This window comes from Pseudonaja textilis, chromosome 1, assembly GCF_049901715.1.
Source record: "Pseudonaja textilis isolate UNSWEBS1 chromosome 1, rPseTex1.2, whole genome shotgun sequence".
NCBI classification, from domain to species: Eukaryota; Metazoa; Chordata; class Lepidosauria; order Squamata; family Elapidae; genus Pseudonaja; species Pseudonaja textilis.
In genome coordinates, this window is record NC_141990.1 from 317,711,547 (window position 1) to 317,781,628 (window position 70,082).

Sequence of the window (70,082 nt, forward strand, 5' to 3'; positions counted from 1 at the left end):
CCTGTTAGGAAGTTTCTCCTTAATTCCAGGTTGCTTCTCTCCTGGATTAGTTTCCATCCGTTGCTTGTTGTCCTTCCCTCAGGTGTTTTGGGCTGGAATGCTGCTATCATGTCCCCCTTTCTTTTCTCTAGACTAGCCAAGCCCAAATCTTTGCAACCGTTCTTCCTATGTTCTTCATAACCCTTCTTCTTATACCTAGAGGCGGAACTCTCGCCTCACAATCAGGAGGGTGTGAGTTCGATCCTAGGTAGAGGCTAATATTTGGAATAGACTCTCCTGCTCGAGCAGTGGGTTGGACTAGATGACCTCCAAGGTCCCTTCCAACTCTGTTGTTCTATGACAGAGGTCTCCAAACTCGGCAAGTTTAAGACTCCTGGACTTCAAACTCCCAAGAATTCTCCAGCCAGCATAGCTGATTGGCTGAGGATAGCTTGGCGGAGGAATTCTGGGAGTTGAAGTCCACGAGTCTTCAAGTTGCCAAGTTTGGGTACCCCTGTTCTATGTTCTATGACAAGGGTCTTCAGGCTCGGGCCACTTTCAGACTTGGGGACTTCAACTCCCAGAATTCCTGAGCTAACATGACCGGAGGAGGAATTCTGGGAGTTGAAGTCCCCAAGTCTGTCAAGTTGTTTTTATCCCCCACTTCCGGCTCCTCCGCCACCCCGGCCCCGCCCTTTGCTTCCGGCACTATATAAGGGGCGGCGTCGGCGGCGCCAGGCTCCACTTGACTCCACAGCGGGGTCGAGGCGGGTTGTGGGGCGTTTGGCTGGGGAAGCGGCGCCGCGCCATGGAGAGGAAGAAGCGGCTGACCCTGGAGCTGCGCAACAAGAAGCCCGCCGAGGTGAGACCCCCCACCCTCGGCGGCGGATGATTGGGGGGGGGTCGCCTTCTCTTCCACCCCCTCCCCACGCTTGCACACGGACACGTTGGAGGCTCGCGCGGGAAGCCTCCGGTGGGGGGGAGATGGGGAGGCTGCCCTCTTCCTCCCCCCAGGAGGGTCTCACGCCGGACCCATCACCCCCAAAAGACCTCCGGTGAAATACGCCCCCTCCCCGACCGTTTCCTTCCACCACCCTCCCCGCGCAGTTGGGGATCGGGCTCCACGTTGGGCCTGGGGGGTCAGCTTCCACCTGCTCCATCCCGTTTCCCACGACAGGCGCCCCTCCCAGCTCTCGCCCCTCCCTCCCCCGCGAGAGGGAAGGAAGGGACGACCCTCCCCGCGCCCCGAAAAAAAAAAAAGCCTTAAGGAAAAAAAAGCCGGGATGATTTTCTGTGGGGGGAGAGTTTGGAGAGATCTCGCGGTGGGGGTGGGGAAGAAAAGCGGGGGTGTTGGAACAGGACCGGGCGGGCTGCATGTCTCGTGCACGTGGGTCTGTTTTTTTGGGAGGGGGGCACCAAAATGGAGGGACGGGCTGAGTAGGTGCGGGGGGAGGGAAAGACATGGGATGCTGCTGGGAAGGGGCCATCCGGCTTTGTTGGGGGGTCGCTGAAGCATGGCATTGGGGAAGGGGACACCCCCCGCAGAAGGAGTCCGAATTGACGAGCAAACTTCGTGCCGCCGCCTGGGGCGGGGGGATATGCATGATGGGGTCCGAGTCTTTACAGGTCTCCGGACGTTTTGCCCCCTACCCCCTTTCTTCCCCCCCCCCCCAAAAAAAAAGGGGATCTGGGGTTTTGCAAGGGTTCCCCCCTCGCGTGACTTTGGCAGAGGATGGAGTTGATTGGTGAGCGCTGCCTCCTGCTTGAGGCAATCTGTGCTGTGATTGGTTGCTGTCGAGTAAAGGGGGAGTTTCCCTTTTTCCCGCCTTTTTGCTTCTGTTTGCATGCTGTTGAGATTTACCTCAGGGTCGTTCCTGACTATCTTGTCCGCTCAGGCATGAGGCAATCTGTGCTGTGATTGGTTGCTGTCGGAGTAAAGGGGGAGTTTCCCTTTTTCCCGCCTTTTTGCTTCTGTTTGCATGCTGTTGAGATTTACCTCACGGTCGTTCCTGACTATCTTGTCCGCTCAGGCATGAGGCAATCTGTGCTGTGATTGGTTGCTGTCGGAGTAAAGGGGGAGTTTCCCTTTTTTCCCACCTTTTTCTTCTGTGGGCTCTTTGATTTACAATTTGTTGTTAGCAGTAAAGCCCGTTAAGTTTTCCAAGCGCACGTATGTCCCAGGGAAGAGATGTGACTGCTGTGGGCCTTTGGGGGTGGGAAAACACCAGACCCCTCCCCGACACCTCTGAATCGGGGCACTTTCTCCCCTCCACGGTGCAGAAAAGGCTGCTCCACCTGCAGGATCTCAAGCTCTACAAGTGCGAGGTAACAATGCTGATCAACTACCTCAAGAGCATCTTCACTCTTCTGCCTCAGCTGATCTTTATTGATTGGTTTGACGCCAATGACAAAGAAAGACCCCGACTCGGACCCGGAAGCTGACGGGCTGGACGATGAGAACGGAGACTGAGTAGTCCGGCCCGGGAGTGGGGCTTCGATCGGTTGCCGTCTCGACTTTTCTCACTTTCCTCCAACTCTCAGAGAGCGGGTTGGAATGTGTTAGAAAATGGTGGACTCCTTCGAGGCCGTAGTAAACCTGCTGGGAAGTCGATCCAGCAACTTTTTTCAAAACCTTTAGACGTCTATGCTGTTGTGGTTATTTGAGGCGGCGGGGCAGACTCACGGAAAAGAACGATATGTCAGATGAAGGGGAGAGAGATACATGGGGAGAGACATAGAGAAGGGTTTTGTGGTTGGGTAGGCATGGCTAGGGGGGTCATGTGACTGGGTGGGAGTGAGTGACATCAAGTTGGCCATGCCCAGCCAGGTTTTGTGGCTCCCGGTGGTTTTTTTTTCTGTGGAGAACAGGTCCAAAAGGTTGCAGATGCCTCGACTAGACATACCCAAATCCTGCAACTGTTCTTCGTATGTAATATTGTCTCTGGGACTTTAATCATCTTAGTTGCTCTTCTCTGCAATTTTTCCAAAGTCCCAACATCTTTTTTTGTTACTGTGGGGACCAGAACTGGATGTAGTTATTCCAGGTGTGGCCTTACTAAAGTTTTATAAACTGGTGCTAATATTCATATGATCTTGTCTATGCCTCTATTTAGACAACCCAGGATTGTCTTAGCTTTTTTGACTGCTGTCGCACACAGCTGGTTCATTCAAGTGATGGTCCACTAGGACTCCAAGGTCCCTCTCACTGTGACTATTGTTGGAGGAAAGGGAAGGATTTAGTGTTGTGCCCTGTCTGGCGAAGGCCTGGGATTTCATCTGACCTTTGACCTCCAGATTAATCGGGAGTTTAATTCACAGACTCTCCCTTTAGCATAGGAACCTGATTCTAGGAATCGCCTGTGATCTCAGTTCGTGGAGATGTGCCTTCCAACTCTTATTATTCTGTTATTGTTATTCTGACTTATGACCTCAATTGAGTCCAAAATGTCTGGCTGAAATATTGGTTAAGTGAGTTTTGCCCCATTTTGCGACAGTTAGCAACAAGGTTAAATGTCAGAAGGTCACGAAAGGGTCCGCGTGATGCCAGGACATGGCCACCGTCATAAGCATGATGCAATGAACAGTCGTCTGAATGTTGACCATGTGATTGGGGAATCCTGCAACGTCATGTGAAAAATAGACATTTTACCTTTTTCAGTGGCATAACTTTGTTGAATTGCTGTTTGTAAGTCAGTGACTGGCCGGAATTGTGAACCAGTCTCTGATGCCGGGGGTGGTCTTTTCCTTGTAGAAGATGAATTAGATGACAAAGATGACCTGAACACCAAGGATCAAGAGAAAGGGGGTGGTGGTGATGAGGTGAGTTCTAACATCCCATCTTCTGCACAGTTGTGTCCATGGTGATGGGTTGCTTTGTACGCCAAGATTGTCAGGCCAAGGTAACTGCCAAGATTTGTTCTTTCATCGCAACAAATCTTGCTACAAACAACTCTGCAAATCTCAGTGGAGTTCTTTTTAACAAGATTTCTTGTGATGAAGGAATCCGTGGTCCAAGAAATACACCAGGTGAACCACAAGTAATCCTAATTTGTCAGGACGAAGATGAGGAAGCTGGTGGGTATATTGTTCTAACTTCCATGGGTGAGAATCATGTCTTGGATTGGGTGGGGAGGAGACCCTTTGGAGATCCATCTTCTAGGCCAGCGTTTTTCAACCTTGGCAGGTTCAAGGTGGGTGGACTACGACTCCTAGAATTCCCCAACCAACTAATGCTTGCTACCAGGGTGCACTCACTCCTGCTGCCAGGGGAACTCCACTAGAGCCCCTTCTAGTGGAGACTAATGACAGGAGGAAGGTCTTGCCTTCTTTATATAGAAGAGCTGATCGCCGTCCCTCACCTTATTTCCGTAGGCCTTCCTTTTGGCCCACAGACACGGGGTTTGACACCTCTCAACCCCAGGGGGCGTACACCCACAGACAAGACCAACGACTGGACAGATCCAGGTTCAGAGGCAGAAATAGACAATACTTTTAAGGCAAGTGATTATTTCGTGGCACAGGCAGTCGCCCCTTTTGCCGCTCCCAAGTGGAGACAGGTCCAACCCTCCCATTGGAGGTCGCTTAAGCCTATTTGCCAATCAATGGGAAGCAACCACAACGGACACCTGGGTCTTGAATACTGTGAGACTAGGTCTCACCCTCGAGTTCCTTTCTGCTTCCCTTCCTTCCGTTGATTTGCCTCTAGTATGTCGTCCTCTGTATTACGATCCTGTGTATAATATTGCTTCTGTGTTCCTGATTTTGTATGCTGATTTTTGCTGTATGGTATTGTACATAAAGAGGTGTCTTATATAGATGAATCCTGCAGAATTGCTTTCTTGGGTGTTAGTTGGATCTCCTGCAGTCTGACATTTTTGCTCCCTTGCCACCAGATGTCTCTAGAGGTTCTCCATCCTCCAGGTCATGGTTGTCCCAAAGATGCTTTTTTTCAGGAGGCCGCTGGACTTTTCTTGTGTTTTCTTTTGAAGACGTTTCGCTTTTGGATGCCAGGATTGCATTGGCACAATATTGGAACAATGAGAATACTCCATCAGACGATATAATTTGGAAAATACTAGACTGCAGAGATGGATAGATTGACATTAAAAATAGAGGAAGACACAGAATATTACCTAATATGGAACAGATTTTGCTGGTGGTTAGAGATAAGAGGTAGAAATTAGTTAAAGAAAAAATGTTATGTAAGAATTAAATACAAAGAGTTAAATACAATTATAAATATGTTGATATAATTATTAGAACTATAAATAAGCTAATACAAAGAAATTCAGTATTTTGTTACACTATCATTAGTATATGTGTTGATATTTCTGTTTGTTTTTTTCTCTTTGCTTTTTTGTAAATGGTATGCCCTGACATACACTGTATTCAAAATGTATGAATAAAAATAAAACATATACTTAAAAAAAAGGAAGTTTCTCCTTAATTCCAGGTTGCTTCTCTCCTTGATTAGTTTCCATCCATTGTTCCTTGTTTTGCCGCCTTAAAGTTGCCACGATTGGAGAGCCCTGCTTTAAGGAACACTTAATGTGTAGTTCTTAGTGGGACTACATGTACGTGGGAGGGGAATGAGCAGTGGGGTATCACAAGGTTCTGTCATAGGCCCAGGGCTCTTCAATATAGAACAGAATAACAGTTGGAAGGGATCTTGGAGGTCTTCTAGTCCAACCCCTTGCCTTGGCAGGAAACCCTACACCACTTCAGACAAATGGTTATCCAACTCCTTTTTAAAAACTTCCAGTGTTGGAACATTCACAACTTCTGGAGGCAAGTTGTTCCACTGATTAATTGTTCTCACTGTCAGGAAATTCCTCCTTAGTTCTAGGTTGCTTTTCTCCTTGATTAGTTTCCATCTGTTGCTTCTTGTCCTGCCTATAGGTGCTCTGCAGCATATCCTGACTCCCTTCTTTGGGGCAGCCCCTGAGATACTGGAACACTATCACGTCTCCCCTAGTCCTTTTCATTGAACTAAACATACCCAGTTCCTGCAACTGTTCTTTATATGTTTTGGCCTCCAGTCCCTTCATCATCCTGGTTGCTCTTCTCTGCACTCTAGAGTCTCAAGATTTTTTTTTTTTACATTGTGGCGACCAGAACTGAATGCAGTATTCCAAGTGTGGCCTTATAAAGTGGTATTAACCCTTCATGTGATCTTGATTATATCTCTCTATGCAGCCTAGAACTGTGTCGGCTTTTTTTTGCAGCAGCAGCAGCTGCACATTGCTGGCTCATATTTAAATGGTTGTCCACTAAGACATACCTCCATGTTTGCCCCCAATGTCCTTCGGCTGGAGAAAAACTCCCAGGAACAGCCTTTGACTCCAAAAAATTCAGTCCAAGGTACGTACAGACTGAAAGTCCAAACAAACCAAGCTGCAGTAATGGACAGGACAGGAGAAAGAATTTCAGACTTGAAAGCATGGCAAGACACCAGGAACACAGAGAGGCCACAACTATACCAGGTAAGTTCACGATTTGCTCCCAACAATTTGCTGCATGCAGCTTCCCTTTTTAAACACTTCCCAGCTGTAGCTAATTAAGGGAATCAGGGCCCTTTCCTCCCCATAAGCCACGCAACCCACGTTGCTCCCTTCTCTGTTCCTCCCTGCGTGCCCTAAGATGAAGAAGGGCCTGGGTCTTCTGAATTCGCTCTCCCTTGTTCTACCTCTTCCCTGCTCTGCCCAGCTGGACTTTTCCCTTCCCCAGTTTCTTCCAGAGTGGCTTCCAATGGAGCCGCATTCCCACTCCCTGTCAGCTATTCGGCCTCCCCCTCCAAATCAGATTCCGACAGGCATGACAGCATAGGTACCACCTATACTGTACCTGTGCATTTGATTGTTCTTGCCTAAATGTAGAGCCTTTTTTCACCATTGAATTTCATTTTGTTAGATAGCACCCAATGTTCAAGTCAGTCAAGGTCCTCCTGGATCTTAAGCTCATCTTCTGGAGTGTTGGCTATTCCTGCCAGCTTGGTGTCATCTGCAGATTGGATGAGTTCCCCATCTATCCCCTGTCCAAATCGTTGATGAAGATGTCCTGGGCCTAAAACAGCCTCGGGGTACTCCCTGCATACTTCCCTCCATATAGATGCTGAGTGTGGTTGGTCAGCCAGTTATGAATTCATCTGGTGGTGATGCTGCCTAATCCACATTTTTCTACTTAGTTATGGTCTAATTTATCAAATGCCTTACTGAAGTCCAAGTAAGTTATATCAACAGCATTCCTCTGGCCAACCAATTTTGTCACTAAAGAATGCAATAAGATTAGTCTGGCATGATCTGTTTTTAACAAACTCATGTTGGCTTTTTGTTACTACTTGTTTTGCTTCTAGGTGTGGCTTGATTATCTTTTCCAGTACTGAGGTCAGGCTGATAGTTTCCTGAATCTATTCCCCCACCCCACCCCTTTTTAAAGATGGAAACTACATCTGCTCTTTTCCAGCACTCTGGCAGCTCCCCAGTGGTGCCGGATCTTTGAAAGGGTGCAGGACAGAAAGGTTCTGTATCAATTAATTCTCTGTCCCAGCTGTTCAGTTTAAATGTTTATCCAGAAAGTCTGTGAATTTAATGCCAAGTAACTTGGTCCCTTTCTTTGATGGATGCAAATCATCTCTTTTGCAGTTTTTCTTTTTAATTAATTTTGTTCTTTTTCACATTTTACAAATCTTAACGCTGTGGTAACATCATTATAACAGGTAACAATCTCATACCTATATACCTTTATATACATTCATACACATTTATCTATAGTTTTTTCATATTTTTGTCAATTGCTTACAAGATAATACGTATAAGTAAAAACAGGTATGAATACATGGATACATATAAGAAAAATAATGTATATAAAAGAAACAATAGGACAGGGACGGTAGGCACGTTGGTGCGCTTATGCACGCCCCCTACAGACCTCTTAGGAAAGGGGTGAGGTCAACAGTAGACAGTCTGAGGTTAAAAGTTTTTGGGGTTTGGGGAAGAAACCACAGAGTCAGGTAGAGGATTCCAGACACTGAGCAGGCTGTTATTGCTGAAGTCGTATTTCTCTGTTCTTATTTCTATTATTCAGCCATTTGTACCAAATATCCCAAACTTCATAATACTCTGACTCTTCTTTATCCTTTAATTTTAACGCAAACTTATCCATTTCAGCACAATCTAGAACTTTTTGAATTACTAATTCCTCTGAGGGCATGTTATTATTTTGCGTCCAACGTTGACTTCTATAGTTTTTCCATGGACCAGCTGCCAGCATCATGACTAATAAAACCCGAGCCTTCCCTTTGACGCCACTCCTTTAGCCACACTTTAAAGCTGGCCTTTCCCCCCTTTTTGTTCCTTGTACACTGGTAAAACCCCTGACAAGATACCCACATGCTACTAAATTCACGCCCCAAGTTCATACTCCTATCTCTATAAAATTACTCAGGTGAAAGGCAACTCCTCAAAATCAAGTGGGAGTCTTAACCACCGCTTTGCAAAGCCTTAGTAAGGCTACACCTGGAATGTTGCATCCAGCTTTGGTCACTTACAAAAAAAGGATGCTGTGATTATGAGACCGGAGGCTAAAACAAAGAGTTGCAGGAATGACATATATCTAGTCCAGAGGTCCTCAAACGTGGCCCCTGTAAGGCTTGTGGACTTCAACTCCCAGAATGCCTCGGTCACGTTTGGGGATCTAAAGAAAAGAAGGACCACTTAGAGAACTGGGGAAAGGATCTCCTCAGGCGGCGGATCCCGCGCGGGAGATTCCCCCGGCGACGACGAAGCTCCGCCTCCTCAGCTCGAGCCGAGCCACCAGGCCGGGCTCGAGTGAATGGAAGGGTGGGATATTTCCCTCACGGCGACGCCCCGCCTCTTCCGGCGTCGCCATCGACCCGCCGCCGCGACGAGACTCCTCCTCTTCCGGCTCCTCCGCCACTCCCGCCCCGCCCTTTGTTTCCGGCAGTATATAAGGGGCGGCGTCGGCGGCGCCGGCCTCCACTTCGCTCCCGAGCGGGGACGCGGTAGGCTGTTGTGCGTTTGGCTGGCTGCGGGCGCGGGGGGAGCCCGGTAGGAGAGCGCCGTTGAGCCATGGAGATGAAGAAGCGGCTGACCCTGGAGCTGCGGAACAAGATGCCCGCCGAGGTGAAGAAGGCCGGCTTTGAGGGATTGGGGGGTCGCCTTCTCCTCCCCCCTCTTGCACACACACACACACGTGTGCCCGGCAGACATGTTGGAGGCTCGCGCGGGAGGCCTCCCCTCCTGGGGGTTGGGAGATGGAGGGGCTGCCCTAGCCCCTCTTTACACCCAGGAGGGTCTCCCTCCCCCGATCTCCCCCCAAAGACCCTGGAAGGTGCCCCCTCCCCGTCCAGACGCCCCCCCCTCCCCATGGCCAGACCCGGGAGGACCCCGCGCACATGGCTGGTGAAATGCGCCCCCCACCCTTTCCCCCTCCCCCGATCGTTTCCTTCCACCCCCGCAATAAAGGCGGGGGAGTCGCGCACCTGAGGATCGGGCTCCACGTTGGGCCGGGGGGGGTCGAGAAGGGGGCGCTTAGGGACGGGGGGGGGTGTCTCCCGGTGGGGGGCGGGGGTCAATTTTCAACCCCGTCCTTTTTTGGCACCCTCGCCTCCCCCCCTCCCCGCGCAAGAGAAGAAAGGGACAACCCCCCCTCAAAAAAAACTTAAGAGGAAAAAAGGCCGGGAAGGTGGTCTGGGGTGTGGGGGAAGTTTGGAGAGATCTCGTGGGGGGAGAGAAAAAAAGGGGGCTGTTGGAAAAGAACCGTGTTGGCTGCGTGTCTCGTCCACGTGGGTGTTTTTTTTGGGGGTACCAAAATGGAGAGACCAGTGGGGGAAGGCGATGGGCATGGTGGGATCCGAGTCTTTGCAGGCGCCCAGACGTTTTGCATGAAGCAATTCCGCCCCCCCCCCCCCAAAAAAAGGGGGAATCTAGGGTTTTGCAAGGGTTCGCCCCTCGCGTGGCTTTTGCAGAGGATGCCGTCTGGGGAGGGGATCCCCCCTTTGCATTGCACATTCCCCCCCTTTTGGATTCTGGGGGGCGGCCTCGCTGCAAGGGGAAATCCTCACCTCCTTTCCCCCCACAGGGCCCGGCTTGGGATTCCGCCCGCGGGCGCCTCCTCTCAAGCGGCCTGGAAAGCCGGTGTGGGGGCGGGGGGAGAGAAGAGAAGGAAGGTTGCATGGGGTGCGGCTTGTTTGTGGGGCTCCCGAGCTCCAGATGAACCTGAAAGGGCTTGTAAAGGAGCCCCGGGCGGGCCTCGCTGCTGCAGAAGCCGCCTAGCCGGGCGGCCATCACGCTTTCTCTCTCTCTCTCTCTCCCGCGAGGAATTCTGGGGCTTGTAGTCTATGGAGGATTCTCAGCCATCCAGCTCCCTTTTCTCCCCCCCCTTCCCCCCCCAGCCCCCAAAAAGGACAAACTGGACTTTTTGTTTTGAAGACCTTTTGCTTTTCCTCCGAGAAGCTTCTTCAGCTCTGGGTTGAATGGTGAGGAAGGGTTGAGATTCCTTTACTCTTTGCAAGACTGGGTTGGGAGGAGGAGGAGAAGAAGAAGGGGGGGGGGCTTCCAGCATGGCCGTATTTGAATGATAATGGGGGGGGGAGAGGAGGGGGCGTCCCCAGGGCACCATCAGCGAAGCAGCAGGGGGATGGAATCCAACCTTTTTATTATTTCCGGTGCGTGATGTGAGGACACAACGCCTTGGTCAGGAAATCCTACGCTTTGACTGCCACAATTGAGGCCAAGATTCCTGTTAAGTGAGGCATTTATTAAATGGGGTCGTCCCTTCCCCTCCCCCCCTTGTGAGTCACTGCAGTTGGATGGGTTAGTAACATCTCTTTAAAGCAGAGATCCCCAAACCCGGCCACTTTAAGACTTGTGGACTTCAACTCCCAGAATCCTCCAGCCAGCAAAGCTGGCTGGAGGATTCTGGGAGTTGAAGTCCACAAGTCTTAAAGTGGCCGGGTTTGGGGTCCCCTGTGTTAAACGAATCTCTGGCTTCTCTCCTCCCTTCCAACTCTGCAACTGTGGTAACTAGGATCCAATTGTCAATCTCTGAATGCAGGTCAACATGACCCCAAGGTATGGGGGGGGTGAGGGGAGAATATGCTGCCCAGGTACCAAGGGTGGAAAAACTGATCATAAGTCACTTTTTTGGGGGGTGGTCCTGCTGTAATGGTTGGTCACCAAAGAAAGTACAGGACTACCTGTCCTTTCAAAGCAGCCGAATAAAAATACCAATAAAAAAAGGGAGGGGAGGCGGGAAGAAAAAGAAAACTGAAAGCTTAAATATGGTTTGGCTTTTCCTGAAAGGTCCTCTTTCCCAAAAGAGAGAGAGGGAGATAAGAGAAAGAGGAGAGAGAGAGAAAGACAGAAGGAGACGAGAGAATGAGGGAGAGAGAAATGGGGCGGGAAGGACGGACGGATGGAGGGAGAAAGAGGAGAGGGAAGGAAAGGGAGAAAGAGAGGAGAGAGAAATATTTCAGTACAATTTTGGATCAAAGTAAGATTTGAATTCAAGGATTGCTTTTCTCCGGGATAGCTGGAGAATGGAGTCAGTTACCTGTGCAAATTTGGGGGGTGGCAGGGGCTCAGTTCAGAAAACATGCCCCCCCCTCCCCATCGAGAGCCACCCAGGGAACGGAGAAAAATGCTGCCAAATTGGGGGAGGGGGGAAATGACCCCCCCCATGTTTTGCCAAAAGGGTGGCTCTGCTTTCCCACCCAACTTGTGTGTGTGTGTGTGTGTGTATGTATGTGTATGTATCTCTATATATGTGTGTGTGTGTATAGATATATCTGTATGTTTGTGTGTGTGTTTATGTGTGTGTGTATATATATATATATATATATATACACACACACACACACACACACACACACACATACATAAACACACACACAAACATAGATATATCTATATACACACACATATATAGAGATACACACACACACACACACACACACACACACACACACACACACACACACATATATATATATATATATATATATATATATATATATGGATCTTTGGTTGTTCGGGTTTTCTCCGCGTAAGATTCAAGTATCTAGGCAACGTTTCGATGAAGTCTCATTCATCATCTTCAGGCTTCTGTCTCCGGCTCTGTGCTTCTCAGAGTAATGTGAGATTGCAGCTGCTTCCTCCTTTTAACTGCCAGTGGGGTGGGACTTGATTGGGTGGGGGCTTGGCTGTGTTCTGATTGGGTGGGGGTGTGTTCTCATTGGTAGGGGGTTTGGCTGTGTTCTGATTGGTTGGGGGGTTAGCCGTGTTCTGATTGGTTGGAGGCGTGTTCTGTTCAGGTGGGGGCTTGGTTGTGCTCAGGTTAGTCTTAGTTGCTGGGGGATTTGAGCTGGTGAGTTGTGATCTTGCTGTTTGGCTTCTAGTTCGTGGTCCTGTTGCATCTTCATAGTGGGTGTCGGTTTGCTTCACGTATGGCTCGGAGGGGTTTGAAGTGGGTAATGATGCAGCTGTAGTGCAGCTTCTGGTCCATGGTCGTGTCTCATCTTCTGAGTGGGTGAGAGTCTGTTTTCTACATGGAAGTGTGGTGGTGGCATCTTGTGTGGCTCTCATGGGTGTGGGTCTGGTGTCCTTCTTCATGTTAGGTACTCGTCTGTTCATGAGGGCGGGTTTCCAAATGGCTGGAAGGCGTCATCTCGTTTGTTCATGCTGTGTGGGCGTTTTCTATCTCTATGGCTTCTCTGATTATTCTGCTGTTGAAGTGTTCGGTTTTGGCGATAGTTCTGGTATTTTTAAAATCAATTTCATGTCCTGTGGCTTTGAGGTGTTGGACCAGGGAAGAGGTCGTTTCTTCTTTTTTGATTGAGTTCTTATGTTCTTCAATGCGTGCATTTATTCTTCTGTTAGTTTGTCCAATGTATGTGGTAGGGCAGGCAGTGCAGGGGATTTCGTATACTCCTTGGTTTTCTAATTCGATTTTGTCTTTGGGGTTTCTTAGGATGGTGGATATTTTTCTGTTTGTGCAGAATGCTGTTTTGATGTTGTGTTTTTGGAGGATCTTGCTGATTTTGTCTGTAGTGCCTTTTATATATGGGAGGAGGGCTTTGCCGTTTTCTTGTTCTCTGTCTTGGATTTTGGTTGGGGTTTCTTTTTGGATTAGGTGGGTAATCTTCTTTCTTTGGAATCCATTGGCTGTAAGTACGTTGGTGAGAGTGTGTAGTTCGGTTTTTTGGTGTTGTTCATCGGCTAAGCATTTTGTTCTGGAGATGAGTGTCTTGGCTACGGAATTGATCTGTGCTGGGTGGTGGTGTGAGAGTGCATGTAGATAGCGGTTAGTGTGTGTTTTCTTCTGGTAGATGGTGTGTCCTAGGGAGCCATTGGATCTTTTGTATACCAAGACATCTAGGAAGGGAAGTTGGTTGTTGGCTTCTGTTTCCATGGTGAATTGTATTTTGGGGTGTAGGCTGTTGAGGTGTGTGAGGAAGTTGTTCAGTTTTTCTTTCCCATGTGGCCAGATTATGAAGGTGTCATCTACGTATCTGAGCCAGAGTTTGGGTTTGTGGTCGTATTTTTCTAGAGCTTGTGTTTCAAAGTGTTCCATGTAGAGGTTAGCGATGACAGGTGAGAGGGTGATCCCATGGGTGCTCCTTCTATTTGTTTGTATTTTTGTCCATTGTAGGTGAAGTATGTATTGGATAGGCAGTGGTTGGTTAGATCTAGGATGTGCTTGGGGGGTTGTATTTGTTTTGGATGGCTGTCAAGGCTTCTTTTATTGGCACTTGGGTGAAGAGGGATATGACATCGAAGCTTACTAGTAGGTCGCTAGGTTGTAAGTTTTGTTTCTTTATGATCTCGATGAACTGGAATGAGTTTCTTACGTGTGAGTTGATGGATTCTGCATAAGGTTGTAGTTGTTTGGCGAGAAATTTGGCTAGGTTTTGTAGAGGTGAGCCTATGGAGCTGACTATTGGTCTGAGTGGGGTTCCTTCTTTGTGTATTTTGGGAGACCATAAAGCTTGGGGCATCTGGATGATTTTCTCTGGGTATGATTCGTTGCTGGATTTCTTCACTGATGGGGAGGCTTTTATTTTGGATTTGGTAGTTTTTCTAGGTAGGTGGTGGGGTCTGTCTTTAGGGGTTTGTATGTGGGGTCTTGGAGTAGGTTGGTTAGCTTGGTTTGGTAGTCAGATGTGTTCATAACCACTGTCGCATTGCCCTTGTCTGCTGGTAGGATTATTATGCTGGTGTCTTCTTTCAGGTTAAGTAGTGCAGTTTGTTCTTCTTTGGATAAGTTGCTTTTGGGTGGTTTGCTAGTGCAGAGGATGTTGGTGATTTCGAGTCTGATTTTGTTAGCATCATCAGGGTTGGTTTTGGTCAGGCTGGTTTCAACTCCACATATGATGGTTTCTGTGGGGATGTGTTTGGGAGCGACAGCAAAGTTGAATCCTTTGAAAGGACCTTGGTTTCAGCTTCAGTGAGGATCTTGTCTGAGATGTTGTGCAATGTTTGTTTCATGTGTGGCTGTGGGGAGGGGGGTTGGTTTCTGGCATTGTTGTAGTTTCCTGAGTTTGTTGGTGTGAGTATCTGTCTTGAGGGTGGTCTGTGTTTCGGCTCTCCAGACAGCAAGTTGTTTGGATTTGTCCCAAAGTAGAGGGTGAATCTTGTTGCTGAGTCTGAGGTGGAGTGTGAGGAGATCTTTGTTGATTTGGTCTAGGAGAAACCTTTTCGTGTGAAGTTCATTTCTAATTAGGGCCAGTTCTGTTCTTTTAAGGATGCGTTTGGTGGCTGCTGTGTTGGTGTGGAATTTCAATTGGAAGCTTGTGGGAATTAAATTTTGATCTCGGCAGTTGCATAGGAATGCAAGGTCACATAAAATGGAGGCTCTTTGGACTTCAAGTTTTTCATAAGTCCTGGTCAGATGGTGGGTTTCCTCCCGTAGAGGTGCAATATTTGTTTTCTGAGGTTCTCGGGTATTTATATGTGGATCTTTGGTTGTTCGGGTTTTCTCCGCGTAAGATTCAAGTATCTAGGCAACGTTTCGATGAAGTCTCATTCATCATCTTCAGGCTTCTGTCTCCGGCTCTGTGCTTCTCAGAGTAATGTGAGATTGCAGCTGCTTCCTCCTTTTAACTGCCAGTGGGGGTGGGACTTGATTGGGTGGGGGCTTGGCTGTGTTCTGATTGGGTGGGGTGTGTTCTCATTGGTAGGGGGTTTGGCTGTGTTATGATTGGTTGGGGGTTAGCCGTGTTCTGATTGGTTGGAGGCGTGTTCTGTTCAGGTGGGGGCTTGGTTGTGCTCAGGTTAGTCTTAGTTGCTGGGGGATTTGAGCTGGTGAGTTGTGATCTTGCTGTTTGGCTTCTAGTTCGTGGTCCTGTTGCATCTTCATAGTGGGTGTCGGTTTGCTTCACGTATGGCTCGGAGGGGTTTGAAGTGGGTAATGATGCAGCTGTAGTGCAGCTTCTGGTCCATGGTCGTGTCTCATCTTCTGAGTGGGTGAGAGTCTGTTTTCTACATGGAAGTGTGGTGGTGGCATCTTGTGTGGCTCTCATGGGTGTGGGTCTGGTGTCCTTCTTCATGTTAGGTACTCGTCTGTTCATGAGGGCGGGTTTCCAAATGGCTGGAAGGCGGGAGGTGTCATCTCGTTTGTTCATGCTGTGTGGGCGTTTTTCTATCTCTATGGCTTCTCTGATTATTCTGCTGTTGAAGTGTTCGGTTTTGGCGATAGTTCTGGTATTTTTAAAATCAATTTCATGTCCTGTGGCTTTGAGGTGTTGGACCAGGGAAGAGGTCGTTTCTTCTTTTTGATTGAGTTCTTATGTTCTTCAATGCGTGCATTTATTCTTCTGTTAGTTTGTCCAATGTATGTGGTAGGGCAGGCAGTGCAGGGGATTTCGTATACTCCTTGGTTTTCTAATTCGATTTTGTCTTTGGGGTTTCTTAGGATGGTGGATATTTTTCTGTTTGTGCAGAATGCTGTTTTGATGTTGTGTTTTTGGAGGATCTTGCTGATTTTGTCTGTAGTGCCTTTTATATATGGGAGGAGGGCTTTGCCGTTTTCTTGTTCTCTGTCTTGGATTTTGGTTGGGGTTTCTTTTTGGATTAGGTGGGTAATCTTCTTTCTTTGGAATCCATTGGCTGTAAGTACGTTGGTGAGAGTGTGTAGTTCGGTTTTTTGGTGTTGTTCATCGGCTAAGCATTTTGTTCTGGAGATGAGTGTCTTGGCTACGGAATTGATCTGTGCTGGGTGGTGGTGTGAGAGTGCATGTAGATAGCGGTTAGTGTGTGTTTTCTTCTGGTAGATGGTGTGTCCTAGGGAGCCATTGGATCCAAACACACACACACACACACATATATATATAACATCAAAACAGCATTCTGCACAAACAGAAAAATATCCACCATCCTAAGAAACCCCAAAGACAAAATCGAATTAGAAAACCAAGGAGTATACGAAATCCCCTGCACTGCCTGCCCTACCACATACATTGGACAAACTAACAGAAGAATAAATGCACGCATTGAAGAACATAAGAACTCAATCAAAAAGAAGAAACGACCTCTTCCCTGGTCCAACACCTCAAAGCCACAGGACATGAAATTGATTTTAAAAATACCAGAACTATCGCCAAAACCGAACACTTCAACAGCAGAATAATCAGAGAAGCCATAGAGATAGAAAAACGCCCACACAGCATGAACAAACGAGATGACACCTCCCGCCTTCCAGCCATTTGGAAACCCGCCTCATGAACAGACGAGTACCTAACATGAAGAAGGACACCAGACCCACACCCATGAGAGCCACACAAGATGCCACCACCACACTTCCATGTAGAAAACAGACTCTCACCCACTCAGAAGATGAGACACGACCATGGACCAGAAGCTGCACTACAGCTGCATCATTACCCACTTCAAACCCTCCGAGCCATACGTGAAGCAAACCGACACCCACTATGAAGATGCAACAGGACCACGAACTAGAAGCCAAACAGCAAGATCACAACTCACCAGCTCAAATCCCCAGCAACTAAGACTAACCTGAGCACAACCAAGCCCCCACCTGAACAGAACACGCCTCCAACCAATCAGAACACGGCTAACCCCCAACCAATCATAACACAGCCAAACCCCCTACCAATGAGAACACACCCCACCCAATCAGAACACAGCCAAGCCCCCACCCAATCAAGTCCCACCCCACTGGCAGTTAAAAGGAGGAAGCAGCTGCAATCTCACATTACTCTGAGAAGCACAGAGCCGGAGACAGAAGCCTGAAGATGATGAATGAGACTTCATCGAAACGCTGCCTAGATACTTCGAATCTTACGCGGGAGAAAACCCGAACAACCAAAGATCCACATATAAATACCCGCGAGAACCTCAGAAAACAAATATATATATATATATATATATATATATAGTTTTTGCGGCACTTACATGTATGGCATTCAGCTTTGTTGGGTATTTTACGTCATTGTAGTTGTGCTTTTAAAGTTGTAGCGAGCGTTTGGCAGAATCTCATCTGCCATCATCAGGCTTCTGTATTGTGTTCGTCCGTGAGTCAGACTTTCAGAGCCGTTACGGACGAACACAATACAGAAGCCTGATGATGGCAGATGAGATTCTGCCGAGACGTTGCTACAACTTTAAAAGCACAACTACAATGACGTGGGAAAATACCCGAACAAAGCTGAATACCATGCATGTAAGTACCCGCGAAAACTTAAGAAAACATATCTAAGGTCTAGGTGTATTCGGGTCCTTTGCCATGTAAGATTAAGAGTATCTTGGCCGGGAAGAGACAAAATCTTACACGGGAAATCTTACGGTAATCTTACATATCTCGCTGCCGTTCCTGTGTGATGCTTTTTATCCCGAGATGTTTGGCCTGGTTGGTTAACCCAGAATTTGGGGTGGGGGGAAGAGAGGAGGACTCCCTCTAGAGATGTGCCCAGACTAGGGAGGTCCTTTCGTCTTTTAGAAAAAGAGCCGGACCCAGCCACCCCATTTCCCCTGGTGGCTTTCTTCCTAAAGGGGCCGAGACGAAGTCTCCCAACTCAGAGGTGGTGACCAAGAGCTGTTTGGGGGTGGGGGGGGGAGAGGCGGGTTTAAAGCCAACAAATTGTAAGTTTGGTGCCACAGATGTCGACATTCCTTAAAGCAAAAGGATCGCCCATTTTGCAGCCTGGTTGGGGACACTTTTGTGTGTGTTGCAAAGTTTTTTCTTCCTTTTGCTTGAACACCATTCTAGTCCACAGTTGAGCCTCAACTGCAGCAAATTTCAACGCCCTTCTGAAAGTTGTCCCTTTTTTTTGCAGAAAAAAAACCCAAGGTCCCTTGCTTCGGTACTCTGCAACCGTAGAAATCCAAGTTTCTAGACCTCGCGGAACTCCGTTTGTTGGCTTGCACAAAATGTTCGTTTAGGGAAGTTGTTATGTTCAGAAAAGCGCAGGCTAAACGGAGGCTACAGAAGAAATTTATTGATCCTTCCATACAGCATTGTACCTGATGAGTGATTTAAGCCTTTGCACTTTGGATTTTGTCTCTAAAAATAAATTGTTTTTAGATCTCTGGGATTTCCCTGTAAAACAGAAGTGGTTTTGCTTGCGCGATATAGGCTGCACCAAACTGCTGTAAAAATAGCCCAGATATTTTCAGATTATTATTATTATTTTTGATAACACGGTATGCCTCTCCCCTTGGGTATATCAGCCCTTTACACCTCTGGGACTCAAGATTCTAGTCCTCTTGATGGGACAACGTGTACCCCACCCAGAGTCGTGTTATGAGAAAAACGGGAGGGCTCCAAATCAGAGAGAAAATTGGGCAGAACCAAACTTTTCTCCAAAGTCTTACGTTGCTGAAAATGTGCAAACTTTTCACCACTGGGAAATGTGCTTGAAATTAGTGGAAATGTACCTAGTTTACTCCAAACAACTCAGTCCTGATATTTGGGTTAGGGTTCCCGGTGTTTATTATTTTGAAGGATTTTGGTGTTGCAAAATCGTCATCCGAGTTGGAAGGGACCCTGGAGGTCTTCTAGTCCAGCCCCCTGCTCAAGCAGCAGACCTTAGACCCATTTCAGACAAATGACTGCCCGGTCACAACTTCTGGTGGCAGGCAGTTCCACTGGTGAATTATCCTCACTTGTTAGAAAGTTTCTCCAGATTGCTTCTCTCCTGGATTAGTCTCCATCCATTATTGACTTGCCTTCGGGTGCTTTGGAAAATAAGTTGAGGGGCAGCCCCTCAAATACTGGAATATTGCTATCGTATCACCCCTTGTCCTTCTTTTCTCTAGACAGACCCAAATCCTGCAACCGTTCTTGTATATTTTAGCCTCCAGCTGCCTAATCCTCTTAGTTGCTCTTCTCTGCACTTTTTCCAAAGTTTCGACATCTTTTTTTTATAGTCTGTTGACCCAAACTGGATGCCCCTGTTCCAAACATGCTCTTACCAAGGCCTTACAGAGCTTATTGTTCTGTGTAGGAATTTAGCATCCGATTAAGAAATGGCGTATAAATCAGTACTTTATAGCGGGCAGTAAAACGCAGTGAGGTAAAGATGGTGGAAGGTGTAGTATTTGAGTGCCTTTTTTTCGTTTGGCGCACCACTGGTGCATGCAAAGGTGGCCTGTCCGGGCAAGTGGTAAGGCCAGCAGGCTAAGAGGTAGATTATTGGAAGAGCCTCAATTCAACCTGCAGTTTAGAACTTGATCTACCTGTTGGAAAGTGGAGAGTTACCTTAGTCTGCGCTAGCAAAAAAAAAAAAAAAAGGTGTTTGCTTGCTTTGTAACAACATTTGTGAGTCGGAAAAGGTACCACCAGGTGCCTCCTGATTTTTTTTTTTTAACCTAGGTATAGATCAGTGATGGCTAACCTTGTCCACGTTGCGTGCCAAACGTGTGCACATGTGCGCTCTCTCTCGCATGCCTGCGCCCATGATGCAATGCATGTGCAACTCCCACGCCCCCATGCACATATGACACACACCCCGCACGCCTCTGTGCATGCAACCCCATGCCTCTGCGCATGTGCGTATGTCTCCCATTTGCGTGTCTCCCCCACGCATGCGCGGCAGATAACCGCAATCGGCTGGCTGGCGGGGGGGGCGCGTGCATGCCCAGTGAAGCTCTTCCGCGCGACCTCTCGCATGCCAGCAGAAGTCCCATAAGTTCACCATCAGGTATAGATAGTCCTCGACTTAACCACAGAGCCCCAAATTCCTGTTGCTAAGTGAGATCAGTTGACTTTCACCCCCTTTTACTAAACTCCCTTGCCGCAAGTCCTTGAGGGCATCCTGCATGTAATTTAGTTAGTAAGATGGTTGTTAACGTGCGTCTGGCTTCCCGATTGTCAGAAGTTGGCAAAAAAAAGTGGATTCCGGCACACCGCGACCGGCATAAATACGAACTGGTTGTTACACCAAGCGGTCTGGATTTTGAATGATGCGACCATGGTCATAAATGTGAGAAATGGCCACGAGTCCCTTTTTCCGGCGCCGTTGTAACTTCGATCGCAAAACGAGCTGTTTGTCAGTTGAGGGCTACCTTGAATATGTTTGGCCTGCTGGGATTTTGCAGGGAGTGAAAACGTCGCTTCTGTGCTTCGTGTGGCCCCTCGACGAAGGGTGGATCAAATATTCCCCAGGAATCACATCCACTTGCTTTCTGATCACGAGACCCTTCCCCGCCCATCCATCCAGCCCTGACGGGCACATGCCACAATCCTTCTGCTTGCTGGCATTCATTCATTCATCCATGCATGCCCCCCCTCCCTCCCCGGAGAGCCTGCCTCGGCCTGCGCAGAGAGGAGGAAAAAAACTGCAGGGTCAGGCATGGCGAAAGAAAGAATGCGGTTTGCTGGCATTGCCGGTTGGGCTGCATTGCTGTTGCGCTGCCAGGCGCATGAGATCAGGCTGGGCACGTGCGCCACGCAGCTGCTCTGAGCAGCGCCAAGCTCGGGCACTTTCCGGAAGACGGGCCTGCGTGGAGCCAGTCCCGAGGCCTCCAGGTCAGGCGGGCTTGAAAAGCCGGTTGTGGCAGGGCGTGGGCGTGTGTGTAAGCAAGCCTTTTTCCCCAGCCCCTGCGCGGGACCGCGGGACTTAAGAGCCGAGCATTGCCGCTGTGTGTTTAAAGAAAAAAGGTTCTAGTCCTCATGGTCTACAGAGATTCTCCGTCATCCAAGTCATGGTCCCAAAGGTGCTTTTTTTTTCTCTCCCCTACTACGCCAAACATCTCGGGATAAAGGGCAAACTGGACTTTCTCGGGTTTGTTTTTTTTTTAAGGCGTTTCGCTTTCTCATCCAGGAAGCTTCTTCAGCTCTGACAGAATTGTGGGGAGGGAGGGATTTGTACTCCTCGCGAGACAGCTGGTCATTTGTGTCCTTTTATGAGCAAGGGGGTTTTAAACTCACGTGGTCATGTGAAGTACCACAACTTTTTAAACCCCCCCCCTTTGCTAAAGTGGGAGTGGGTGTGGCCAGCGTGTGACACATCCAAGGCCACGAGTTTGCCACCCCTGGTTTAGAAGGTTGTCTTCAACAACCCTCTAAAAGGATGCAAATGACCAGCTTTCTACAAGGAATACAAATCCCTTCCCGCACCGTCCAGTCAGAACTGAAGAAGCTTCTTGGATGAGAAGCGAAACGTCTTCAAAAGTCCAGCTGCCTCTTGGGAAAAAAAAAAAAAGGCACCTTTGGGTCTAGTCCTCATGGTTCCTCCGAATATTGATGAATTAACGGGATTTCCGAGGGCAGCACTGGAAAAACCCTGCCGTTCTAACTCTGGGGTCCTGTTTGGGACTCAGTCGGCGCACGGTTAGGGGTTTATTCCTGTTTCTCGCTTCGTCCAAGCCCTGGGACTACAAGTAGTTCCTGACTTAACTGCCACAATTGAGGAGGCCAGAATTTCTGTTGCTAAGCAGGCTCGTTTTTAAGCGTGTTTTGCCCCATTTTATGACCTTCCTTGCCACAGTCGTTAAATGAGTCACTGCAGTTTTTGAGTCAACGAGACAGTTGTTCGGTGAAACTGGCTTCCCGCGTTGATTTCGCTTGTCAGAGGGTCACAAAAGAGGATCAGAGGACAATTGCAACTTGTCCATAAATACGAACCAGTGGCCGAGCGTGTGAATTTGGATCATGCGGTGGTTGGAGTGCAGCAATGGTCATCAGTGTGAAAAATTGTCACAAGTCATTTATTTCAGGGCTTGCTATAACTTTGAATATGGTCACTACACTAAACGAACAGTTGGAAGCCGAGAACTATACTTGCAGTCACTAACTTGACAGGAGGGGAAATTTTTAACCATGGTTCAAACTTAGCATGTTGATTGCCAATCTTGCACACTCCAAAATATTTGCTACACGGCTGTAGAAAGAAGGGCTGTTTTTTTGTTTTTTGTTTTAAAAACTTTTCTCTTCATGCTTCCCAGAATGGATGTCTATTTCCTTTGCAAAAGCAGGCGGCTATTTGGAGCCAGTTGCTTGTCTCGGCAAAGGCCTCACAACAAGCTTGCAGAGTAGGCTCCTTTGTTAAAGGCTTATCTGAGGCTACTCAGTGAGGCAGCTCATCTCATCTGGTAAAGCTATTTAATTTACTAGCCAGAACGGTAAAGTGTACAATGGACCAGAACACACCGTTGTACTTGATTAGTTAGTGCTGACTCATGCATGAGGCAATCTGCGCTGTGATTGGTTGCTGTGAATGTAAAGTGTTTCCCCCCCTTTTTTTCCCGCTTTTTTCTTCTGTGTGTTCTGTATACTGTTTAGATTGACCTCATGATGTTCCTGTGTTCCTGACTATCTCCTCTGCTCATGCATGAGGCAATCTGCGCTGTGATTGGTTGCTGTGGTGAAAAGGGGGAGTTTCCCTTTTTTCCCGCCTTTTCCTTTTGTGTGTTCTGTATACAGTTTAGATTTACCTCATGATGTTCCTGACTATCTTGTCTGCTCACGCATGAGGCAATCTGCGCTGTGATTGGTTGCTGTGGTGAAAAGGGGGAGTTTCCCTTTTTTCCCGCCTTTTCCTTTTGTGTGTTCTGTATACCATTTAGATCAGAGGTCTCCAAACTTGGCAACTTTCAGACTTGGGGACTTTCTCCTTCCAGAATTCCTCCTCCAGTCATGTTAGCTCAGGAATTCTGGAGTTGAAGTTTACAAATCTTAAAGTTGCCAAGTTTGGGGAACCTCAGTTTAGGTTTCCTCATGATGTTCTTGTGTTCCCGACTATCTTGTCTGCTCATGCATGAGGCAATCTGTGCTGTGATTGGTTGCTGTGGTGAAAAGGGGGAGTTTCCTTCCCCCACCCCCCACCTTTTCCTTCTGTGTGTTCTGTATACAGTTTAGATTTACCTCACGATGTTCCTGACTATCTTGTCTGCTGTGGATATGGATGTTAAATCCATTCAAAGAAAACTACTAGATTGTATCAGCATCTCTGACCTCATTTTATTATTATTTTTAATTAGAAACTTTTAATAAAACGATACATTCATATAGTTTTTGCCCAATGCAGGCAGAGGTATTTCCAACTACCATGTCATTCTGTGCATATTGGTACCAGAGGACGCACTGTAAAAGATGGACGGTTGTGTGAATAGTGTCACATCTGTGGTAAATAGTGACACATTTGCGAAGTGGGCTAAAGCGAGAGGCCACTGTCACTGCTACCTCATCCTGACTGGATCTTAATGAATTGGGGGAAGTGGGGCCGGAGAGGTGTCAGGCATTGCCCCTGATTTTGCGACCTTCTTTGCCATGGTTAAGCGAATCATTGCCATTGTTAAGTGGCTCTGGTGATCATTAAAGTGAACCTGGCTTCCCACATGGACTTGGCTTGTGGAAAGGTTTCAAATGGTGGTCCAGTGACGACTCTGGGGTGCTGAAACTGTTGTAAATATACGCTGGTTGTGCCACATGTCTGAATTTCATTGCGTGGTCATGGGGGTGCTGCCATAACTACTTTTTTTTTTCAGTGACCCCCCCCCCGGCTTAATTTTTACCCATGGAATGGGTGGGGTCTTAATTAGGGCTTATTTTGTGGGTAGGGCTTATATTGGGTGCACGTGTAAAAATCAAGCTAGGACTTACTTTTGGAGTAGGTTGTATTTTCGGGAAACCAGTTCTTAACTTATGAGCACAACGGAGCCCGACATTTCTGTTGCAAGACAGTGGTTAAGTGAACTTTGCACCATTTTAATGACCTTTTTTGCCACTGTTAAGTGACTCACTGCAGTTTTTAACACAGTTCTTAAGTGAATCTGGCTTCCCCCATTGACTTTTAATTGTTGGAAGGTCGCAAAAAGGGATCGCGTGACCTTGAGATACTGCAACCGTCATAAGCGCATGCCAGTCACTGGAACGCTGAAACATCAAACATCTGGATTTTTTTAAAAAAAAAAATTATTTGGGTTTTCACAAAAAAAACCCACCATAATACAAATAAAACATATTTTTTTGAAAATAACATGGTCCTGGGTTACACTTCTTTATACAGACACAAACTCAATTTCATGCTCACTTGTATGTTCTATTCCATATCTTATTACTGTTTTACGTTTTCTACTTAGTTTTTCTCCTCTCTTAATTTTCTCAATTTTATTTTAATTATCTCATGTTAATTCAAATCATATTTATACTTTTGTCCTGTTTCAATTTCATATTTTCTTTTCTCATTAAACAAATGTTCTCCTGTAGTTATTAATTGGAGTATGACACTTTTATATCTTTTAATTTTATCCATTCAACTCTTATTTAAGCTTCAATATATACCTTGAGGTTATAACATTCAATATAATAACTTCCAATCGAATTCTGCTTGGTACATTTTTAAAATACGCACTATATTCTTAAAAAGTGGTTCTAAATATATGTAATTAAAACACTCATTCCATTCCAATTCAGTTCTATCAATATTCATTAGAGTCTTAACAACTTTAACATTTCTTTTCAATTAAATATACTTCCTTGAGAACACGTATAAGCTTTCCGTAATTAATTTTTTTTAATTAAAATGTTCCCATCCTTTCCTAATTCAATTCTCTCATTCATTTTATTTCATTTATTAACAAACATTTCACTAGATTACAATAAGTATTTTATCCATCATTTTAATCATACCTTGTTTCATATTGTCTAAAATTATTTCTATTTCTAATATAACAATACTACCTAATGTACCTTTGCAGAATCTCTTTTTCAATTAAATTTTCACCCATTATCTCTAAATAGGCCCTGTTTCTCCACATCTTGTTTCTGTCCTTTATAACTTCTTTTCCTTTCCTTCTTCCCTCTCTTCTTCTCCCTCCCCTTTTTACCCCCTTGTCTCTCTACTTCTAATTCTCTCTTCTGTATTCCCCTCTTCTGTTGCTTTATAATATTATACTTATTTTTCAAACTATGCTTCCTTTTCTTGGTTGTTTTTTCAAATCTTAACCTTTGCATTCTCTTTCCCCCCCCCCCGCTTTCCTTTTTTTCCCCCACATAAAATTACTTGTTCATTCAAGATGGCTTCTTCTTTGTCCCAGTCTTCTTGTTCTGCAGGCATTTCTTGTTGTTTCTCATAGTTCGAGATCTCCATTTCTAAGAATTGAAATACGAAGCCAAAAGAACCTATCCCTTCTTGTGTATCTTCTTTGTACTTTTTAAGTTCCATTTTCAATTCATCCAAAAGTAGTGCCATTTTCAACACTTTTAAACAACCACCCGATTGATTTTAGTCATCCAAATGCAATAACCAAAAATCCAGAGATCACCAAGTAATCCAAATACTCCCGAGCTGTTTCTTCTTGCTTCTTTTTTCCAAAAACATCTGAGTTTTTGATCATGTGACCACGGGGATGCTACAACCGTCATAAGTGATCCTGACTCTTCGGTGTTTTTGAACGGTCACTAAACGAACTGTTATAAGGTCGAGGACGACCTGTTGTTAAAGTAGCCATAATGTTGTTGGGGCATCATGTCCCCAGTGAACCGGTGACTTCCAGGAGGGAGCTGCCTGAACCCCCCCACCCCACCCCCAAAAAGATGAGACCACGTCCCCCAGAATCCCCTAGCTGTTTGCCCAGTGGAATTCTGGGAGCCAGACTTTAAACGGCAGCGTGGATGTGTCTGTCTTTCCTAGGTGAAGGAGCTGGTGCTGGACAGCTGCTCCTCGGACGATGGCAAGATCAGCGGGCTCTCCTCAGACTTTGAAAACCTCGAATTCCTGAGCATGATCAATGTCCACCTTCACTCCATCTCGAACCTCCCCAAGCTTAACAAACTCCGGAAGGTGAGCACCTGGGGGCAGGGCCGGCAGGAGTGGCTGCGCAAAAATTGCGTGTGTGTGTATTATATATTAATTTTCCTTTATTATACATCTTTATTGTACATTTTTATTTAGTTCACTATATATTTTTATTTTTGTGTATCATTATATGTTTATTTTATTTAGTTGTTTTAAAAATGAAGTGTCATTCTTAATAGCCCAGAGCCTCCAGGGAGGGTTGAAGGATTAGCAGAATTGCATAATAGAGTTGCTTTTCTGTTTCTCTAAGAGGAGCGCCCCCCCCCCCAATTCTGCTTCCAAAGGGTCTTTGTGATGGGGAATACGGCGGCCTTCTGTAACCCACACCGGAAGGAGAAGAGGGCTGTTTTCTCTGTTTTTGTTACGGCGTATCTGGAGCCGCTGTTAGATGTTCTGCTTTCTTTTTTGGCAGCTGGAGTTGAGCGACAATCGTATTTCGGGTGGGCTGGAAGTCCTCGCAGAAAAAACACCAAATTTGACGCAGTTGAACCTCAGTGGGAATAAAATCAAAGAGATTAGCACGTTGGAACCTTTGGTGAGTTTGTTGGTCTGGTCACACCGAATGACGAGCGAGAGATGTGTGTGGGAAGGTGCGTGAAAATGATTTGAGCTCCAAACAGGTGGGGCGGCGCTTCAAATTTACCAGTAGTTCTCAACTTACCACCTCAATTGAGCCCATAAAAGGGAAATATTTGTTAAGTGAGTTTTTTGCTCCCTTTTAGAACCTTTCTTATCCCAGTTGTTAAGTGAGTTTGGTTTTCCCATTGACTTTACTCGTCAGAAGGTTAAAGGATGCTGCAACGGTTGTACGAGTGAAAAACGGTCCTAAGTTGCGTTTTTTTCAGTGCCGTTGTAACTTGAAACAGGCACTGAATGAACATTCCCTCCCCCAAATCTGTATTTTTCTGAATCCAGTAACCCACAACAGGGTGTCAAACTCGATTTCATTGAGGGCTGCCTCACACGCTCCTGAGCTCCGTTTACGCTGGCAGAGGCACCACAGGCTGGTCTTCCATTGTTTCCATGGCGGCCCCACTGGCCAGCTCCAAGCACCCCGTAGTCCAGATCCAGTCCGCAAGCTTTGAGTTTGACATCCCATTCTACATGGTAGTCCTCTCCCTTCCCCCGCTGCAGAAAAAGCTGCCCAACCTGCGGAATCTCGACCTCTCCAACTGCGAGGTGACAAAGCTGATCAACTACCGTGAGAGCATCTTCACGCTCTTGCCTCAGCTGATCTATCTCGATGGGTTCTGCTACAAAGAAGCCCCCGACTCGGACCCGGAAGCCGATGGGCTGGACGATGAGTACGACGAGAATGGAGATGGTGAGTAGTCCGGCCCGGGAGCGGGGCTTCGGTCATGCGACTGCAGTGTCGACTTTTCTGACTTTCCTCCAGCTCTCAGACAGCAGGTTGGGATGTGTTAGAAAATTGTTGTCTCTTTCGAGCCCATAGTAAGCCTGTTTGGAGGTTGATCCAGCTGTTAAGTTTGCTATATGGTTAAGTGTCAGAAGGTCACAAAAGAGGTTCACGGGACACGGCCACCATCATAAACATGAGCCAGTGGCCAATCATCTGAACATTGACCAGGTGACCGTGTGGAATCTTGCAACGATCAAGTGAAAAATGGACATAAGTCTCCTTTTTTTCAATGCCGTCGTAACTTTGTTGAACTGCTGTTTGTGAGTTGGGGACTGGCTGGAATTGTGTACCAGCCTCTGATGCGGAGGTTGGTCTTTTCCTTGCAGAAGATGAGGAGGAGGAAGAAGAGGAGGAAGAAGATGAAGAATTAGATGACGAAGATGACCTGGACGGCGAGGATGATGAGAACGGGGGTGATGATGAGGTGAGTCCTAACATCCCACCTTCTGTGCAGTTGTCTCCGTGGTGACAGGTTGATTTGTACCCCAAGATCATCGGGGCAAGGCGGCTGCCAAGACTTGTTCTTTCATTGCAACCGATCTTGCTAAAAACATTAGCGGGAGTTCTTTTTAACAAGATTTGTTGCGATGAAAGAATCCATGGTCCAAGAAATACACCAGGCGAACCACGAGTAACCCTAATTTGTCCCTCCTTCAGGACGAAGATGATGAGGATGACGGAGACGAGGACGAGGATGAGGATGAAGAAGCTGGTGGGTACATTGTTCTAACTTCCACGGCTGAGAATCACGTCTCGGATTGGGTGGGGAGGGGATCCTTTGGAGATCCCATCTTCTAGGCCAGCGTTTTTCAACCGTGGCAGGTTCAAGGCAGGTGGACTACGACTCCCAGAATTCCCAGCCAACTAATGCTTGCCCAGCAGGTTGCACTGCTGCCAGGGGAATTCTGGGAAGTGAAGTCCCAAAGGAGCTTTTTCTGGCGGCAACTAGACTTCCTTATTTTTTTTCTTGGAAGACGTTTCACTTCTCATCCAAGAAGCTTCTTCAGCTCTTACTTGTAAAGCTTTATTAGCCAGACCTAAGGGAGTGGTGAGGTGGAACTCTCGCCTCAGGAGGCTGTGAGTTCAATCCTAGGTAGCGGTAGTGGCAGCAGCAGATATTTCTGTCTCTCGGCACCCTGAGAATATATCTGCTGAACAAAACTCTGCACTGGTGACAGGAAAAGCGTCCGGCTATTAATACACTCAGATAGCACCACGCAAGGAATTATGCATCCATTAAAAGAGGATTATTATTAGCTAAGCAGTCCTCTGGGCGACACCCGGCATCGGTGTCAAAACTATTATTTTAACCAAGATTTGATGGATAACGAAATAAACAGTTGGAAGAGGGACCTCAGCGATCTGGTCAGTCCCAGGCTCAGGCAGGAAACCCTATACCATTTTCCACAAGTGACTATCTAGTCTCTTCTTTAAAAACCCCAGTGATGAAGCAGTTACAACTTCTGGTGGTAAGCAGTTCCACTGGCTAATTGTCCTTCCTGTTAGGAAGTTCCTTCTTAGTTCTAAGTTGTTTCTCTCTCCTTGGTCAGTTTCCATCCATTGCTTCTTGTCCTGCCGTCCAATGCTTTGGAGAATAGCTTGACTGCCTCTTTCTGGCGGCCCCTTAGACCGACCGCGCATTGGTTCAGCCAACATACTCTGAGTCTAAACCGTGGTTTTAAAAAGATTTACATTGGTTAGATTCATTGGACGCTGATCTCAGGCCCACCAAGGACCCTGAGAATGCCGGGAAGAGAGAAGGAAGCAGAGCGTCGTGTCCTTGTTAAAATTGGACTCTTGAGAGAGAGGAGGAACCGCCGACAGGGAGTGGAGGGATGGCTCCGGAGGTTGTGGAGGAGGCTGGGGAAGGGCAGAGGACGGTTGGGGCCCATCCTCTGTTCATCCTAGGGCACGCAAGGAGGAACGGAGAAGGGAACAACTTGGCTTACGAGAGAGGAAGCGGCCATGATCCCCTCATTGGCTGCAGCTGGGAGGAATAGTATATAAGAGAGACGATTACAACATAGCGTTGCCAGAAGCAAAGCGTGTGTTATTTTGGGCTGAAGTTATCTTGGTTGGCGTCCTTCCAACAGACTTTGCCTTGTTATCTCCTTGAAGTTGGTAAATACTTATCCTGGTCTATTGTGGAAATTCCTTCATTGTAGTTTGTTTTGGTTTTTTTATTTCACCTCTATCTGCTCATGAAGTTCGGACTGTATTGCTTTCTTTCGAAGACTTATTTTTTGAGTACATTTTATCTCCCAGCTGAGAATTATTGAACAGCGGGGCCATGTTGGGGGCATGAAAGGACATTTAGTTACGTTTTTGGATTTTGTTACGCTTGGGTTACCCTCCGGGGCATCGCACAGAGACAGGAGGCCGGGTTTTCCACCTTGTCCAACCTCTCTCTCTCACACACACACACCTTTTTGGTCTCCTTTTCTTGCAGAGGTCAAGCAGGGCGAGAAGCGGAAACGAGACCCCGAGGAAGAACCGGACGAAGACGAGGATGAAGACAACGAGGACTGAGGCCTCTCTCGCCCCCTCCTTCCTCCTCCTCGGCTCCTTTGCAGGCCGATCCGTGTTTTTGGCGGACTCTTGACACTTTCCCCAGCCTTCAAAACCGTTGCCCCTCCCCCCTTTGTGAGGACTGTGACAAATCCCCTTCTCGCCCCCCCTTCTGCTGATACACAGCCCCCCGGCTTTTTTGTATGGCTGCGAACACCCACAGTATATATTTTTTTAACAGATGTAGAAAAAGGAGAGGTGTTTCAAAGAGAGAAAGTTGGGTATTTTTATTTGGTGGCTTTTTGGGGGGGGTTAGCTTTCTCTTTCCCGTCCCCCTTCCTTCCTCCCCCCCCCAAAGATATGAGGTATTTGCAACCAAAGGCTCCCCAGATACGAGGTTTGATGAACCCGCGAGCGATTCGGGGCTCCTCTCCCTGCTCCCCGAGGCGCCTTGAACTTGGAGGCATTCGGACACGGTGACTCCCAGCTTGAAGGTTTCAAGTCCGCCGTGGCTGCCCCTCCCGCTGCCCCGGGAACGGGTGTGTGTGTGTGTGTGTGTGTCTTTGTGTGTAATGAAGATGCATCAGGTCTGGAAACGAGGCCGAGCGAGGTGCACGGGTGCAGCTGCGACCCTCAACATGTGAGTTTTCTGGATGCGAGACCCTCCTCGGCACGGCGGGGCGTGTGTGTGTGTGTGTGTGTGTGTGTGTCTCCAAAGTGTTTTTTAACGCGTGGAATTGCGGGTCGCTTATTTTGTCTGCTTCCGCCATGTATTCCTTGCTGATCTGTGTCCGGTCCGTCTACCCCCTCCTCCCCCCCCCACAAGAGCCCAGTTTGGGGGGGGGCTCCAAACGGGCGTGTGAGGCAGTGGTCCCCATGGGGCCAGGCCCACCACAGGAAGATGGCACCGGGGAGGAAGCCTCACTCGAAGCGAAAGCAACGCAGGTTTCCCAAACCTGCACGCTTTTTTTAAAAAATAAAATAAAATGAAAGAAAGCAGAATTCTGCCATTTTTTAACTGAAAATTTTTAGTTTTGTGGCACAGCGGCGTACAAACCTGGCTAGGAAAACCCTTTGGGCACAAACCCCTCACAACGCCTCTCGAGTTCAGAGCTGTGGTTTTAAAAACTTTCTCTCTTCCCCTCCTCCCCCCCCAATTCCTGGCCGATGCGTGTTGGTTTTTAAGCCCCTAGTTTTGCAAAAGTTTTCAGCCCAGAAAACTTTAACACCCCACCCGCACCCCCAAATCATATCGCCCTCCCACCCTCCCCTTTTCGGAATTTTGGGCCCTCTTATTATATATATAATATATATATATATATAATATCTCCTTTTTGTTAATGGAATTTGGATAAGACTTTTAATAAAAGACATCCTGGTTTTTAAAAAGGAACAAAGCCAATGTGTTAAAATTGGATTGGGTGTGTGTGTGTGTGCGCGCGCGCGCGTGCACTCTGGGGAGGATGAGGGATTTGAAGGGGTCTTGAAGAAAAAGTTTAGGAAGTGCCTTGCAAGTAGCTAAGCTCGCTTTTCATGGAAGGGGTCCCCTTAAGGCCATCCAGTTCAACCCCCACTCAAGATAAACGATATGACCAACCAGACTATTGATCATTGTTTCCCCTGCGCGCTGCTCTCTTTAATTATGGGGAGGGTGCAGCAGTCCGAATCTGCTCCAAACGGTGGTTTGTTTTTAACTATGGCTTGTGGAGTCCATCCATAGCAGGGGTGTCGTAAGGACTCGGGGAGGGTGGTGGGGGTCAGCTTGGCCTAACAGGTGGGAAAGGAAGGGTCATTTGGGAAATTCCCATCGATAGCGGGCAGGCCCTTCATCCCAAACGGTGTAGTGGGGCAGCGGAGGAAGACCAGGAATGGCGGCCTGCTCTACAAGTTAAACCAGATTAAATCAACCGGGAAACGCTCGTTGTAGCGGCTTTGTTCCTTCCCGCTGCTGGTATTGGGGATCGAGGGTGCCAAATACGGGTTCACTTGGATATATTTCAATGTTTGTTGACCATGGGAAGCTTGGAGGGTGGACTTCCAACTCCCCAAATTCCCCAGCCGGCTATTTCTGGGAGTGGAAGTCCACCCCCATCTCCAAGAGGCCTAAGTTGAACACTGTTACAATCTCTGGTAATATGCCTACGAGGGAGACGTGAACTGGGGATGATGGGCCTTGTTCTGTTGCTAAGCATTTTGTAAGTTGGTGACTTTCTGTACTCCGATGCTTGAAAAGGTGGAAGAGGAGAAGAGGACAACCAGCACTCATGGGGTGGGATGTCCCGTCCCGTCCCCACACTGGGAAAGAGGATCTAGGACCAAGGGTGTCAAACAAGGCCTGGGGGGCCAGATTTGGCCTGCAAAGAAAACCGCAGTGGGTAACATGGCGTGGAGTTATCCCGCGGGGGAATTATCCGGGGCAAGGTGGCCACGGAGAATTGTCTCATTCCGGCTTAGAAGACGGCGGGATCTGATAATGGGGTGGGTGTATGCAGGATTTGAGATAGAAGTGTCCCTTCTGGTGGGATATCTGGGGTTCTGGAGCGCAGCGGGACCTGCCTGGTATCTGCTTTCAGCCCGTGGCTGTTCTCTTGGGTTTGGATTTTGCAGCTGGACCTCAAAGCACCACCTCGGGTCAAATCCTGGAGGTCAATTGCCAGCGGTCCCACTCACAGAGGTGGTAAATTCAGCCAGTTCTGGCTGGTTTTGGAGAACCGGTAGCGGAAACGTTAGTAGTTCGGAGAACCGGCAAATCCCACCTCTGACTTGTCCCACTAACCCCACCTCTTCTGCCTCCCGAGACTCAGCTGATGGGCTCGGTCTCCTTTGGTTGCCCTGCATGGGAGAACGGAGCTGGAAAGCAGGTTAGGGGGGGAAGGGGGATTTTGTAGCATCCTGCCACGCCCACCAAGCCATTCCCAGAGAACCAGTAGTAAAAAAATTTGAAACCCACACCTGCATTTGTGGGCAGGAATAAATTGGGGGGGGGGCAGGGGGAATACGGCCTTCAGGGCCCCTCCAATGCCTCTAACCATGGAAGGTCTGGGAAAGACCCGAAGGCTCACAGCTCATGTTCGGAAGGGAGGCCACCAGGAAGTTCTCCAGCTGTAAGGGGGGCTGGGACGGTCCCTCTTTCGATGGCAGAACTCCACAGAACATAGAGTGAGAATAAGGTTGGAAGGGACCTTGGAGGTCTTCTAGACTAATCCCCTGCTAGAGCAGGAAGCCCTATACCAGGGGTGGCTCCCATGCTAAAAATTTCCGGAAGTGACAAAACGGGCCCATTTCTCGGCCTCCAAAGGCTGCAGAGGCTTCCCTCGAGCCCATAGGAGGGTGAAAATGGCCTCCCCCGGGCTCCAGAAGACCCTCTGGAGGCTGAAAACGGGCACTTCCAGTGTTTCTGGAAGGCCCATTTTTCGGCTTCCTGAGGCTGCATAGACTTGCTTCGAGTCTCGGAGGCCGAAAATCAGCTGGGAGGCATGCACAGGGCAGGGAGGTTTGGCTGGAAGTTTGCGCGTGCCTGCACAAATGCTCCGTGTGCCATTTGTGCCATAGGTTCACCATCACGGCCCTATACCATTTCAAACAAATGACTGTCCAATCTCTTCTTGCAGTGATGGAGCACTGATCATCCTGGTTGCTCTTCTCTGCACTTTTGAGTCTCGACATCTTTATAAATATATATATATATCTTTGGCTATTCAGGTTTTCTCCCGCGTAAAATTGGAAGTATCTAGGCGACGTTTCGGTGAAGTCTCATCATCTTCAGGCTTGCGTCTTCGGCTTTGTGCTTCTCGGAGTTTGGAAGCCTGCACTCACAAGCAAAAAAATCTCCACACCACTAGCCAGGCAAACACCTGGGCACAAACAGATCCCCCCTGATACCTCCAGCATCAACACACCCCAACCAGGCACCCAGATGAAACCGAGCTTCCTAACAAATGATAGCCGTCCATTTACCCGGAGCCAAGCTGCACTAAAAGCCTCCAATACAGGACACACAGTGTTGCCAGCCAACCAAGACACAAAAAGAGCCAAAAAACAGAAGATATTAGAAACACCAACCAAGCAGAACACAGCAAACTCCCAAGACCAATCAGGATGAAGAAAAAACCATTCTGGCACAGCAGTAGGCGAGCCCCAAATTTAAAACAGAAACGGCTGTGAAAGTCTGACTCACAGACGAACACAAGACAGAAGCCTATATCTCGGAGCAACAAGAACTGGACACAAGGGTGGCCTCACTCCGTGCAGCCACAAAGTGGCGCTATCATTTGCCATGGTCCTGATGCTGTCGGCCCCGACTGTTGATGAGCCAGGACTGCCTTGGCTGTTCTGGCAGCCGCGTCAGGCTGCTGGCTCCGTGCTCTTTTTGCGCCCTCACTCGTTCAGGAGGAGAGGTTCCACATGGCTGGGCACTTAAGGGTGGGAAGCCATCTCTTTCCAACCCTCCTGAGTTGAGGAACAAAGGGGAGGGGGGGGGCTCCTCCTTTGGCCCAGCCCTGGACTGGCTGGGGAAGAACCCCTTGGAGAGAGAGAGAGAGAGAGACTTGGAACAGGAGCTAATGGCCTTGCCTTCCTCTTTGGAAGATGGCAATCGAAAGCACCTTCTGAAGTGGGACGGTGTTTACATCTTTACAAGCCTCTTAAAAGCACTTCCCTCCTCTGCATTCTCCCCCCCCCCCGCAAACAATCAAAGCTGTGCCCCCTCGACACCGAAACACTCTCTGATCGATTTTTCATGTTGAGGCTGCCTCTCAAGGATCAAACGCGGGCTATTTGTTGCTGATTATTAATTTAAAGGGCTCGAAGCTTTGGTGGTCTGGGCTGGGAGAGAGGGGGGAACACTGAATGCCCACTGAGTGTCCCCCGCCCCCTCTTTGGGAGCCTTTCGGGGTAAAGGTTGGTGGCTGAGGAGGTTTTGAACTGGTGCAAGAACTCCATCCCCCACGCCGAGGAAGACGACTTAATGGACCGCAGAGGTCTTTCTCCGCCGTCGGTTTTCTGTCTCAGGAAAGGGACCACTCGGCACGGCCAACTCACCGCGAGACGACAACTCGTGGGGAAATGTAGCAGTGTCTATTTCATTATTTACATTCATTAAAAATTACTTTGGTTTTTGCCATCCGCACTTCATTCTGCTGTCCCTCCTTTCGCGGCCTTTCTTTTCCCGATTCTATTCCATCTTTGATACTAGTGTTAACGCTTGTCCCGCGGCAAGATGGCCGGGGAGAATTATCATAGGCCCTTCGGTTTCTGAGTTTTGAGGGTTGTGTGAATTGAAATGGAGAGACAAATGTATGCCGGATGGTTTCTTCCCAGGAGAATTTCTGCTTCTTTTAAGTTGTTCGGCTAGATTCCACCTCTTTAGCCTGATTTATTGATTTGTATGCTGCCTTTATTATTTTTACAAATAGCTCAATGATGATGGAACACATCCATCCTCCTCCTATTTTCCCCACAACAACCCTGTAAGGTGGATTGGGCTGAGAGACAAAGTCACCCAGCCGACTTTCATGGCTAAGGCGGGACTGGAACACATGGTTTCTTGACAACCGGTTTTTCTGTGGTTGCAGTGTCCTGTAGTCACATGAGCCATTCCTTGGGACCTTCCCAACCAGTTTTTGACCAGCCGTAGGGAAACTGGACTCGCTTAAGGACCACCTGTTTTCCCTTGACTGCAGTGAGTCGCTTAACAACCTGGAAAAAACCAAAAAGCCGTAATATCAGGTGCGATTCACTTAAGAACCGCCTTTCAATCAACTAGAATGAACTTCTGAAAACGTATCAAAAGGAATCCTTTATTGAGATGAGACAATTCATGTGGAGGTCAAAAGCAGCATCTAAGGTCACTCAGGCATGCAGAGATAGATAAGGGAGTTTAAAATCCCTCCCCTTATCCTGATGTGTATTTAGTAAAGAACCGAAATGTTAATTCCCCACCGCCCTCTTTTTTAGAACGATCTTTTCCAGAGTTTCCCAGGACACATCTCACCGTGGAATTTTTATGGTCTCCTTATCTCCTGGCTGTCTCTCTCAGAGGTGACAGGTTCCGGCCATCTGGGTTCCATCTCTCCATTGTATCATGTGTAGCTTATACAAATTCGGTGTCAGATTAAATATTGTATGTTCAGGTTACATCAAGGATATCTTTATCAGTCTCTCTCCCCCTTTCCCTTTTTCTTTCATTGAAGAAATGACAGATAGACTGATCTGACAGGAGCTACAATCCAGGATCCTGAGCAATGCTAAACATCCGGAAGCTCACTGGAGGAATCTCTTCCCGAGGGAGGCCATTAAAATGCTGCTTTGCCCCGTCGACCTGGGGCAGAGGGGGGGGGGGTCCCAAGAGGATGGGCTTGGGCAGCATTAATGGACATGGGGCAGGAGAGTGGGGAGTGGGGAACCAGGCTCTTTGTAAGGAATGGAGCATAAATAATTCAGGGGGGTCAACCCGCAAGAGAATCCTGGCCTTGGCGCAGCTAGATGGGATCCCTCTGTGGGGTGGGGATGAAAGGAGAAGGAACCCCTCCCCCATTGCAATATTCATCCATCTGGGAAGAGGGAGGGGAGGCCAAAGGAGACTGGGGCACAAGCGAGCCGATGGGGAACCTACCGGTCTCCCCACTTATGACCATTCGTTTAATGACTGTTCAAAGTTACAATGGCACTGAAAAAAGCGATTTCACTTTAATGACCATTTGCAGCATCCCCAGAGACAGGTGATAAAAATCTGGGCACTTGGCAACGGACTCACATGGTTGCAGTGTTCTGGGATCATGTAATCAATCCCCTTTTACGACCTTCTGACAAGCAAACGGCCTTAGTCTTCCACCAGTCTTTCTCTAAAGGTCCATGCACGGGGTCACTTGTTTTTCCAAGTTCTTTGTTCTTTTATTGCAAGGGTCGCCAACCTTTTGGACTTCAAGGACCACCAAACTCATATAATTTTAAATCCCGCGGACTAGAGACCCTGGGAAAATTCCCCAAAAAGTCTGCAGGAAAATCCCCCACCGCGTTTTCCTACTGATCGTTCTTTATTTGGGATCGCAGGATACCATCTCCAGCTCCGTTCTCAGAGAGAGAGAGAGAGAGAGAGAGAGAGAGAGAGAGACTGAGACTTTTGGCTTCATGCAAGGAAAACAGCAGAAGCTGCAGAAGTCTTTCTCTCCCTACAAGCCTTGTGTTTCTGCAGGCCATGTGGGCGGCGCAGCCTTGTGTTCCCCCGCAACCTGGATTTAATTGCTTGGGGGAAGTAACATTTCTCTGCAGACCCCCAAAATTTTCTTACAGATCACCAGTGGTCCCCAGCCCACTGGTTGGCGACCATTGTTTTATTGTGCTCCATTTGGATATAGTCGTCTTGCTTGCTTAGCTTAACATTTTTCATTTTGTACATTGCGTTTCAGAGTGGCTACAGTTGTCTCTAGAATCTTTTTTTTTCTTTTTTTTTTCAGTAATTCATTTAGTTTACAAGTGGTACATATGTAATTTGGGTCTTCCAGGGGCATAAGCATACACATGGAACATATATTGCAAATCATAAAAATGCCACTCTCTTTTTCCATGACTTATGTTTTTTGTTTTGCTAGTTCATTTACAGTCTATAACTGCTAGTTCATTTTATGTCTATAACTGTTGCAAAAATAAAAGATTTAATCACGGTTAGAAAAGAGATTTGATTTAAAAATTTGAAATTCTAAAGGTTCCTTTAAAAACCCAAATTTTAAAGATTTATTTAGGTACAGTTCATAATTCTGTCTAGGTATAGTTTGTAAACTGCAGATGTATAAGACGAATATATAAAATTATAAATAAAAAGATGAAAAAAAAATCTCAGCTTAAAGAAAAAATGGTTTCTTGGCTGGGAAAAATATCACGTAGTTGCAAATTACGTTGCAGTATGGTCTTAAAAGAAAATAAATTGCAGTTTATATTGAAGTTAAAAGTTAATGTAAGGGATAAGGCTACTTAACAAAGGGAAAGGCTGCTGTCTCAATAAGGAATGCTTTCTACTCTGCATAAAAAAATTCATCCGTATGCTCATCTTAATTTGCTCCTTATCTCTATCCTTTCCGCCTTGTTTTTTTGACTGTCTTTCTGTGCTCAGCTAGTCTTTCTTAGCTGCCCTCATCTGTGGCTCCTTTGGAGTTTTGCTCATTCTATGTTGAGCAGTATTTCTGTGCTGAGTAAGCTTACTAGTCGGGTTTTTTTTCCTGCTGAGCCAATCTACTAGTTTGTTTTTCTCTGCTGAGCCAGTTTAATAGCTGGTGTGTCTCTGTGCTGAGCCAGTTTTTTCTGTGTCTACTAGTTGGTTTTTCACTGATTTAATAGATGGTTTTTCTGTGCTCAGTTAGTCTGCTAATTAGTTCTTCTCTGCTAAGCCGGTTTAATAGCTGGTTTTTCCATGCTGGGGTGGTCCATTACACTGCGTACACAATTATTAGGCAGGTTATATTTTTGAGGATTAATTTTATTATTGAACAACTACAGCGCTCTCGGTCGACCCTAAATGTTAACAAACCTCAAAACCTGAATATTTCAGCAAGTAAAAGGGTTCAGATTTCTTGTGAGAATATCTACGTGCACACAACTATCGGGCAACTATTCATGTGCAGAATTATTATGCAACTAAATGAAAAAGGAAAACTTTCCCGTCTCACTCATTTATTTTCATCTGTTAAAAGTGAAAATAAACCCCAAATGTACAAATGAACATTTCTGACATAAAAAAAAAAGAATCAGTGACCAATATAGCCATCCTTCTTTTTAGTAACAGTCCTAAGTCTTTCATCCACCTAGCCCCATGATGGCGAACCTTTGGCATGCATACTGGAAGTGACACTCAGAGCCATCTCTCCGGGGACGCCAGCCGTCACCCATTGCTCTTCTGGGTTCTGTCACAGGTGGTTCCCCCATGTGCATGCGCTCCCATTTTGGCACTCGATGCTGAAAAGGTTCGCCAACACTGACCTAGCCTAAACCTTATTGAGAACTTGTGGGCGCTACTTAAAACAGGAGATTTATGGTGAAGGAAAAGAGTACACTTCTGAAAAGTGTGGCTACTGCTGCACAAAAAGTTGATAACAGATCATAAAACTTGAGTAAGTTTGGGAGTTGATTTTGGGTCCATTTTCAACCTGAGAAGGTCCAACTAGCTCATCTTTAATTATACCAGCCCATACCAATATCCCACCTCTACCTTCCTGGCGTCTGAGTCGAAGTAGAGCTCTGTGCCCGTTACTGATCCAGCCACAGGCCCATCTACCTGGTCCATCCAAAGTCACTATCATCTCAACAGTCCATTAAACCTTTGAAAACTCTGTCTTCAGATATTTATTGGCCCAATCTTGCCCTTTCAATTTCTGTTTTTTCTTCAGTGGTGGTTGAGTTTCAGCCTTCCTTACCTTGGCCATGTCTCTGAGCACTGAACACCTTGTACTTCTGGGCACTCCAGGTAGGTTACAGTTCTGGAATATGGCAGCACTGGAGGATAATGGGTTCCTGGTAGCTTCACGTTTGATTCCTTTCAAATCTTTGGCCGTTAATGTGCGTCTTTTTTTCTCAACCCGTTTCTTGCGACCCTGTTGACTATTTGCAACAAAACGTTTGATGGTTCTGTGATCACGCCTCAATATCTTAGCAATTTCAAGAGTGCTGCATCCCTCTGAAAGACTTTTGACAATTTTTGACTTTTCAGAGTCAGATAAATCTCTTTTTTGGCCCATTTTGCCTGGGGGAAAAGAAGTTGCCTAATAAATGTATGCCTTGATATAGGGTGTTGATCTCCCTCTGTTCTGAGCCAGTTTAATAGCCAGTTTTTTCCGTGTTGAGCCAGTCTACTAGTCAGTTTTTCTATCCTGAGCCATTTTTTTCCTGTGCTAGGCTGGTCTACTAGTCGGTTTATCTCTGCTGAGCCAGTTTAATAGCCAATTTTTCTGTGCTGAGCCAGTGTTTTCTGTACTACCAATTGGTTTATCTTTGCTGAGGGTTTAATAGCCAATCTCTCCAGCAGGTCTACTAGTCAGTTTTTCCCTGTTGAGCTGGTTTTTTCTGCACTAGATCGATCTACTAGTCGGTTTATTTCTCCTGAGACAGTATACTAGTCAGTTTTTACGTGCCAAGTCATCTATCAATTAGTTGGTCTACTAATTGGTTTTTCTCTGTTGAGTTGGTGTTGAGCTAGTCTGTTAGTTGGTTTTTCTCGGCTGGGCCATTTTCTTCTGTGCTAGGCCGGTCTAGTAGTCGGTTTATTTGTGCTGAGATGGTTTAATAGCCAGTTTTTCTGTGCTGAGCTGATTTTTTTTCTCTACTAGGCAGGTCTACTAGTCGGTTTATAAACTGGTTTAATAGCCAGTTTTTCTCTGAATTATCTATCAATTAGTCGGTTTTTCTGTGCTTAGCCAGTGGTTTTTTTGTGCTAGGCCTGTCAACTAGTTGATATATATCTTTTTTTTTTTCCTGTGTGGGCCCGATTTACTAGTCGTTTTTCTGTGCTGGGCCGGTCCCTTAGTCGCCGCTCCGCCTTGATGTCTCCAGCCGTTGCTTCCTCTCAGCCGTTCAAGCCAGGCTCTATGGGGCGGCCGGTCGGGTCCATCGTTGCTGCGCCGCCACAGCGCTGCCTCCGGTCCAGGCCCCACCGGTCCGCTTCCTCTAATCGCCTCTTCCCGACCGCTCGCTCTTCTGGCGCGCCGCGTGGCCTGTTTTGCTACGCCGGTCTCCGGCTTCCTTGGGTCGCTAGGCCGCCGGCCTTTCAGGTAGGCCTCCGTTGGCCTAGAAATCCGCCTTCCAACTCTATTATTCCGTTAAAAACCGTTAATAAACAAAGAGGGGAACTAGAGCGGCCCGAGCGTTCCTACCGCTCTAGGGAATGCATTCGTAGGTAACAGCGGCCGAGGCGGGACTTCCGGCGCTACGAAAATTAAACCGAAAAGGGCGGGAAGCCTTGGCCGCCTCTTGTGTGTATGGTGGTGGGGTTACTTTAGCCGAGTTTCTTAAAATTATTACCAGGAATCGTTTTAATTAATGTTTCATTAGCAGCAGCAGATAGGGTTTTTTTCCCCCCTGGGTAGAAATATCGCTTGTTGCCTCAGCTCCCTTATGACCGCCCACCGGGGCAAGATGGACGCCCGCCCCAGCCAATGACGACCCGCGGCTTCCGGAAGTGTGTTCCGTGGCGTCACGCGGTGGCGCTGTTGGATGTGGAGAAAGTCTCCTGGTCGCGCGAGAGTTGCAGGGTTTCTCAACCTTGGGCACTTTAAGATGGGGGAATTCTGGGTGTTGAAGTCCACCCATCTTAAAGGGCCAAGATTGACAATACACAACCCAGTTATTAAATTTGTTTGTGATTCCCAGCATTTGATTATCACCTGTCTTTATAGCTATCTTTATCATCTGTTGACATCTACATCCATCCATCCATCCATCCATCCATTGTTAGAAGTTAAAACCTCTCCTAGGAAAATGAAATATTTTAGGAGAAAGGCAGAATATTTTGCCTAAAAAGAGAAGTGGAAACTCAGAAGCAGAAGCTCACACACACACACACACACCTTTGTTAATGGGTGGGCTATTAAGGCCTGGGGCAAGAGTATTCTACATAACAAAGGCCTCTACCCATATTACCACCTCGTAACATCACTCCCCGCCCTGGGGAGTTTGACAGCCAATGGGATACATTTCTTACACAGGAACAGGAAACACTAAGGTGGGGCCCAACAGATGCTATGAAACTAAGGGTCTCTCAGCATCTTGGCTCTACTTTTCCCCCCCCACTCAACATCTTGAAGCATGTGATCGTTCTTCTCACTTTGGAGCTCCAAGCCATGTGGTCCTGTCCACCATTAAACCATCTTTCCAAACTGCCTCCATGTTTCCCGTGTCTTTTTCTCCACTTGGAAAGGAACCCAGAAGGATATTTCTTCCAACACTATCAATCCATCTATCCATATCTATATCACCTATCTTTATAGCCATCTTTATCATCTATTGGCATATCTATCCATCCATCCATCCATCCATCCATATCTATATCATCTGTCTTTATCATCTATTGGCATCTTTATCTATCTATCTATCTATCTATCTATCTATCTATCTATCTATCTATCTATCTATCATCTACTCTATCCATCTATCCATATCTATATCATCTTTTATAGCTATCTTTATATACTGTACATCCATCCATCTATCCATGTATCCATATCTATTTCCATATCTCCCTAATTTTCAATACCTGTCTGTCTATATCTATTGATCGTCTGTCTGTCTGTCTGTCTGTCTATATTCATTCATCCATCCATATTTTAATATTCTCCCTTTTTTAATATTTCCTAAAAATCCCACCTTTTAGCCTTCAACCTCTATGGAAATCTTGGCTTTCCCGTTCTTCAGGGGTCCCTCCACTTGTCTGCGATACAGTCCAGGTAGTCCTCAAATTACGATTTAGGACGCACCTTGAAAAAGACCAGAATTTGAAGTTGCAATGCCCATTTGCAGTGTGTCCGATAACCCGTTTACAATGTTTTGGCCGGAAATGGGTGTTTACTTTCAGTTTCCTGCTAAAAAACATCTCCCTCAATGAACGATGGGTTTGTTTAATGACCACAGACTTTGCTTTATGACTGTAGTGTTCGCAAAAAAGAAATTGCTGGCAAATTGGGAGCGGTCACATGGTGACCCTCTTAACAACAAACACGACTTTCAATAAAAATTGCAGGCTCAATTACGGTCGAGGATTACTTGGGGAGCATATTCCCCCCCCCCCGCTATGTGGTGCTCCTCTTCGGACAGGTGTTTCCAGGTTCAGGTGGACTTAGCCCAACCCCCAGCCCTCCAGCTTGATGGCCAACAAAGGTGGTGCTTGAGGAAGGCTGTGGACATAGTACACCTCACTTCGGCGTTCAACAAAGTAGACCACAACTAACTTCTTGCTAAGATAGAAAAATGTGAAAGCAAGAAAATTTTGGGCAGAAATACAGCAGCGGCTAGAAAAGGTGATAGGGAAACAGGTAGATTTTAAACCTGAACTGTTTTTATTGGGCATAATACCAGAAAAACGTCAGAAGCAGCGAGGATTACATTAGCACAATATTGGAAAAATGAAGAAACACCACGAGACGAACAGTTAATTAGGAAGATACTAGATTGTGCAGTAATGGACAGACTTCCATTGAAAATGAAACAGAAAGAAGACACAGAATATTATCAAACATGGAATTTATTTTACCAGTGGTCGGAAAAAAGGGGTGCAGAATCAGAATATAAGATGTATTGTTAAGCAAATTAAATACCCAGACAACACAATGTTTATTAAGCACTAATAAATGTAAACAATAGAAAATTAATACATTTTTATATATATAAAAGAGATAGAAAAAATGTGAGATAGACAGCATCACCACCAGGTGGATTTGTAACAAGCTGACAAACTTTACTCAACGAATGGTCCTTCGTGGGTCTAAATCTACATGGAGGGAAGTAAGCAGTGGGGTACCACCAGGCTCCATCTTAGGCCCAGGACTCTTCAATATGGATGAGGGCAGAGAATTGGAACTCATCAAATTTGCAGACGACACCAAGCTGGCAGAAGATCCCAGAAGATAGGCGCAAAATCCAGAGGAATCTTGACAGACTTGAACCCTGGGCCCTATCTAACAAAATGAGAGGAGAGGAGAGGAGAGGAGAGGAGAGGAGAGGAGAAGAGAAGAGAAGAGAAGAGAAGAGAAGAGAAGAGAAGAGAAGAGAATTCTTTCTTGGCCAAGTGTGATTGGACACACAAGGAATTTGTCTTGGTGCAAATGCTCTCAGTATTCATAAAAGAAAAGATACATTTGTGGAAGTGGTGAGAAAAGTAAAGCAAAGTGAATTAAGCAGAAACTTCCTAACAGTGAGGACAATTAACCAGTGGAACTACTTGCCACCAGAAGTTGTGGTTGTTCCATCACTGGAGGTGTTTAAGAAGAGACTGAACAGCCTCTCTCTCCCTGAACAGACTCAACAGTTTGAAATGCTAGAGGGTCTTCTGCTTGAGGAAGGGGTTGGACTAGAAGGCCTCCCGAGGTCCCTCCCAACCCTGGCGTTCTGTTCTTTGCTCGCTTCCTTGAGCTCTGGTACCTTGGGGAAGACTGAAATTAAGCCCTCTTGTTTTCCAGCTGCCTGGGAACGGTGCCCCCAAGGAGGGAGGGGGGGAGGGAGGGGGCCAGAAAGAGAAAGGGAGGGCTCAGGTGCGTCTCTCAGGTGCACGAGAGGCAGCCCAGCTGCCAAGGCCACCGATGAAAAAGGGAGCCTTTGTCGTCCTTTGTTGTTTGTGTGGCCTTCTCTTCTCTTCTCCCCCCCCCCCCACCTCCGCCCCGCAAAGTCACGTGCCTGGATCTTGCAGTGTCACACTTGGCTCACACCTAGCCCTGAGCTATTGTCTGCTTTGCAACTGGCCTCGCACAACTCTGGAACAGCCTTGGGAGGTGGGGGTTGCTTCGGGGCGGCCTCGGGCCGAGCCCTAAAGGAGGGCGGTTCCGCCTGCAGGCACAGCATGGCATGGGGAGCCCAGTGGTTCGTCTGTGCTACATGGGACGTGGAGTTCACACACACACACACACACACACACACACACACAGCTCCACGTTGGGAGAACCTGGCCATCGGGCTTGGCCTGGGGGCTGGGTGGGGTCCCAGGGGCCATCACAGCTAGGCCAGGGCGGGGGGGGCTGGGACTCCGCAAGGCCCCGGGTCCTTTGCCTGCTGGTTCCCTGAGAGCCAGGCTGGTCTGGCATGGCCTACATCCAAGGGCTGGCATAGGACTGGGGTGGGGCGGGGAGCCAGGTTCAAGTCTGGCTCAGCCACAAATTGCTCTCTTTGTGCCCGTCCCTCTTTCTGGCCAGCCTTCCTCACAGGGTTGTGGTTGGGCCAGTTCCAGCTAAGCTTTAAGTCACTGGACCTCTCTTTCTCTCTCTTTCATTCTTTTTCCCTCCCCTTCTCTCTCCTTTCTTACTCCCCTCCCTCTCTCCTTCTCTTTCTCTTTCAGTCTCTCTCTGTCTCCTTTCTCTCTGTGTATTTCTCTTTTCTCTGTCTTTCTCTCTCACACCTTTTCTGTTTCTCCTCTCTCTCCCCATCTCTCTCTGTCTCCCTCTCCTTCTCTTTCTGTCTCTCTCTGTCTTCCTTTCTCTCTGTGTATTTCTCTTTCTCTTTTCTCTCTGTCTTTGACACTCTCACTTTGTCCCTGTTTCTCTCTCCTTCTCTCTCTCTCCCCCATCTCTCTCTCTCTCTCCCTCTCCTTTCTCTTTCAGGTCTCTCTCTGTCTTCCTTTCTCTGTGTATTTCTCTTTTCTCTCTTTCTCTCTCACACTTTTTCTGTTTCTCTCTCCTTCTCTCTCTCCGTCTATCTCTCTCTTCTTCTCTTTTTCTGACTTTTTCCCTCTCTCTCTCTCCTTCCTTTTCATTCTTTCTCTCCCCTTCTTTCTCACATTCTCACTCCCCCCTCTCCTTCTCTCTTTCTCTCTCAGTCTCCTCCTGCCTCCCTTTCTCTCTCCCACACTCTCTCTGCCTCTGTCTCTCCTCTCTCCTTTTCTTTCAGCTTCTCTCTGTCTCCGTCTCCCTTTTTCTCTGTGTGTATTTCTCTTTCTCCCTCTTTCACTTTTTCTCTGTTTCTCTCTCCTTCTCTTTCCCCTTCCCTCTTTCTGATACCTTCTCTCTGTGTCTTTCTCTGCGTATGCGTGCGTGTGTGTGTGTCTCTCTCTCTCTCTTTCTCATGCCCCAGAGCCTACCTCGCAGGACCGTTGTGGAGTATGCAGCCTTAATCTCCTAGAGAGGAAAGGCAGGGTATAAAACTGAGCAAATAAACAACCTTACACACGCCCAATGATCGCCTTGGCAAAAGCAGACCACGGTCACTCTGGGCCTCTTCCAAAGTCCCCAGAAACGGGGGGGGGGGGTGGGGGTGGCAGGCAGGTGAGAAGCCAGCAAACAAGGTTTGTCGTTTCTCCTCCTCCCCCCGCAAGCGCCCAATCCAGAGAAGCTTTTAAGTTCCCTTCCTTTACGGCCTCATCAATCATTAACGTTCCTTTCTCGAGAATGGAGGGTGTCGGCCAAGCAGGACCCCGGCCAAGGAAAATGGGCCAGTGGAAACAACAAGAGTGAGGTTTAGCAACAACAAGAGAAGGGTGAGTTGACCGAAGGAGGCGGTTTCCGTAAGCCGAACCCGCCCGGCTTGAACGAAATCGACAAACACAGAAGCGAAACCGAGTGGCGGAATTGGAAAGGCGAAAGAGCTGGAGGCGTCCAGCTGGGCAGGTGGCCAGTTAGCCTTGTGAAAATGCTAAGCAGGGTTTGATGTAGAAGTGGAAGGTCCCTTGGAGGTCTTCTAGTCTACCCGCTCTGCTTAGGCAAGAGACCCTACACCATTTCAGACAAATGGCTATCCAATCTCTACGTAAAGACTTCTGGTGTTGGAGCGTTCGCAACTTCTGTTCCACTGGTTCATTCTTCTAACGGTCAGAAAATATCTCCTTAGTTCTAAAGTTGCTTCTCTCCTTGGTTAGTTTTCCATCGGTTGCTTCTTGTCCTGCCTCCTGGTGCTTTGGAGAATAGATTCAGAATAGGTTCTGTTGGAGCTGGAAGGGACCTTGGAGGTCATCTAGTCCAACCCACCCACCCCGCCCAAGCAGGAATCCCTACAGCATTTCTGACCCGATGGCAGTCCAGTCTCTTCTTGAAAGCCTCCAAGGGATGATGTAGCTCCCACCGCTTCCAAAGGCAACTTCTGTCCCGTGGGTGGATTGTTCTCACTGTCAGAAAAATTCCTCCCTGTTTCTACGTTGAACCTCTCCTGGGTCAGTTTCCATCCATTGTTCCTTGTCTGGCCTTCGGGGGCCTCGGAGAATAGCGCTAAGACGCCAAGATCCCTCTCACGGTTCCAGCTCTTGAGCCCGGTTTCACCCAGTCTATATGTGTCCTTTGGGGTTTTCTTGCCTAAGTGTAGGACTTTCCTTTTCTCTATACTGAATTTCATTTTGAATAGCTTGACACACACCCCAACTTCTTTGAGCCAGCCCCACAAATAAACTGGAATATTAATATTATCTCGCCACTGGTCCTTCTTCTCTAGACTGGCCAAACCCCAATTCCTGCAGCTGTTGTTCAGATGTTTTTGTCCTCCAGGCCTTTGATCGTCTTAGCTTCTCTTTTCTGCAGACTTTTTCCTCGATTCACCCCAAAATTTCTATGGCTAAGCCAGACATCGGCCAAGTGAATTTAATCCCATTTTGACCATCTCCCTTACCGCCACCGTTAAGGGAATCATCACGGCAGTTCTTAGGGTTGTGGGGGTGAATCTGGCCTCCGCACGGACTTTGCCGGTCAGAAGGTCACAAAAAAGGCCCAGGCCGCTGCCACGGTCATAAGTACGAGTCAGTTGCCAAGCTTTCCCAATTTGGATCACGTGACTGTGGGGAATGCCGTAATCGCCGTTGAGTGTGAAAAACCGTCGTGACTGAGTCCCTCTTTTTGGTGCCGTCGTAACTTTGGATGGTCACTAGATGAACTGTTGTAAGTCAAGGACTACTTGTAGTCACACACACACACACAAACTCACAATGCTCTTCTCCTTGAAACAGTCTCTGTCAGGATTCCAGCAATCACCCAATTAAAATCATGATTCTCGAGCCAAACTTCAAAAAACTTCAAAAGATTCATTAGAGCCGACATCCTGGCCCTGCCCTGTATGAAGCCAACTCTGGCCTACGTAATTCACAGTCCCCTATAACCCTGTTTCCTCACCTCCCCCCTGGGTGTGTCATAAAACAGATTCTCCAACTGAGCAACTTCACGGGGCTGGGTGTCATCAATCATGTTCTCCAACTAAAGATATTCGCGGGCAAAAGCTCTGGTAGTTTAGTTACAACCTTTTAAAGAGAAGAGTTGGAATGTACTTTCACTTCCAAACTGTCGCACCGCTCTTCCAGATTTCCTTCCTTTTCCCCCTCCTTTTTTTACCGCAACTGCTAAAACAGGCGTAGGAATGTTTGATGAGTTGACAAGCAGCTTTTCTGCACAGCCATCCAAGAGCTGTCCTAGAGGGAGGAGAGGATTGTACTTGTTCTGACCCAACCGGGTTCCCGAACAGCAAACACAGACAAAGGCAGCAGCCCCCATCTTTTAAGGTTTAATAACAAATTCTGTTTTGAAGGCTGCTTTTCACTAAGTAGCTCCGACAAGAAAGAGCCTTGCCAGGTTGTTTGTCAATGCTGCCAAGAACCCAGAGATCAGAACCAATTTACAAGATTCTCCAAACATGAACTAAGATGTCCACCAGTTGAGCTTCAGAGCTTCTTTGCTGTCTGCAAAGAATGTTTTTCCAAACCTGGCTTGAGGGAGGGGCCATTACCTTGCAGCCTTACTCCCGAGTTGCCTGTGCTGCTCCAACTGTTCTCTTCTATGAATCATCCTGAGCTCATGTGCACTTAGCACAGGCTCCTCAGGAACCTCCTCCTCATTGCTGCCAGCCCCCACAATCCCTGAAGGGCAGCAGTCCACTCCCTGAGGGTGCTGGCCCTTCATCCGAGTCCTCGCTCTCCTCAGCCGTCTGCACCTGCTGCCGGCTAACCACAACGGCGCTCCGAAAAAAAATTAGAATTTCTCTAACAGATCCTCCTTCCCTGCCCTGAAGGTCCCCGAAGTCACGGCCGGGCCCCAGACGACCCTAATTCTGATGATCCGTTTGGAAAAAAGCCTCTTGCAAAATTTGCAAGGTTTTGTCCATCGTCGGCGAGCCCGGCTGGCCGTGTGTGGCCACCAGCGAAAGCAGGAAGGCGGGAAGAGACTCCCAAGACTCCCAGGGAAAAAAATCACGTTGCAGAAAATCTTGTCAGCCGATGTCAGCCGATGGAGAGGCAAATGCTCAGTGACCTACTTTCCAGTAAAACCTTTGCAAGCTGCTGCTTCTGCCAAGGCTCCGCGGTCGGGGACCTTCCTCCTTTGCCGTTGCACGGCGTTCAGATGTGCCGTCAAGGAAACCCCCCCCCCCACTCTACCTGTTTAGGCCTCCTTTACGGGTTCTGCTTTTGGGGGGGAAGAGGGACGAGCCTCGAATACGTTTAGGGGTTAGGAGCCAGGAGCCCCCACTTTCCCTCCCTTCCGCGCCCATCCGAATATTCTCAATCTTGTCCCCTTGTTTCCAGCAGCTTAGTTTGGAATGGAGAATTAGAATTAGAACTCGAATTAGAATTAAAGTTAACATTAGAATTAGAAGGAACGAAACAGAATGGAATAAAGTACAGTAGAGTAGAAAAGAAGAATACAGAATAGAATAGCGTGGAGTGGAGTGGAGTGGAGTGGAGTGGAGTGGCGTGGAATGGAATGGAATGGAATGGAATGGAATGGAATAGAATAGAATAGAATAGAATATGGAATGGAATAGAATAGAATAGAATAGAATAGAATAGAATAGAATAGAATAGAATATGGAATGGAATGGAATGGAATGGAATGGAATGGAATAGAATAGAATAGAATAGAATAGAATAGAATAGGAATAATAGAATAGAATAGAATAGAATAGAACAGAATAGAATAGAATAGAATATGGAATGGAATGGAATAGAATAGAATAGAATAGAATAGAATATGGAATAGAATAGAATAGAATAGAATAGAATAGAATAGAATAGAATAGAATAGAATAGAATATGGAATGGAATGGAATGGAATGGAATGGAATGGAATGGAATGGAATAGAATAGAATAGAATATGGAATGGAATGGAATGGAATGGAATAGAATAGAATAGAATAGAATAGAATATAGAATAGAATAGAATAGAATAGAATAGAATAGGAATAATAGAATAGAATAGAATAGAATAGAATAGAATAGAATAGAATAGAATAGGAATTAGAACAGAACAGAGCAGAACAGAATAGAATAGAATAATAGAACAGAACAGAACAGAATGGAATGGAATGGAATAGAATATGGGGAGGGAAGGAAAGAGGAGAGGAGGAGGAGGAGAAGAAGACAAGGGAAGAGAAGAGAAGGGAAGGGAAGGGAAGGGAAGGGAAGAGTTGGAAGGGACCTTGGAGATCTTCTAGTCCAACCTGCTGCAGTTCAAGCAGAAGATCCTACAGCACAGCGTAGACCCTCCACCATTCCAGACAAGCGGACGCTCCAGTCTCTTGTGAAAAACCTCCAGGGATGGAGAGCCCGCAACTTTCGGAGGCCGGCCGTTTCCCAGTTTCAGCTCCCGGCAAAAGCCAGGCTCTTGATGCCAGGGCTCGCCACCAACCTGAGCCAGGCCCAGCCGGGCCGGGGCAGACCAGGCCAGGCCTGGCTTCCTTCCTGCCCCCCACTCCCACCCCTCCTCTCTCTCTCTCTCTCTCTCACACACACACACCTTTGGCAGAGGCTCCGCGCAGCCAAGAGGGGCTGCAGAGGCCCGTCCGGCTAAGCGAAGGCAGGCGAAGGCAGGCCTGGCCAGCTGGAGGGGCAGATTGGGACCAAGCCGAGGAAGAAAGGCCTGGCCCCGGGGCAGCATTTTTAGCAGGCCGGGCTGACCTGACCCAGAGGCCCCTTGGGCCTTGAGAAGGCTGCGCTGTTCCACGGAAAAGCACTCGCTTCCTGGATTCCCGGGCAGAGCTCCAGCCGAGCCTTAGGGATGCTTTTGTGCCATCGGCTCCATGGGGGCAAAAGTCAGAACCAGAACAGAGCTGGAAAGGGACCTCGGAGGTCTTCTAGTCCAGCCCCCCTGTCCAGGCTTTTAAAAACCTCCAGTGACGGAGCGCCCATCATTTCAAGTTGTTCCCCCGGTGAATTGTCCTCGTGCGGTCAGCAAATTCCTCCTTCGTTCCTGACTGCTTCTCTCCTGGATCAGTTTCCGTCCATGGTTCCTTGTCCTGCCCTTCTTGGTGTTTTTTTTTGGGGGAAAAAAAAAAAACCTTCTTGGTGGCAACAGAGGTCGTAAAACGGGGGCCAAACTTGCTTAAGCGAAATAAATTTGGGGGTCCGGTTGTGATGATGCATTGAGGACTTACATCTAATAAAAAGCGACAGCGGTCTGATTGTGCAGAGGTAGCAACGGGTGGAAACTAACCAAGGACAGAAGCAACCCGGAACGAAGGAGAAACTTCCTAACAGGGAGGACCGTTAGCCAGTGGAAGTGCTTGCCACCAGAAGTTGTGGTTGCTCCATCGGTGGAGGTGTGTAAGGAGAGATGAGACAGCCACTTTGTGAAAAATGGTATAGGTCAGTGGTGGCTAACCTTTTCGGGCTCCTGTGCCGATTATTGCATCGTGTGCCAGCACCCAGAAGGCAATGCACGTGGGTCGTCCCCCCAGCCCCACACCGCCTGGCCAGAACCGGCTGAATGCCACCTCTGATCTATTATTGACCTATCATGTCTATGGTTAATGAAGGTCTATCCATATCTATCTATCATCTATATCAGTGGGAGACAACCTGGTCCCTACTGCCCACGAGTGGGCGTGCCAGCTTTCATGGTGGGCGGTAGGGGTTTTGTCCCCTACGTTATAAGTCACCATTACTGTGGAACCGGTGGGTGGTTAGAGAAAATTTACTACTAACAGAGATTCAAAAGTGGGCGGTAGGTATAAAAAGGTTGACTACCCCGATCTATATTCTCTCTCTCTCTCTCGTTAATGAATATCCATTGTTATCATGTATATTGTCTGTCTGTCTGTCTGTCTGTCTATCTATCTATCTATCTATCTATCTATCTATCTATCTATCTATCTATCTATCTATCTATCTTCTCTGTATATCTCTCTATTTCTCTATCTCTCCATCTCTCTGTCTTTCTATCTATCTATCACTCTAACTATCTATCTATCTATCTATCTATCTTCTCTGTCTATCTATCATCTATCTATCTATCTATCTATCTATCTATCTATCTATCTATCTATCTTTCTGTCTGTCTATCATATCTATCTATCTATCTATCTATCTGTCTGTCTGTCTATCTATCTATCTATCTATCTATCTATCTATCTATCTATCTATCTATCTATCTATCTATCTATCTTGTCTGTCTGTCTATCTATCTATCTATCTATCTATCTATCTATCTATCTATCTATCTATCTATCTATCTATCTATCTTGTCTGTCTGTCTATCTATCTATCTATCTTGTCTGTCTGTCTATCTATCTATCTATCTATCTATCTATCTATCTATCTATCTATCTATCTATCTATCTTGTCTGTCTGTCTATCTATCTATCTATCTATCTATCTATCATCTATCTATATCAGTGGTGGGATTCAAATTATTTTACTCCTGGGCCTGTGGGCGTGGCTTGGTGGGCGTGGCAGGGGAAGGATATACTACAAAATCCCCATTCCCTCCCCACCCCACTAACCTGCTTTCCAGCTCCATTCTCCTGTGAAGGGCAACCAAAGAAGACCTAGCCAATCAACTGGGACTCGGGAGGCAGGGAATAGATGGAGGTGGGGTCAGTCAGAGGACGGATTGGCCGGGTCTCCAAACTACTCAAAATTTCCGCTACCGGTTCTCCAGAACTGGTCCGAACCGGCTGAATGCCACCGGCTGAATGTCCCCCAAGGTGCCTTCCACCTCTATTCGGATTGACTGATTTTCCAAGACACGGGAAGGAAAGACGAAACCATGAATGGAAAATAATCAAAGAGAGACACAACCTGGAATTAAGGAGAAGCTTCCTGACAACCAGGACAATTAGCCAGTGGAACGAGTTGCCACCAGAAGTTGTGGCTGATCCGTCCCTGGAGGTGTCTAAGAAGAGATTGGACGGCCACTTGTCTGGAACGGGATGGGGGTCTCCCGCTTGAGGAAGGGGCTGGACTAGAAGACCTCCAAGGGTCCCTTCCCCGATCTCTTCTGACTGATTGGATCAACTTCGTCTTTCGGGGAGAGCAGAAAGATGCATACAATCACACACACACACACTCTCAGACACCGACAGGCGCAGCAACCCACACGTTGGTTTTGTGGGGGTTTTTTGGCTCCCACTGACGTTTCCTTGCGCCACCACAGAGGAGAGCAGAAGGCCGACTCGGCTGGTTTTCTCTACCTTGTCATTTGTCTCACTTTTATTTTGGTCCTCGGGGTGCTTTTAAATAGATAAAAGTGGATTTAAAATAAGCACGCTTTTTTTTTAAAAAAGAAAACAGCTTCTAAAAGCAGCCCTTGCAAGGAAGGACAAGAAAAACAGCTAAAAATGTTTCTTTGGAGTAAATATAGAAGGGGCAGGGAGCTGGTGGGGGGGCTCTCATTTGCAGGACAAATCCTGCTGGAATCCGATGGGTCTCCCCCACCCCCCCACGCCCCACCCCCGAAGGAGCCGAGGGGCTTCTCCGCCCCCCCCCCGAGCTCTAGACTCCCGCCTGTCAGATTGAGAGAAGTTTTAAAAGATTTCTGGGATGCCAACAGCCACGTAGAGATGGCAGGAGTCAGCCTGCTCCCCTGCTTAGCTCTGGTCACGTGGGGGTCAGCCTTTAAAAGACGGACAAGGGCGAGTGGATGGAGAGGAAAGAAGGTCTGGGAAGACAGGGAGGGAATCCGGCCAGGGATGGACGGAGAGATAGAGATGATAGGCAGGCAGGCAGGCAGGCAAATGAGAGAGAGAGAGAGAGAGAGAGAGAGAGAGAGAGAGAGAGAGAGAGAGAGAGAGAGAGAGAGAGATGATAGAAAGATAAAAGGATAGATAGATAGATAGTAGATAGATAGTAGATAGATAGATAGATAGATAGATAGATAGATAGATAGATATAGATAGACAGACAGATAGTAGATAGATAGATAGATAGATAGATAGATAGATAGATAGATAGATAGATAGATAGATAGATAGTAGATAGATAGTAGATAGATAAATAGATAGATAGATAGATAGATAGATAGATAGATAGATAGATAGATAGAGGTAGGTAGGTAGGTAGGTAGATGGCCAGATTGATGGATGGATGGATGGATGGATGGATGGATGAATGGAAAGACAGATAGACAGACAGACAAACAGACAGGTCGGTAGATAGAGACAGATGGATGGATGGATGGATGGATGGATGGATGGATGGATGGATAGAGATAGATAATAGATAGAAAGAAAGGTAGATAGATAGATAGGTAGGTAGGCAGACAGGCAGGCAGGAGGATGGATGGATGGATAGATGACAGAGCTAGATGATAAACAGATAAAGATAGAGAGATAGATGAGAGTCATAGATGATAATCATAAAGATAGATTACAGAGACAGAGATGATATAGAAGATAGATTAGATGATAGATATAGATTGACAGATAGACAGACAGACTGATAGATAGATAGACAGAGATGAGAGACAGAGATGAGAGAGAGAGAGAGAGAGAGAGAGAGAGAGAGTGAGTGAGAGAGAAAGAATTCCTTACTGGCCAAGTGTGATTGGACACCCAAGGAATTTGTCTCCGGCGCATACAAGTAACCAAGTGACAGATCATAGATCATAGTTACAATCATTTATCAAAAGACATAAAGAACAAGCGACAGTCGTGGATACCAATAGGAGAAGGAAGTAGGAAAGTTGAAAAAGGATGATAGCAAGACAGCCCTACTACACGGCTAAATATCCTTCAGCCTAAGACAATGTTTGGTTCACAGAACAATATTGGAAGATATGACTGCATCATTTATATCTGGACTCAGGGTTGCTCACCAAACCTTTATTCTCGATTTCTTAACCTTAGCGGCTTTTTGGGGGACTTCAATTCCCAGGATTCCCAGAAGTCAGGGAATTCTGGGAGTTGAAGTCCTCACACACCTCTCAAAGCATGCTGGCTGGAGAATTCTGGGAGTTGAAGTCCACCCAGGTCAACATGGCCAAGGTTGAGAAACCCTGCTCTAAAACAAACCCAGGTGGGTTGGTCACCCAACATCCCATCGCTGGGGAGGGGGCTCCCAAGCCAACATTAGCGACCTGAAGTCCTGCCTCCCTTCTCGGTCACATGATCAGGTGGGAGGCGGCTTAGAACAGAGCCAGCATATAAAGAAAACGCTTATAAAATGTTTTACAGGTGGCACCTTCCTCCCTCGAGATTAGCGAAGATGCGCCCCAATATCAGTCCGAAATGCTGGAAATGTAAAAAAAAAAGAAGGAACCTTTTTTCATATGTGGTGGTCCTGTAAAGAAGCCCCAAATTACTGGCAGAGAATTAGAAATTGACTGGAAGATATAACAAAAGAACAGACTGAGTATAAACCAGAGTCCTCCTTGTTAGGGATTTTCGATAAACAGCTATCAAAAAAAGTGAAGTACATAACAATACACATATTAACAACAGCCAGACCAGCTTTTGCTCAATGTTGGAAGCTACCTCATATACCTACAGAACAGATGATCATCCCAAAAATCTCAGACTGTGCAGAAATGGACAAACTAACTTTAGCCTTAAAGCATAAAGACGCTTCAATATATTATAATAATTGGAATTGCTGGTATAGATGGTTAGAACAAAGACAAATTTTATATCATAAGGCAAAAAAGAATAGGACAAATTTATATGAGTGAGATATAAACACACATACGGATAAGGTGTGCGTATATGGCATAAACCAAGAAAGAAAAGATCTTACAAACTGTCGAAAATGAGAATGTTTTTAAGTGCTTTTCCATTCTTTTTTCTTTTGCTCTTTTCTCTTTTGCTCTTCTATCTGTGTATGTGTTGTTGATTTGTTTTTCATTGTAAAATTAATAAAATTTGTGTGTTGTTGTTTTTTTTAAAAAAGAACAGAGCCGGCTTCAGAACCATTCTGAGCCTGGGCGATGCGGCTAGGGATAATGGGAGCTGTAGTCCCCAGGAAAAGCAGGCGAGAATCCTAATTTCTTTTTCTTTTTTTCCTTGTTTCCCTTTCGGGAACCAAGGGCCCGACGGCCCTGTTGAAAAAGCTGGTTAATGATTCCAGGATGCACGCCCCGGGGGTGCCGGCCAAGCGGTGCCAAAACCAGCCGTGCCAAACGTTGCAGCTGGCACGGTAACGTTGCCCATCCTCGCGGCTAAATGGGTCCCAGGGAGAGAGGCAACTGTTGACTTTGGGAGAGGAGGAACCTGGGGCCAGGGGAGTGACGTCCCGCTCATCCTGGCACGGCATGGGCAAACAGTGCGGGTCATGCCAGCCGGGAGGGAGCCAGCAGGCAGCCGAGGTGGGCATCCCCTCCGCTTCGGTGCTCAGGGTGCCAAGGGGCAGGCTGAGAGGAGGGGGAAGGCAACCCAAAAGCAGGCCGCTAAAACAGGGGTAGCCTGCAATCCGTTTAACCACCGGTTCCGTAAGCATTTAAAAAACACCAATTTGAACCTCTGCAGGGGACCTCAGAGGACGTCCAGTCTGACCCCCTGCTTAAGGGGAGATCGTATACTATTTCAGACCGATGGCTGTCCGGTCTCTTCTTGAACGCCCCCCCCCCTCCCCCCCAGTGATGGAACCACCTACAACTTCTGGTGGCAAGCAGTTCCACTGGTGAATTGTCCTTGCTGTTTGGAAATGACTCCTTAATTCCAGGTGGCTTCTCTCCACGATAATCGTTCGATCAGTGGTTCATTGGATAGGTGTCTGCTGCAGGGACGTGGCTCGGGGGAAGAGGTGAGAAGGGTCGAGACGGCAGGTGATGAAGGCCCAGATTGTTGGGTGGGGCAGAGGCTGACTCTGTAAACCGCCTGGAGAGGGCTGTAAAAGCACTATAAAGCGGCATATAAGTCTAAGGGCTAAGTGGGAAGGAAGGAAGGAAGTGACAAGAGGCTGGCTCTGTAAACCGCTTGGAGAGGGCTGTAAAAGCACTATAAAGCGGTATGTAAGTCTAAGGGCTAAGTGGGAAGGAAGGAAGGAAAGAAGGAAGGATAGGAAGGATAGGAAGGAAGGAAAGAAGGAGGGGAGAGGAAGGAAGGAAGGAGAGAGGGAGGAGGGAGGAAGGAGGGAAGAAGAAAGGGAGGGATAGGAAGGAAGGAAGGAAGTGGCAAGAGGCTGGCTCTGTAAACCGCTTGGAAAGGGCTGTAAAAGCACTATACAGCGGTATGTAAGTCTAAGGGCTAAGTGGGAAGGAAGGAAGGAAGGATAGGAGGGATAGGAAGGAAGGAAAGAAGGAGGGGAGAGGAAGGAAGGAAGGAGAGGGAGGAGGGAGGAAGGAGGGAAGAAGAAAGGGAGGGATAGGAAGGAAGGAAGGAAGTGGCAAGAGGCTGGCTCTGTAAACCACTTGGAGAGGGCTGTAAAGCACTATAAAGCGGCATATAAGTCTAAGGGCTAAGTGGGAAGGAAGGAAGGATAGGAAGGAAGGATAGGAGGGATAGGAAGGAAGGAAAGAGGGAGGGGAGAGGAAGGAAGGAAGGAGAGAAGGAGGAGGGAGGAAGGAGGGAAGAAGAAAGGGAAGGAAGGAAGGAGAAGGGGTTGGAGGGAGAAAGGGAAGGAGGAAGTGGCCAGAGGCTGACTCTGTAAACCACTTGGAGAGGGCTGTAAAGCACTATAAAGCGGCATATAAGTCTAAGGGCTAAGTGGGAAGGAAGGAAGGATAGGAAGGAAGGATAGGAGGGATAGGAAGGAAGGAAAGAGGGAGGGGAGAGGAAGGAAGGAAGGAGAGAAGGAGGAGGGAGGAAGGAGGGAAGAAGAAAGGGAAGGAAGGAAGGAGAAGGGGTTGGAGGGAGAAAGGGAGGAAGGAAGTGGCCAGAGGCTGACTCTGTAAACCGCCTGGAGAGGGCTGTAAAAGCACTATAAAGCGGTATATAAGTCTAAGGGCTAAGTGGGAAGGAAGAAAGGAAGGAAAGAAGGAAGGATAGGAGGGATAGGAAGGAAGGAAAGAGGGAGGGGAGAGGAAGGAAGGAGAGAGGGAGGAAGGAGGGAAGAAGAAAGGGAGGGATAGGAAGGAAGGAAGGAGAGAGGGCTGGAGGGAGAAAAGGAGGAAGGAAGTGGCCAGAGGCTGACTCTGTAAACCGCTTGGAAAGGGCTGTAAAGCACTATAAAGCGGCATATAAGTCTATTGCGATTGCTGCTCTGGGAACGAAACCCCGGCGTAAAAAAGGGGAGCCAGGATCCTTGGTTTGCAAACCCTCAGGTGACCACCCCCCCTTCCTGAGCTGCCCATGGGGACTTGCCAAGGTCAGCTCCTGCAGTGACCGGTCAGCCGAAGAGGCCTCTGGCCAAGCCACCCAAAAGGGGGAGGTTTGCGCTGGAGGCAAAGTTTGCAACGGAGCTGAGCCCAACCGAGAGCAAACACTTCTCGGCTGCTTTTCGGGGGCGGGCTGGGGCCTTCCATTTTGCCCTCCGAGAAACCTTGACCTTCGTCCCAAGAACCATAGAGTGGGAGGGGAGGGAAGGGCGCCTCAGAGGATACCATCTAGTCCAGGGGTGGCAACTCAATTCCCAGAATTCCCCAGCCAGCCATGGAACTGCTTGCCACAAGAATATGTGAGTGCTCCATCACTGCGGGGGGGTTTCAAGAAGAGACTGGACAGCCATTTGTCTGGAAGAGGATAGGGCTTCCTGCTTGAGTAGGGGCTGGACTAGAAGACCTCCGAGGTCCCTTTCAATTCAGTTATTCTGCTATCCTTCCTTCCTCCCTCCCTGCCTCCATTCCTTTCCTTCCTTCCTTCCTTCCTTCCTTCCTTCCTTCCTTCCTTCCTTCCTTCCTTCCTTCCCTTCCTTCCTTCCTTCCTTCCCTTCCTTCCTTCCCTTCCTTCCTTCCTTCCTTCCCTTCCTTCCTTCCCTCCCTCCCTCCCTTCCTCCCTCCCTCCCTCCCTTCCTTTCTCCCCTCCCTTCCTTCCTTTCTCCCCTCCCTCCCTTCCTTCCTTCCTTCCTTTCTCCCTCCCTTCCTTCCTTTCCTTTCTTCCTTTCCTTTCTCCCTTTCCCCTCCATCCCTCCCTCCCTTCCCTTCCTTCCTTCCCTTCCCTTCCCTTCCTTCCCTTCCTCCCTTCCTTCCTTCCTTTCCTTTCTTCCTTCCCTCCCTTCCTTCCTCCTTTCCCTTCCTTCCTTCCTCCCTTCCTTCCTTTCCTTTCTTCCTTCCTTCCCTCCTTCCCTCCCTTCCCTCCTTTCCTTTCTTTCTCCCTCCCTCCCTTCCTTCCCTTCCCTTCCTTTCCCTTCCCTCCCTCCCTCCCTCCCTCCCTCCCTTCCTTCCTTCCTTCCTTTCCCTTCCCTCCTCCCTTCCTTCCTTTCCTTCCTTCCTTGGGCCTCTGGGATGGTGCAAACAGCCTCCCTCGGGCTCTGGAGGTTCTCCAGAAGCTTAGAAACAGGCCAATTTCGTGACTTCCAGTACTTTTGAGGGGGGGGGGCATTTTTCGCCCTCCCAGAGCCTCTGCACGATCCTGCACTTCCCTGAATCCAAAACGGGCCGCGTGGAGACTCCTCAGGCTGGGCGTGGCCAGACGGTTAGTTCAACTCCTGGTTCTCCCAAACCGGCTGAATCCCACCCCTGATCCTGTGTCCCACCGACTCCCATTGTGGTCTGTTCCCTAAAACCTTTTGTCCTAGTTTGACTTATCCTTTTTCCCCCACAAGAAGCTGCAAGCATCTGGGCGTCCACTAGAGGGCGGTCAAGCCTCTGTGCCAACCCCGCAGCCCCATCTAGTGGCGGACGGGAGTACTGCAGCCCAGATTGGCCAATCCGGCGTGCAAGCGCTGATGGGGAGGAACAAATTACAAACAGTGCCTCCATTGAGTGGCCAACCGGATGACGTGAGCCCAGCCTGCCGCATGTGGCAACCACGGTCTCTTTCCAGCTCGTTCCGTCCTGAACTTTTACACAGTGACCTTCTGGGTCAAACGTGGGAAGGAATGACAGGCGCCAAGGCCGAACGGCAAGAGAAACCATCTCTTTGCTCACGCTGTTCCCGCCAGAAAGCATCCATCAATCTTAGCAGTCGAGTTGTCCAAAGTTGGAAACAGTTTGCAGGTTCCTTCGTCATTCCGTAGCTGAAATCGGAGCTGGTGGCTTTTTTGGGGGGAGGGAGGAGGAGAGATGGGGTGGGGGGGGGGGGGAGAAATCTTTTCGTTTTTTGGCAAAGAAAAAGAGGTCAACCAGTCTTGACCCCGGGAATCCTCCAGACTCGGTGGAGTGCAGAAGAAAGAGCTCAGTGGCACAAATAATAACACAACTGGCCTCTTTCCAGGGCTGGTTGGGAAGCCTTGTGCAACCACCGTCGACTGAGTCCTTGCGGAGTTGTGAAACCGCCCGCCCGATCTTCCGGGGAAGTGTTCAGCCACACGCTCCCTAAGCCACAAATCTGAACAGAACAGAACAAAAGAAAACCACCGAGTTGGAAAGGACCTTGGAGGTCTTCTAGTCCACCCCCCCACCCCCGCCCCGCTCCAGCAGGGAACCCTACATGCCATTCCAGACAGACGGTGGTTCCAGTCCAAAAAAAACTCTGGTATCGGGAGAGCCCAAAAAGTTCTGGTGGGAGGCCCTTCCCCCGGGTGAATTGGAAATCCCTCCTTAAGTCCCGGGTTGCTTCTCTCCTTGATTCGTTTCCATCCGTCGTTTCTCCTCCTTGATAAATAAACCCCCCCCATTTTGATAGGAAACTGGATAGAATAGAATAGGATAGGATGGAATAGAAGGATGGAGAGTAGAGTAGAGTAGAGTAGAGTAGAGTAGAGTAGAGTAGAGTAGAGTAGAGTAGAGTAGAGTAGAGTAGAGGAGAAGAGAAGAGGAATGGAGAGTAGAGTGGAATGGAATAGAACAGAAAAGAAAGAATAGAATTTGGAATAGAATAGAAAAGAAATTTAGAATAGAATAAAATAGAATAGAATAGGATAGGATAGAATAGAAGGATGGAGAGTAGAAGAGAAGAGAAGAGAAGAGAATGATGGAGAGTAGAGTGGAGTGGAATGGAATGGAATAGAAAAGAAAGAATAGAATTTAGAATAGAATAATATAGAATAGAATAGAATAGAATAGAATAGAATAGAGAAGAGAAGAGAAGAGAAAAGAAGAGAAAAGAAAGAAAAGAAAGGAATGGAAAGGAAAGGAAAGGAATGGAATGGAATGGAAAAGAAAGAACAGAATTTAGAATAGAATAGAACAGAATTTAGAATAGAATAGAATAGAATAGGATAGAATAGAATAGAATAGAATAGAATAGAATTCTTTATTGGCCAAGTGTGATTGGACACACAAGGAATTTGTTGAGCCGGTCGGATTCAACCGCACATGGAATTATTGCCATTTGGAAGCGACGGTATTTAATTTAGTTGGACGAGGTGCAATGACAATCAAGTAAACTGAACTAAATAAAGTAAACTAATTCATAGCAATTTATACCTTTCTGCGTCTGCTGAAAGGCCTACATCTTTGGATTTAGCCTGGATTTTTAAGATTCTTCTCTATTCAGTTGTGTCGAATTCTAAGTAGACGGTCCGGATGAGGGTCCCTGCCGTTTCCCTGGCAACGTTTCGTTTTTGTTTTTTTAGAAATGGTGGGCCCTTGGGCTTTCCTCACAGGTTGCAAGAGGCAACCGGACTTTTTGGGGGTGGGTGGGTGGGTGGGGGGTGTTTCTCTTGAGGAAATTTCGCTTCTCACCCAAGAAGCTTCTTCAGCTCGGAGCCGAAGAAGCTTCTTGGAGGAGAAGCGAAACGTCTTCAAACAAAAACCCAGAAAGTCCCGTTGCCTCCTGGGAAAAAAAGAAAAAACACTTTTGGGACAACCAGGACCTGGACGGCTGAGAATCTTCCTACCTATTTGCCATTGCTTCCTTCCCAGGGCTGATAGGGAGTGACCGGCCCAAGGTCACCCAGCTGGGTTTGTGCCTAAGGTAGAACTAGAACTCAGAGTCTGATCATGGTTACTACCCGGGGGGGTGGGGGGTGGGGGGTGTCTGCCAATCCATTCAGATAGAACCGAGGCCTCCAAAAATTGCCGGCTGGAGGATTCTGGGAGTTGAAGTCCACCAGTCTTCAGGCGGCCAAGTTTAGGGACCTCCGAGGTAGAAAGGCTGAAATGGTGGCATAACAATGATGATGGAAGGGGAGGAAAGATTGTGTGTGGGGTGTGTGTGTGTGTGTGTGCCCACAACCCAGACTTTCTGACGATGTGAACATAGCCAGGGATTCATGCTGTAGATTCAATGCTCTATTTATTGAGAGAGAAAGAGAGACTGGCAACCAAATTGGGTTCAAGTCAGCTCAACACCGCGATTCCTGCTTCTGTCGAACTGCCAAACACAATCCCCCACAACGTGTTATGTGCGTTGACAGAAGCCACCACACCTGGTTCACGTGACATGCTCACCCAGGGGCTGGGTTTCCACCACATGCATAGATAACAGAATAACAGGAGGTGGAAGGGGCTTTGTAGGTCATCTAGTCCAACCCCCCCCCCCACCCAAGCGGGAGACCCTACACCATTTATGACCGAGGGCAGCCCGGTCTCTTCTTCAAAGCTCCCACAACTTCCGAGGGCAACTTCTGTTCCATGGGTTGATTGTTCTCCCTGTCAGAAAATTTCTCCTTATTTCCAGGTTGAATCTCTCCTTGATCAGTTTCCATCCATTATTATTCCTTGTCTGTCCTTCAGATGGCTTGGAAAATAGCTTGACCCTCTTCCTCCTCTCTAGGGCAGCCCCTCAAATATTGGAAGATGCTCTCTTGTCTCCCCTGGTCCTTCTCTTCCCTAGACTAGCCAGGCCCAAGTCCTGCAAACGTTCATCGTATGTTTTAGCCTCCAGTCCCCTAATCATCCTGGTTGCTCTTCTCTGCACTTTTTCTAGAGTCTCAACATCTTTTTTATAATGTGGTGACCAAAACTGGACGCAGGACTCTAGGTGTGGTCTTACTAAGGCTTTACAGAGGGGCATTAGTACCTCACTTGATCTCAATTGTATCCCTCTGTTAATGCAATTTAGGATTGCATTGGCATTTTTTGGCTGCTGCTGCACAACATTGGCTCCTATTTAGCTGGTTGTCCACTAAGACTCCAAGATCCCTTTCCCAGTTCCTGCTATTGAGCCTGGTTTCACCCAGTCTATTATATGTGTCCTTTGGGTTTTTCTTGCCTAAGTGTAGGACTTTCCTTTTCTCAACATAGAATTTCATTTTGTTAGATAGGGCCCTGTGTTCTAGTCTGTCAAGATCCAGCTGGACCTTAAGCCTATCTTCTGGGGTGTTAGCTATTCCTGCCAGCTTGGTATCATCTGCAGATTGAGCTACATTGGCTGAGGGTTCACTAGAACCCAGAACCTCCAGGGGCTGGGGAATTCTGGGAGTTGAAATTCACCCATTTTAAAGTTTTTGAGATTGAGGAAAAAAAACTGGCCTAGATGAATCAACCCATTGTCTGAAATGGTATGTAGAGTTTCCTGCCTGAGCAGGGGGTTAGACTAGATGACCTCCAAGGTCCCTTCCAAGTCTGTTATTCTGTTCTTTTGTGTTCAACCATATGCTGGAGTCCTATTGATACTGCACGCTATTGACACTGGATGGATTCACCCCCGTATGACTGACGACCATTTTTCACACTTAAGACCTTTGCTGCCATGGTCACATGGTCAAAATCCGGACATCTGACTCATATTCTTTAACCTGGAAATAAAGAGAAATTTTCTGTCAGGGAGAACAATCAACCCATGGAACACAAGTTGCCCTCGGAAGTTGTGGGAGCTTCATCATCCCTGGAGGCTTTCAAGAAGAGACTGGACTGCCATCGGTCAGAAATGGTGTAGGGTCTTCTGCTTGGGCAGGGGGTTGGACTAGATGACCTACATGGTCCCTCCTATCTCTGTTAATCTGATAATAGATAGGTTGGTAGGGAGGAAGAAAGAAAGAGAAAGAAAGAAAAAAGAGAGAGAGGAAGGAAGGAAGGAAGGAAGGAAGGAAGGAAGGAAGGAAGGAAGAAAGAAAGAAAGAAAGAAAGAAAGAAAGAAAGAAAGAAAGAAAGAAAGAAAGAAAGAAAGAAAGAAAGAAAGAAAGAAAGAAAGAAAGAAAGAAAGAAAGAAAGAAAGAAAGAAAGAAGTTGCGGGAGCTTCATCCCTGCGGGCTTTCAAGAAGAGACTGGACTGCCATTTGTCAGAAATGGTGTAGGGTCTCCCGCTTGGGCAGAGGGGGGTTGGACTAGATGTCCTCCAAGACCCCTCCCAACTCAGATTATCTGTTAGCAATGGGAGAAGCCAGATTCACTTAACAACTGTGGCAACAATGGTTTTTAAAATGGGGCAAAACTTGCTTACCAACCATCTCGCTTAGCAACGCTTGGCCTCCACGGTGGCCGTTACGTCGTAGGACTACCTGTAATTTATGGCAGTCGCCCAGCAGGAGGAGCCTGGAAGGTCCCTTTTTCCTGGATTCAAAATTCCATTCAAAGGCAGGAGCTGCGACGCTGGAAAGTTTTGCTGGATTCCTGTAAAAGGTGATCCCAGGTGAGATGGTTAAGCAAGCGGAGGCCAGGTAGGAAGCGACGGCTGGAGGCGCTGGAAGAGATCCTTGCGCACACGCAGAGGAAGGGATGGAGGAAAATAATAGAGGGGGTTTGAGTCAGTTTCACAAAGCTTTGGCCCTCTTTTCTCTTCTCTGCAACGGAACAAATCCTCCCTTCTTCTCCCAAAAGCTCAGCCCAGCTCAGAGAGACTCCAAGAACGGATCGCTAGATCCTCACCCAGCCCTCACCCTCTTTCTAGGGCCTCTCTCGGTCTTTCAGCCAAGGAGGAATCCACCACTGGACGCCCCTCACCCACACAAAAAAATATATAAAAAATCATAGAACCGACACACTCTGTGTAACTGGAAGATGGTTTTATGTTTTGTTTGTCCGTCTGTTTAAAATAAAATAAAAATTAATTTAAAAAAAAGAAAAGAAATATCAGCCCCTATGGTGGGATACTGGTTAAGACTATTTAGATATAAAGATCCTTCTTTTTCAGATCTATCACCGTGGATTGCATGACTTGTTTGTGAAAAGTGTATTGATTTCCCCCCAAAATAAATAAATCATAGAATCGAAATCATGCGGAGTATGATTAGTACCATGTTATAAAAGTCCAGGCCGTAGCTGGAATATTCTCCATCCAATTTTGGTCCCCACGTTATAAAAAAAAAAAAAAAGAATTTGTAAAAAGTGGCAAGAAAATGAAAGGCCTGGAAAACTAAAAACAGGAAGAACAGCTGCAGGATTTGGGTTTGGCCAGTCTAGAGAAGAGAAGGACTAGCGGGTGACATGATAGCATCTTCCGGTATTTGAGGGGCTGCCCTCACAGACGAGGAATGGGTCAATTTATTCTCCAAAGCACGAAGAAGGCAGGACAGGAAGCAACAGATGGAAACTAACCAATGACTGAAGCAACCTGGAATTAAGCAGAAACTTCCTTAACAGAGAGGACGATGAACCAGTGGAACTACCTGCCACCGGAAGTTGTGGCGGCTCCATCACTGGAGCTATTTAAGGAGGGAATAGTATAGGGTCTCCCCTTAAGCGGTGGGGGGGGTCAGACTAGAAGACCTCTGAGGTCCCGTCCAAATGTATTCTGATCGATCGATCGGTCGATCGATCGGAATGGGAATCGGGGACTCCGGGCACTTGGGCGGCCTCTTTCATCCCTGGAGGCTTTCAAGCAGAGAGCGGACTGCCATTGGTCCGAAATGGTGTAGGGTCTCCTGTTTGGGGAGGGGAGGGGGGGGGTTGCAGGGCCATCTTAACAGCATTATGGGGTGTGGGGCAAAGCAGCGTATTGGGGCCCCTGCGACATCGACTCACAGGAATACAAATGTCAACGGTCGATAAAATGAAACATATATTTTTGCATGCTAGTATGAATAAAAAAAGGCAGTAAAATGTAATAAACACTGTATGGGTAGGATACATGGTGCGTTGAAGGGTTAACATAGAATAGAATAACAGGGTTGAAAGGGACCTTGGAGGTCTTCTAGTCCAACCCCCTGCCTAGGCAGGAAACCTTACACCACTTCAGACAAAAGGTTGTCCAACCTCTTTTTAAAAAACTTCCAGCGTTGGAGCAGCCACAACTTCTGGAGACAATTCGTTCCACTGGTTAATTGTTCTCACTGTTAGTAAATTTCTCCTTAGTTCTAAGTTGCTTCTCTCCACGATTAGTTTCTACTCATTGTTTCTTCTCCTGCCCTCAGATGCTTTGGAGAGTAGCTTGACTGCCTCTTCTTTGGGGCAGCCCCTGAGATACTGGAAGACTGCTATCAAGTCTCTCCTAGTCTTTCTGTTCATCAAACTAGACATAACCAGTTCTTGCAACTGCCCTTTTTATATGTTTGAGCCTCCAGCCCCCAAATCCTCTTGGTTGCTCTTCTCTGCTCTCTTTCCGGAGTCTTCATATCTTTTTGACATCTTGGCGACTTAAAACCGGATGCCGTATTCCAAGTGTTGGCTTTACCAAGGCCTTATAAACAGAGGCGGTCTTCAGCTGGTTCTGACCAGTTCTGGAGAACCCGTAGAGAAGATTTGAAGCAGTTGGGAGAACCGGCCCATGCCACCTCTGACTGGGCCCCCGCCAACCCCATCTCTTCTCTGCCTCCCATCGAGTCCCCAGTGGATCGGCTGGGTCTTCTTGGGTTGCCCTGCAGAGGAAGAACGGAGCTGGAAAGCAGGTTAGTGGGGTGGGGAGCAGAGGTGGTATTCAGCCGGTTCTGACCGGGTTCTGGGGGGGGGGGGATTTTCTAGGCCAGGGGTGTCCAACCTTGGCAACTTTTAAGACTTGTGGACTTCAACTCCCAGAATTCCTCAGCCAGCAAAGCAACAGATAGCATCTGATCTGAAGAAATGGGAAAACTTACAATTGTCATCGATCGGGAGAATTTCAACAATCAAGATGAATATTTTACCCAGAATTCTAGACTTGTTTCAAACAAGACCAATTAGGCTTGGTAAAGATTATTTGGAAGAATTAAATAAAATCGTGTTGAAGTTTATATGGCGAGGTAAGAAAGCGAGAATAAAATTAAAACGTCTAGTATATTTTTATCATATATTTATTATAGTAGATTTTGTAGTATAGGGAGGGGAAGGCCCCGCCACGCCCACCAAGCCACACCTACAGGCCCAGGAGTTAATAATAATAATAATAATAATAATAATGTTGAATCCTACCACTGCTTTATAAAGGGATATTAACCCTTCCCGGGGATTAGTGTCCATACACACATGAGTATGTCCCCCCCAAAACCCCCAGGCTGGGCAAGGACCCCTCCTCAGGCCTCTGCGTGAAGACAGCCCTGGGGGCTGGACTAGATGACCTCCCAGGTCCCTCCCAACTCTCGCTTCCTTTGCAACCCTCCCCCAAATCCTACCACTGCTTTATAAAGGGATATTAACCCTTCCCGGGGATTAGTGTCCATACACACATGAGTATGTCCGTCCGTCCCCCCCAGGCTGGGCAAGGACCCCTCCTCAGGCCTCTGCGTGAAGACAGCCCTGGGGGGGCTGGACTAGATGACCTCCCAGGTCCCTCCCAACTCTCGCTTCCTTTGCAACCCTCCCCAAATCCTACCACTGCTTTATAAAGGGATATTAACCCTTCCCGGGATTAGTGTCCATACACACATGAGTATGTCCCCCCCAAAACCCCCAGGCTGGGCAAGGACCCCTCCTCAGGCCTCTGCGTGAAGACAGCCCTGGGGAGGGGGGCTGGACTAGATGACCTCCCAGGTCCCTCCCAACTCTCGCTTCCTTTGCAACCCTCCCCCAAATCCTACCACTGCTTTATAAAGGGATATTAACCCTTCCCGGGGATTAGTGTCCATACACACATGAGTATGTCCGTCCGTCCCCCCCCACCAGGCTGGGCAAGGACCCCTCCTCAGGCCTCCGCGTGAAGACAGCCCTGGGGAGGGGGGCTGGACTAGATGACCTCCCAGGTCCCTCCCAACTCTCGCTTCCTTTGCAACCCTCCCCAAATCCTAGGCAAAGCGGCAAAACCAAAAGAGGGAGGGGGCGCCAAGGCGAAGCGGGATCGAACCAGGGCAACCGCGGTGGGGGGTGTCCTTTCTTGTCTCCGGGAGGAAAGGAGGAGCGATGGCGGGTGGGGGGCGGGGGGCGGGGGGCGGTTGCGCTCCAGGCCATGTGCGCGCGGCGGCGGCGCGGCGGGGGGGCGGGGGCGGCGTCTATAAAAGGGGGCGCGTCCGTCTCCTCCTCTCCAAAGCGGGCGCAGGCGGCGAGGTGCGAGCGCAGGGCGCGGCGGAGCTCCAGGTCTCTCCGGTTCTCGGTCTGGTGCGCGGCGCGATGCCTTCCCGGGCGGTGCTGGCGGTGCTGCTTCTGGCGGCGGCTTCTTCTTCGGCTTCTTCTCCGGCTTCGGCTTCTCCGGGGCCGCGGCGGGTTCGAGCCCCGAAGGCGGCTTCGTGGGAGGAGGTGAACGTCTTGGCTCACGGGCTGCTCCAGCTGGGCCACGGGCTCCGCGAGCACGTCGAGCGGTTGGGCGGTCAGCTCCGGGATTTGAACGCCCGGCTGACGGCTCACAACGCTTCGTTGGCCGGGTTGGAGCGCACGGCGGCCGAGCAGCGGGACCGGCTGAGCCGAGCGCAGAGCCTCGTCGACGGGCGCTGGGCTCAGCTGGACGGGCGGCTGCGGACGCTGGAGGCCAGGCTCGACGGGACGGGACGGGCGGGAGCCCAGAACAACGGCAGCGGCAACGGCGGAGGCGCGGATCCCCGGAGGGACGGCCCGGCGGCGCCTGCGGAGGAGGAGGAGGAGGACCAGGGCGCGGTGCAGGTGCGTCCCGGGAGGCTGGGCTCGCCCTCGTCGGAGGACACTCTGCACGAGGGCAGAGGTCCCTTTGGTCTGCTGCCGCCGCCGCCTTACTCCCCGGCCGATCTCCTGTTTGGGGGGGGGGCTGGACTAGACGACCTCCCGGGTCCCCTTCCAGCTTGATTCGGATCCCGCCTTTCAGAGCCGAGAGCGCTCCGAAGGATGAGCAGGACGGGACGTCCGGGCGGGCTCCCTCCTCGGTTCTTCCCCGGGGCTCCTTTTCCCTAGGGCGGGACGGGCTCTACCGGCATCTTCCCGGGGAAACGGGCTGGGCCCAGCCGGATTCAAACCGAGACCAGCCCTGGTTCCGGATTCCCCCGGGGGGCTTGGAAAAACCGGCCAAGCTCTCGGGGGGGGGGGCAAAGCCGTGCGCCAGGCACAAATGGCGCGTAAAAGCGCCTCGGGATGGGGTCGGCGAGCCGATCTGGAGGGGTGCAAAAAGGACACTCGCACATACTACACACACTACACACACACACACACACACACACACACACCCGGGACGTGCGAATTCCTTGGCGGAAAGGAAGACCCTGACTTGGCGCCCCCTCCCCAAATCCTCTGTCCGAGCGTTTCTCGACGCTCGCTGGTTGCGCAAAGCGATCCCCGAAGTGAAACGGCCGCTGCGAGTCCGGCTCTGCGCTTTGAGGTTGACTCCGGTGGCGGGGAGGATTCACCCCCCCCCCCAAATATAGTGGTGGTCCAGCTCGGGTCCTTTTTTTAGATGGCTAGTTGGGTTCTGGGTTGGTTGGTTGGTTGTTTTTCATCGCACCGGCTCGCACAGAGAGAGACAGAGAGAGACTGAAAGAGAAGGAGAGAGGTGGGGAAGTGAGGAAGAAGGAGAGAGAAAGAATGAAAGAGACAGGGAGAGAGAGAGAGAGAGAGAGAAAGAGAAGGAGAGAGGTGGGGAAGTGAGGAAGAAGGAGAGAGAAAGAATGAAAGAGACAGAGAGAGAGAGACAAAGAGAAGGAGAGGGGAAATGAGGAAGAAGGAGAGAGAGAGAGAGAATGAAAGGGAAAGAGAGAAAGAGACTGAAAGAAAAAGAAGGAGGGATGGGGGAGCGAGAAAGGAGAAAGAAAGAATGAAAGAGACAGGGAGAGAGAGAGAGACAAAGAGAAGGAGAGGGGAAATGAGGAAGAAGAGAGAGAATGAAAGGGAAAGAGAGAAAGAGACTGAAAGAAAAAGAAGGAGGGATGGGGGAAC

General features: G+C 47.9%; 2 protein-coding genes and 1 long non-coding RNA gene across 6 annotated transcripts in view; all 3 read left to right on the plus strand.

Annotated features, from left to right (window-relative positions):
- The first annotated feature begins 690 nt into the window (after nt 1-690).
- LOC148128364 (uncharacterized) lies at nt 691-5,394 on the plus strand. 4 transcript variants are annotated; one of them, XR_015741258.1, is made up of 4 exons: nt 691-841; nt 3,638-3,798; nt 4,035-4,169; nt 4,351-5,394. It is a non-coding gene; the product is annotated as an uncharacterized LOC148128364 (long non-coding RNA). The 4 variants fall into 4 exon arrangements; XR_015741259.1 differs by having other exon boundaries at nt 698-841; nt 3,731-3,798; XR_015741261.1 differs by lacking the exon at nt 4,035-4,169 and having other exon boundaries at nt 693-841; nt 3,731-3,798.
- A 3,540-nt stretch (nt 5,395-8,934) lies between these two features.
- LOC113451130 (acidic leucine-rich nuclear phosphoprotein 32 family member D-like) lies at nt 8,935-31,783 on the plus strand. Its single transcript, XM_087922586.1, has 7 exons — nt 8,935-9,119; nt 26,090-26,239; nt 26,667-26,789; nt 27,389-27,578; nt 28,001-28,098; nt 28,332-28,386; nt 30,124-31,783. The coding sequence occupies exons 1-7, from the start codon at nt 9,066-9,068 to the stop codon at nt 30,201-30,203; spliced, it is 750 nt and encodes a 249-aa protein (XP_087778712.1). The 5' UTR covers nt 8,935-9,065; the 3' UTR covers nt 30,204-31,783.
- A 36,498-nt stretch (nt 31,784-68,281) lies between these two features.
- Nucleotides 68,282-70,082, plus strand: part of ANGPTL4 (angiopoietin like 4) — a 26,663-nt gene continuing 24,862 nt past the window's right edge. The window contains exon 1 of the mRNA XM_087922585.1: nt 68,282-68,843. Coding sequence (XP_087778711.1) covers nt 68,358-68,843 — 486 coding nt within the window. The 5' untranslated portion in view covers nt 68,282-68,357. The remainder of the gene's footprint in view (nt 68,844-70,082) is intronic.

What these genes read in the sequence shown, in the direction of transcription:
- LOC113451130 (XM_087922586.1), top strand. Translation starts at nt 9,066, where the DNA reads ATGGAGATGAAGAAGCGGCTGACCCTGGAGCTGCGGAACAAGATGCCC. An exon ending in GGAACAAGATGCCCGCCGAG is followed by an intron (nt 9,120 to 26,089) that starts GTGAAGAAGGCC and finishes TGTCTTTCCTAG; the next exon opens with GTGAAGGAGCTGGTGCTGGA. An exon ending in AGAACGGGGGTGATGATGAG is followed by an intron (nt 28,099 to 28,331) that starts GTGAGTCCTAAC and finishes TCCCTCCTTCAG; the next exon opens with GACGAAGATGATGAGGATGA.